This window comes from Ochotona curzoniae, unplaced genomic scaffold, assembly GCF_017591425.1.
Source record: "Ochotona curzoniae isolate NIBS_2020 unplaced genomic scaffold, NIBS_Ocur_1.0 scaffold_1852, whole genome shotgun sequence".
NCBI classification, from domain to species: domain Eukaryota; kingdom Metazoa; phylum Chordata; class Mammalia; order Lagomorpha; family Ochotonidae; genus Ochotona; species Ochotona curzoniae.
The window spans coordinates 31,493,225-31,549,815 of record NW_024467087.1 but is presented as its reverse complement, the minus strand read 5'-3'; the positions used below and the strand labels follow the sequence as shown (position 1 = coordinate 31,549,815).

At 41.7% G+C, this 56,591-nt stretch overlaps 1 protein-coding gene and 1 pseudogene across 1 annotated transcript; one reads left to right on the top strand and one right to left on the bottom strand.

Moving 5' to 3' along the window:
- Positions 1-18,603: 18,603 nt before the first annotated feature.
- LOC121169506 lies at positions 18,604-21,302 on the bottom strand (annotated as a pseudogene).
- Positions 21,303-28,520: 7,218 nt separating this feature from the next.
- LOC121169354 (NACHT, LRR and PYD domains-containing protein 12-like) lies at positions 28,521-55,757 on the top strand. The gene is made up of 12 exons (XM_040999933.1): positions 28,521-28,602; positions 30,212-30,256; positions 34,530-36,189; positions 37,174-37,263; positions 44,936-45,106; positions 45,220-45,390; positions 47,332-47,511; positions 48,159-48,329; positions 48,429-48,599; positions 49,233-49,403; positions 49,522-49,692; positions 54,485-55,757. The coding sequence occupies exons 1-12, from the start codon at positions 28,533-28,535 to the stop codon at positions 54,564-54,566; spliced, it is 3,153 nt and encodes a 1,050-aa protein (XP_040855867.1). The 5' UTR covers positions 28,521-28,532; the 3' UTR covers positions 54,567-55,757.
- Positions 55,758-56,591: the final 834 nt, after the last annotated feature.

The following is a 56,591-nucleotide window of genomic DNA, read 5'->3' as shown; positions in this document are numbered from 1 at the left end:
CACACCTTTAGACTGAGAAGGTTCGGCTGGCAATGCCTTAACTGGCCTGTAGAATATATGCTTTGATTCAAGGAGAGTCTTTCAAACAATGTGATATAGATGGCAACTCTATAGGAATGGCCTTACTCATAGAATGCAAAGAGGATCTGCTACTCCTCCAGCCAGATTGAAAATCCCAAAAAATGGAATCTGGGCTGATTTTCTCATTGATGTGCGGTAGTAGGAAAAAAACCACCTACTTCAATTCAGAATTGCAAAACTTAAGAACTAGAGATAGCAAGAAGCTTGAGATTCTCTTGCCGGGCCTGAATTTGTTGTATGTATTATTACTGCCACATCTCTAAAGAGAATGTGGAGAACTAAATGGCGTGAAAGTCAGCAGAAGGGAAAGAGAAAGCTCCGCAATAGAATCTGGCTAGATTTAGTTTTGCTTCCCCATTGGAGGAAGTTACCTGGGCTTTCAACTTACCTTTGCAGAACTGCTCCACTCTGGCACTGTGATGCTCTTGTATTATTTACAAAGGTAGCTTAGGCAAAGGCTTGGATCATAGCTAATCCTAATTTATACAAAATGCTTCTGGTCTTGCTAAACTGGAGGCCTGGAAGTTGCTGCTTTGAGATTATCTCCCAATCATCTCCTATCTCCCAATGTCTCCTTATCCTCTGTGATGGTAGTCAGGGGGGTTTTTCATGTCTCCTACCTCCTGGATTCTGATGAGTTACGAGGCCACCTGACATTTCCTTCAGAATGGAGCTGTAGACTATAAAGCAATCTAACAGTAGTGTAGAATGAGCTTCTTAGCAACTGAATACCCCACGATTGACTTGGCAGTCCTCTGGCCCCTTTTGTTTCAGTGGAATTCTGAATTGAAGTACATGGTTAATTTCTAAGTTCTCTTCTAACGCTAACAGTAGATTCCCATAAATGCAAATTTAGTAAAAGTGTAATGATAGGAGCCTGATCTACCTACCCCAAGAATATTGGAAACATCAGGACAGACTATCAGGAATCCTATGACAGGAAAACAGAGTTGGGTAACATTGTTACTTTAGGACCATCATCAGATTCATCATGTGACTATCTTCCCCACATACACCTTGTGTCACTTAGAGCTTCCCTGTCAATCCTCCAACTTACATTTATTCACTACCTTTATTTTTAAGTTTTATTTATGGATTTGAAAGGCAGCATTCAGGGAGGGAGGAGGGAGGAAGAGGGAATCAATCATCCATCTTCTGGTTCACTGCCCAGATGTCTGCAGCTGCTGGGGCTGGGGTGGTTGAAGCCATTGCTCTAGTTAGTCATGTCTAGGTTTCAAAGTTCAGGGCTGCTGTCTGACAGTATTCCATGTGTCCATGTAGGGAAATTGCCAAAGACATTCCATTTTCCAAGGGCAGGGCAGTGTAGGTGATCACTTGCTATAGAAACCGCAGGGCTCTTGGGCGTGACATTTCTTTCTTTTTTTTTTAAGATTTGTTTATTTTTATTGGAAAGGCGGATATACAGAGAGGAGGATATATAGAGAGGAAGATCTTCCCCAAGCGGGTTAACTCCCCAAGCAGTTGCAATGGCTGGAGCCGAGCCTATTCGAAACCAGGAGCCAGGAGCTCTTCCGGGTCTCCCACAGGGGTGCAGGGTCCTAAGGTTTTGGGCCGTCCTCGACTGCTTTCCCAGGCCACAAGCAGGGAGCTGGTGGGAAGTGGAGCTGCCGGGATTAGAACCAGTGTCCATATGGGATCCCAGCGTGTGCAAGGCAAGGACCTTAGCCACTACGCTATTGCGCTGGGCCCGTGACATTTCTTAATAATGGCCTTTTTTTGTCCAAACTCCCACAAAAGTCTTTACATTGCAGAGGGGCACTTGATATAGCCACTAGTCTTAATTAACAATTGATTATTTAATTATTTATTAAACATATTACTGGTCAGTCTCTTTCTGCCACATGTTGGAGTTCAGGGAAAAGACACAGAATCCCTGCCCTCATGAGACTCACAAGCTAGAGTGGAGACACCCCATTAGTCAGTGAATGCTTTCATAAACATGGGCGCCAGCATTGGTTGGCTGCTGTGTACGTGAGAGGCAGTGACTCATTTAACCCTTCCAGAAATACTATAAGGTAAATTACAAATAAATTATATAAAATAAAGACTTATTGGCTTTTCAGGCCATGAACAGTTAATGTTTATTTCAATGGCCAGAGCAAGCACCAGGGATTTTTTTTTTTTTTGCTGTTTTATTAAAATTTATCGATACATCATGTTTTTACATAGATAGGTATTTCAAAAAACATTGATGAGTGGAAATGGAATTAAAAGTGAAGTTGGGTTTAGTGCAAAAACTTTTTTGAATTCCATATGTTCATAAAGCAGTCTTCAGATGGAGTTCATGGAAAATATGTGATGAGAAAACTATGTGAAGAACTTCAAAAATTTTAACACCAAAAATAAACACCCTTTAAAAAAAATGGTTTGTTTGAAAGGCAGTTGCAGACAGAGGGAGAGACAAAGACTTCTTTCATCTGCTAGTTAATTTCCCAAATGGCAACTAGAAGACAGACACCTAAAACTCCATCCAGGTCTCCCATGTGAGCCCTCAGGCTATCTCCTGCTGACTCCCAGGTGCCTTATCCGCACTCATATGGGATGCTGGAGGTGGTGGTTTAAGCCACAGCATCAGCCCTTAAACTTCTCTTTTGGTTTTATTTTTTTAAGAGATTTATTTAGTTTTATTGGAAAGACGGATTTACAGAGACAAGGAGAGACAAAGATCTTTTGTAGGCTGGTTTTATTCCCCAAGTGGCTGCACCAGCTCGAGCTGAGACTAACTTAAGTCAGGAGCCAGGAGCTTCCTCTGGGTCTCCATGTGGGTCCAGGGTCCCAAGGCTTTTGGCCGTCCTATACCGCCTTCACAGGCCACAAGCAAGGAACTGAAAGAGAAGTGGAGCACCAGGTACACAAACCGGCAACCATATGGGATCCTGGCGGGTGCAAGGTGAGGCTTTAGCCATTGAGCCAATGTGCCAGGCCCTAAACTTATCTTTCGATTGCACCTTTCTTTAACTTTCTGAAGTATCCCCATGTTTTTGAGGTAGAGTATAACTTCATACATATTTGTGATATGTCTCATGTAGAGGAAGGAGGATCTAATGTTTATTTCATATCCATACCTTCTACTTAAGAGAGGCATTCAAAGTGCAGGTACGTATACAGTACACCAAGTGATAACATCTATTGAAAAGATGAGGAAAGATGTTTATACAAGTGAACATAAGTGGGGAGTGGAGTGGACCAGGAGAAAGGGAGTTGGGGACAAGTGGAGAGAGGACACCAGCATTTCCTCCTCTGGGGAATGTGAAACCACAGGAAGCACCCAGCGCACTGCCAGGGCTGAAGGGGAGTGGCTACACTGCGCCTTCCACTCCCTCTTCCCCAGCCTCAGCTATGAGAAAACAACCTGCGCAGGTGGAATCCCAGGAACCCCGGTTTGCGGTGTGGGACCTACAGCTCCGCGGTCCTAGGCTACCTGCTCCTTAGCAGAATCAGGTAAGATGCTTCTTATGGGGCTTTCTACTCCTCCTTTCTAGTTCTTCTTTTTCTTTATAAAAAGTTTATTTTCATTGGAAAGGTAGATCATATTTACAGAGAGGAAGGAGAGACAAAAAGATGTTCCATCCACTGGTTCACTCCCCAAATGGCCGCAATGGCCGGAGTTGAGCTGATCCGAAGCCAGGAAGCAGGAGCTTCTTTTGGTTCTCCCACACAGGTGCACGGTCCAAAGGCCTTGGTCCATCCTCCTCTGCTTAACCAGGCCATAAGCAGGGAGGTGGATGGCAAGTGGAGTTCAAGGTCCAGTGCTAAAGAAATGACCTAGCCCAGTGGCTCCCGGAATCTGGGTAAGCAGGAAGGATTTACAAGTTTTTTTTCAGACACCTCAAAATCGCCTCTAGTGCAGTCTTTGCATCTTTATTCTCCATACTAGCTCTCGCCCACCCCCGCTTTTGTCTCTTGTTCCCCAATGTTCCCTCTTTCCAGCCCGGTCCTTCCTCCGGGCCGCCTCCTCTGAGTCATTTCCCCTTCCCCGCCCCAAAATCTTGGCTCTTTCCGAGTATCTCTTCCTCGCCAGCAGGAAGTAAAGGAAAGGCAAACTGGCTTTGGGAACCCAGGTGAGCGCTTTGATCAGCGAGAATGAGAGAGACCTCGGCAGCCCTCTGGATTCTCAGGGAGGGACAAATGGGCGGCGTCTGTCGGCCGAGTGCCTGGCGTCTACACCGTCTGAAGGCCTTGGTGCCCGAACGTGGGAGCTGCCGCACCTCTCCCGGTGTCTCCTGGGATGTGAGGAGCGGAAAAAGCGGCCCAGTTAGGGGGTGCTGCTGCGGGCTTTCGCAGGGTGAGCCCTGCACTATGCTCTGGGACTTCGCTTGGGAAGCTAGGGGGCGGAGGAGCGTCGGCGTCAGAAGCCATCATTTCGGGGGCGGGGGGCGGGGAGAGCTGGGAGAAGGGTGGTGGAGCGACTTAAACTTGGGCACAAGGAATGCATACGCGTGCCAGCCGGTTGGTTCGTGTGCTTAGGGGCGATGCATGTAGGAAAGCGTACATACGTGAGGTGTGTGGGGATGCCAGCAGGTGATTTATTTAGGTAGTCCGGTGGGTATGTGCGCCAGCTTGAAAAAGCATAACAGCCGGGAGTGAAGTTGTGTGTGTATGTGCGAAAGTGGCCGTGAGGGCCTTTTTATACGTGTGCATGGTTTGCGTGCGTGCGTTTGCAGTCCGTACGTGGGGGTACGTGCGTGTGGGGTTTGCGTGCGTGGGGGCACGTGCGTGTGGGCGTGCATGTGGCTGGCGGAGGGAGGAACCGAAAGGCAGGCTAATTTACTTCAGGAGCGGACGGACTCCGCGGTAAGTTCGAGAAGTTCTCTGCGAACGGGGTTGAAGTTACGCTTCTTAACCAACCCCCACCCCCCCCCTTTTTTTTGAGAGGAGGGCATTCGTTTGAAAATGTGAAAAAGACTAAAGAGGGGAAAAAAGTGTATGGTTTGTCTGTAAGCGTGGAAGATTCTATGAAGGATCGCTCACCAATAATGCTGTAAAGGCGGGAGATGACCCGAGTAAATTACTTTGATATTTGCCACCTGTGGTTTTTGAGGCTGTGGAGACATGGAACAGGTGAGCAGGGTCAGATCAGTCCCATCGTTCTTTTGGGGCTTGGTATGGCTTCGAGATTAGGATGGCTGTTCCTGCGGTAGACGGGAAGCCCTCAGAGTGGGGGTATGAGGCCATCACTAGCCAGAGTGCCTTGGGGCTTTCAAGATCAAGCCGGTCTGAGGCGCTGGCACCAGAGGCTCCGTCGGGGCTGGTTCTTGCCCATTAGCTCGCCTCGGGGCTTGCTGCTGGAATCCTCGCAGAGCTCTGTTGCTGATGGGTTATTGCTTCTCCCGGAGGGTCTGGAGAGCCTGCGGGTAGGAATGTAAGGTTGTGACTTTGATGCCTGCAATTTTACCTCTCCTCCCAACCTTGACCATTAACTGTGTGACCTTATAAACGGTTTTCTTAATCTACCTGTGCCTCACCTCCCTCTTTTATAAAAGATAACTCCTTCACAGAGTACAAGTGTAAATGAGACTAATGAATTCCTAGTCTATGGGAACTCTTTAATCAATGACAACAGCTCTTTAATGAGATACTATTTAATTATCTAATTAATCTTTAATTCATATGAATACATTCAAATGTATACCAATACATGTTCTTATTAAATATAAACACAGGGAGAGGAGGCTGGCATACTGCAGGTATGCATGTGGATATGTTTTTATAACTATATACATTTGTATGGACTTAAAAATATTTCCTGGAAAAATTGTTTCTTTCTGGCACAACATTGTTAAATTTTTAAAATATTTTAACTGAGTAAAATTGTATCTTTGATGTTTCAATGTAAGTATGTTTGTTGAATGTCCAGAGTGACCTATCAATCTCTTCAAACATTTAATATTTCTTTGTGGCAAAATCCTTTCTTTTAGTTTTTTTTTTTAGACAGATGTAAGTATGGCATCCTCTATAATCATCCTACTGTGCAATAAAACACCAGGACTTCTTTCTCGCCAAACTGTAGCTAAATATCTGCTGATTGTTCAATAAAGATTCCCTTTCTTCTTTCCCCAGCCTCTGGCAATCACCACTCCACCCTTAGCATCCATGAGATGCACTTTTTAGATTCCATATATGAGTCAGATCATGTGGTACTTGTCTTGCTGTGCCTCGCTTATTTCACTTGTTAACATCACAACTTCAGGTCCATCTATATACTTGCAAATATCATTTAATCCTTTTTAATGGCCAAATATATTCCTTTTGTATTTGGATCATATATTCTTTATCCATTCATTGGTGAATAGACAACTTTGCTTGCCCAGATTTCTAGGCTAGTTTGAGTCATGTTGCAGTAAATGTGGAGGACAGCTGCCTCTTTACCCAACCGAGTTCATTTCTTGGAGTTATATATACCCAGTAGAGGAATTGTTGGATCCTGTTGGTGGCTCTGTTTTCAGTTTTGTTTTTTTTTTAAGAGACACCCATGCTGTTTGTTCACAGCAGCTGTACCAACAGTGTACAAAGATTCCCCTTTTGTTTTGTTTCATTGTCAGCATTTGTTACTTTTTGCCTTTAATTAATGGCTGATATAACAGGAGTGAAATAGTATCTAGTCTAAATTTATGTTTCTTAAATAGGTAGCAATATTGCAGGGAAATAAAGGTGAGAGGCCATTTAGGAGACAGAATTCAGAGCTGGGGAGTCGGAGTAAAAAGAGGGTGGCTTTTTTTTTTTTTTTTTTGCTGTTGTTTGTTCTCTTCTCTTCTCTTCTCTTCTCTTCTCTTCTCTTCTCTTCTCTTCTCTTCTCTTCTCTTCTCTTCTCTTCTCTTCTCTTCTCTTCTCTTCTCTTCTCTTCTCTTCTCTCTTTACTTTATTTCAACTTACCTGGAAAGTGCAGACAAGGTCTGAGCCAGTCACTTCCCCTAAGGGGATCTTTGGGGATTTTTAAAAATTGAAACCTAGATCTCACCATCATTGATAAGTATTCGTTACGAAAGGCTTCTGTCCTGTTTTATGTACTGTGTGTGTCCTAGTTCCAGACTCACTGGTGATGCAGGCAGCAGCTTAAACTGTTGTACGCAACCCTGGCCCTGTCTTCTACATTTTAAAATAAATTTTCTGTCAAAATACAGTATTCATACCAAGAAATGCACATAAGTATTCAGATAAATGAGTGACTGACCACACACGTAACCAGCATTCAAATTAAGAATGAATGTTATGGGGGCTGATGCTGTGGCACAGCCGGTACAACCACCATCTGCATTCTGTGACAGCATTCTGTATGCACACCCCAGTCACTCCACCACTGATCCAGCTCCCTGCTAATGTGCCTATAACTTTTTCAAGTAAATAAATATTTTTTAAACAATAAGCATTACTAGTATTCTAAGAATCCTTACTATTCCGCCTTTTCCATTTGTTTCTTTTCAACTTGGAAAAGATGAGTATATTGTCATACATGCAGTATGATTCAGTGAAGCAATGTATGTAACTGTATACCAAAATGATATCATATCCACACAATTTTATTTTATTTTATTTTTTTTTTAAAGATTTATTTTTATTATTTTTTCATTGGAAAGGCAGATATACAGAGAGGAGAGACAGAGAGGAAGGTCTTCCGTCTGATGATTCACTCCCCAAGTGAGCACAACGGGCCGATACTATGCCGATCCGAAGCCAGGAGCCTCTTCCGGGTCTCCCACGCGGGTGCAGGTTCCCAAAGCTTTGGGCTGTCCTCGACTGCTTTCCCAGGCCACAGGCAGGGAGCTGGAAGGGAAGCGGGGCTGCCGGGATTAGAACCGGCGCCCATATGGGATCCCGGGCGTGCAAGGCGAGGACCTTTAACCACTTGCGCCACCGCGCCAGGCCCATATCCACACAATTTTAATACCCCCTCTCTATATTAACTACCACAACTAAGAAAATCTGTGATATTTGTGTTTTGGGTAATGAATTATTTCTTCTGGCATGACTATTTCCAGTTGCATCCAGTTTGTTGCAACTGTCAAGATTTCATTCTTTTTAACCGTGAATAATAATTCATCTTGCATGCATACCCCATTTCCTTTATCCAGGCGTCAGCTGATGGTCATCTAAGTTGACTCTGTAATGCGATGTTATGAATTGAGCTGCTATAAACATGGGAATGCAGATAACTCTTTCATGTGTTGATTACATTTCTTTTTGCTTATATTTTCTGGAATTGGTTGCTTGGATTATATGGTTGGTCTGTTTTTAGCTTTCTGAGGAAACACTCCATGTTGTTTTTGATAATGGTTGTACACATTTTGTTCCCACCAGCAGTGTATTAGTGTGCCTTTTGCTATATATCCTTGTCAGCATTTTTTTAAAATTAGGAATAATAGCCATTCTGTAAGATGATACGCCATTGTGGTTTTTACTTGCATTTCTCTGATGGCTAGTGCTGCTGAACATTTTTAATTCAATGTGTCTGTTGACCGTTTGAGTTTCATCCTTTCCGAAATGATTGTTCATATCCCTTGCTCATTTCTAAACTGGATTTTTTAAATTTGCTGAACTCCCTATATATTCTGAATATTAATTATCAGATACGTAGTTTGAAAATATTTTCTTCCTTTCTGTTGTTTGTCATATTTTCTTCCTTTCTGTTGTTTGTCTTTTCAATTTGTTCGTTGTTGCCTTTGTTGTGTGGAATTTTTCTTTTATTGCCTGTGCTTCTGGAGTCTTAGCCAAGACGTCTTTGCTGAGGCCAATGTCTTGAAGGGTTTCCTCTGTTTTCCTTTAGTATTTTAATTATTTCAGCTCTTTAAGTTTAGATTCTTGATCCGTTTTGAGTTGAGTTTTTGTATAGAGTGTAAAACATGAATCTTATTTTAAATTTCCGCTTCTAGAAATCCAGTTTTCTCAACACCATTTGTTGAAGACACTGTCCTCTCTCCAGGGAATGATTTCAGCTCTTTCATCAAAGAGTCGGTTGCAGATGTGTATATTAATTTCTGCCTTGTGCCATTGATCTACATGTCTATTATTGTGTCAGTACCACATTGTTTTGAATATTTATGTTTGAAATCTGATACTGTGATGATTTCAGCATTATTTTTTATCATTTCAGCTTGGTTTGGCTATTTGGGATCTTTATAATTTTCATGTAAATTTGGAAAATTTTAAAGATCTGTTAACTATGTCTTTGCTATTCCAATTGGGATTGTACTGGATATGTAAATTGCTTGGGTAGAATAGACATTTTGATGATATTAATTTTTCTTTCTTTTCTTTTTCATGATACGGTTCCATAGGCACAGGGATTTCTCCTTCAACCTCCTTCTCTCCCCCCACCCACCACTGTTTTCGCCCATATTATTACAAGTATAGTTCTTCAGGAACAATTAATTATTAGTCTATCATTCTGCTATTTAGCTTCTAATCCTTGAATATGGTAGATTTTTCCATCTTGGTGTATTCTATTTCTTTCATTAATATTTTGTGGTTTTTTTATGATAGAAAGATTTCCTACCTTATATTAAGTTTATCCCAGGGTATTTAAATTTTTTTAGGTATTGTAAATGGGATAAACTTATGTTTTCTTTCTGTTAGTTTTCTTTCTGTTGGTGTATAAGAATGCTATTGACTTTTGTGTGTTTTTATATCCTGCAGCATTGCCAGATTCTCTTATGCATTCCAATAGTCTCCTAGTAGTCTTTATTCCCCTATGTAAAATAAAAGATCACGTCATCTGCAAACAGGATTAATTTGACATTTTCCATTTCAATTCATATTCTTTTTATTGTTTTTTCTTGCCTAATGGCTTGGACTGAAAGTTCCAAAACTATATTGCATAATACTGATAAGAGTGGGCACTCTTATCTAGTTCCAGATCTTAGTGGAAATGCTTTGAGCTTTTTTGCATTCAATAAGCTGCTGACAATGCATTTGTCATGCACTGCCTTGATTTTGTTGAGGTATAGTCTTCTATATGCAGTTTCTAGAAATCTCTTTGTAATGAAAAGATGTTGTTTTTTTTAATCAAATGCTTTCTCTGAACCTTTTGAGATAATCATATGGATTTTATCATTCATGTAATCTAGATGATGCATGATACTTATTGAGTTGTACATTTTGAATCATCCATCATGCTTTTAATAAATCTCGCTTGATCTGGGTAAGTTATCCTTTTAAATGTGTTGCTGGATTCAGTTTGCTACTATTTTCCTGCAGAATTTTGCATTTATGTTCATTCATCAGGGATACTTTTCTATAGTTCTCTTTTTGTTTGTTTCTCTGATTTTTAAAGATAGCAGCCTCAGAGTGGGTTTTGAAGGGAACTTTTTCTTTTCATTGTTTTCAATAGTTTATGATATATCAGTTTCAGTTCTTTCAAAGTTTGATACAATTCAACAGTGAAGACATTTGGTCTTGGGTTCTTTGTTGGGAGGGTATTACCAATTCAACCTCAGTTTTGGTTATTTATTTTGGTTATTGTTAAGGTGTTCTATATAGTCATACCTTAGTTTTGGTAATTATATGTGCCGAGAAAACTGCCCATCTCTTCTGTATTTTCAACTTGTTGACAACAATTTCTATGAATTTTTTTATATTTCTGTGGTATCAGTTATAACATCTCCTGCTTTGGATGTGTTTTTATTCATTTGGGTTTTCACCATTTGGGTTTTAGTTAGGCATGTCAGTACTTTATCAAATTTATTTTTTTAAAAAAGCTAAGTCTTCATTTTGCTGATCTTTTATACATTTTTATGATTTCTATTTTGTTTACTCTCATAATTCTTTCCTTCGAATTTTGGATTTGGTTTATGCTTGGTTTTCTTTGTTTTTGGGTTTTCTAGGTTAGACCACGTATGTTATAGCTGCCCAGATTTTTTTTTTCTTTTAAAGTAGCTATTACTATAAAATTTTCTCTTAACACTGCTTTTGCTGTGTTTCATAGGTTTTTATATGTTTGTTTCATTTTCTTTCATTTCAAGGCTTTTGTTTGTTGTTTTGAGACTGGTGAGTTTTACTAATGCAAAACCCATACCCAAACCCAAACCCCTTATGGTGTACGACAAATATTGACGCAGTGGAAAATGCACATGGCTCCTTCTCTGTATAGTGGTCACTGTCACCCCCATAGGCTACCCGTGAGTGGTCACAGCTCAGCATCTTTCCAATCACTGTGCATTCAGAAGCCTGTGGTTGAGTTTCCATGTGTTTGTAGAGTTTTTGTTGTTGTTGTTGTTAACTTCCAGCTTTTTCTATTGTTCTCAGAAAATATACAGATATAATTTCAATTTTTTGAATGTTTTGAGACTTTTTTTAAAGATTTACTGATTTTTTTAAGATTTATTATTATTATGTTTTTATTGGAAAGGCAGATATACAGAGAGGAGAGACAGAGAGGAAGCTCTTCCGTCCGATGATTTCACTCCCCAAGTGAGCACAACGGCCGATACTATGCTGGTCCGAAGCCAGGAGCCTCTTCCGGGTCTCCCACACGTGTGCAGGGTCCCAAAGCTTTGGGCCGTCCTCGACTGCTTTCCCAGGCCACAGGCAGGGAGCTGGAAGGGAAGCGGGGCTGCTGGGATAGAATCGGCGCCCATATGGGATCCCGGGGCTGCAAGGCGAGGACCTTAACCACTGCGCCACTGCGCCGGGCCCGAGACTTTGTTTTATGGGCTAGTATACAATCTATCTTAGAGAATGTTCCATACATTGATGAAAAGAATGTCTGTCTGTTGTGCATCTATGGGATAGGATGTTCTGTAGATACATATTAGGTCTATTTGGTGTGTTGTGTAATTTTCTCTATTGTTTCTTTGTTGATTTTTCAACTATTTGATGTATTCATTAATGAAAGCAATAAAAAATAAATAAATAAAATGAAATTTTAAAAAAAGAAAGTAAAGTGTTAAAGTTTCCCATTATCACGATATTGGACCTTATTCTGCGTGTAGTTTTTGATAGCTACTTGATACTTTATTTTAGAGTCAAAAATTTGTCAAATACCCCCTTTTGACAAACATTTAAATGAGAATCTGCTGTTTCAAAAGCAGTAGGTTAGATGTTAGATGGATTTTTTAAAAATGCTGAAGAATTGGGCCTGCCCTCAACCCCCAAACAGAATTCATACAAGCAACACAAATGCATACATATGAGTGATTTGGCATTGAAGACTTTTACAACATTTTTAAAAAAAAATTTATTTTATTTTTATTGGAAAAGCGGATATACAGAGAGGAGGAGAGACAGAGAGGAAGATCTTCCGTCCGATGATTCACTCCCCAAGTGAGCACAACGGCCGATACTACGCCGATCCGAAGCCAGGGGCCTCTTCCGGGTCTCCCACGCGGGTGCAGGGTCCCAAAGCCTTGGACCGTCCTGGACTGCTTTCCCAGGCCACAGGCAGGGAGCTGGAAGGGAAGCGGGGCTGCCAGGTTAGAACCGGCGCCCATATGGGATCCCGGGGCATGCAAGGCAAGGACCTTAACCACTGCACCATCGCCCGGGCCCTACAACATTTTAAAAATCACATTTCTTACAAAGATTTTTGTTATATAGTCTATCATTCAATTCTTTAAAGTCCTACAAAGTTCAGATCACTTAATTTCACAAAGAAATACACCTTTATTTCCCCTTCTAACTTCCCCACCTTCCCTCCCCCCCACTGTTTTCCTCTGTATTGTAATAATAGTGTAGTCCTTCGGGAACAGTCACAAGTTCAACATTCCACTATTAAAGTGTATCATGGCATTGCAGATACAGACAGCGGTAGAAAGTCCAGCATTGTGTGTCATTTCTTTGATGTGAGATTTTTTTTATCTGATTAGATTTGGCTACTTATTATCAGTCTATGTAGGCATTCTGTTCTTCGTGAGTCAATCTTGATTAAGGTATATGGGACCAGAAATTTCTGTGTGTCTTTTAGATTATGTCCATATACTTACTTATAATAATCTCTCTGATCAATATATTATTATTCAGTGTGGTCAACTCTAATATCTTCTCTCCATCTCTGATTTTGAGTCTTTGTTTTTTTCTACCTATGATTTTGTCAATTTTGTTTATCTTTTCAAAGGATGAGTCCTTTGCTTCAATGATTTTTTTGTACTTTTAAAATTCTCTATTTCATTTGTTTCTACTCTGCATTTTATTACTTCTGCCAATTTTGAATTTGTTTTTGTGTGCATTTTCCTACTTAATACATTTTTATTACATTTTTCAGAGTTTTTAAAAACATAGGCATCGACTTATGAACTCTCTTGCTACTATTTTTGTTATATCCTATAAGTTTTGGTATATTGCTTTCCATTTTCATTCACTTGAAGAAAATTAAAATTTTAAAATTTCATCCTTGATCCATTGGTGGTTCAGAATAATTTTTAAAATTCCTATGCATTTGTATAATTTCCAAAATTTTTCTTACAATGTTTTTTAGTTTCATTACATTATGGTAAGAAATGATAATTAATGTAATCTCTAATTTGATAAAATTTCTTTAATGATCTGGCATATCATGGATCCAGGTACGATTGAGAAGAATGTGTATTCCACAACTATGGGATGGAGTTTTTTATAGATATTAACTCCAATTGATGTACCATGAAATTTAACTCTTGTTTCTTTTTGATTATTTTCTGGATGATCTGTCTACTTCTGAAAGCAGTGTATTAAATCCCTTATCAATACTCAGTAGGAATATATCTCTTCTTTAAGATTCATTTATATTTTCCTTATGTATATTGGTGCTCCCACATTGAGTGCAAATATATTTATAATTGTTATCTCCTCTTGTTGGTTTGAACCCTCTATTTTTACATATCTTTCTGTTTTTATTTGTTGCTTTTGATTTAAAATCTGTTTAATCTGATAGAAGTATAGCTACTCCTGCATTCTTTTGGATTTCAATTTCATAGAATATTTTATTCAATTCTTTCACTTCCAGTAAATTCTCTAATTAAAAGATGTAGAGTGACCAGATTGATCAATAGAAAGACCTAATTATATGCTTTTTAAAAAAGATTTATTTATGTTTATTACAAAGTCAGATATACAGAGAGGAGAGGAGACAGAGAGGAAGATCTTCCATCCAATGATTCACTCCCCAAGCGATTGCAATGGCTGGTACTTCGCCGATCCGAAGCCAGGAGCCAAGAGCTTCTTCCGGGTCTCCCACACGGGTGCAGGGTCCCAAGGCTTTGGGCCGTCCTCGACTGCTTTCCCAGTCCACGAGCAGGGAGCTGGATGGGAAGTGGGGCTGCCAGGATTAGAACCGGCGCCCATATGGAATCCTGGCACGTTCAAGGCGAGGACTTTAGCTGCTAGGCCATGCTGCCGGGCCCTAAATATATGCTTCTTATAAATACTCAGTTCCTGTTAGAGAATTAATAAATTTAATTTAAAGGTAATTATTGAACAGTAAATATTTACTACTGCCATTTTAATATTTGTTTTTTCCAGTTTTGTTTTGATTGCTTTTCCTCTCTCTGTTTGAATCTTCCTTCATGGTTGGGTGATTTTTATCTGGTAGTGTGTTTTGATCCATTATTTACGAGTCTTTGGTAATTCTATTATAGATTTAAAATGTTTAAATAAAAATCTACTTTTCAAAAAGAAAATGGTGCTACTGTATGACCTATGAGTCATTGAAGAATTTAATCAGAAGAAAGTGTTTTTGAAGAGATGAAACTAACAAAAAAATTATCAAAATCCATGACATATAGTTTCTGCTGATCTTTGTTGGTGAGATAATGTCTCCTGTAGGCAGTAAATAGATGGGTTTTCTTTTTTAATCCAGTCTACTAACTATGATGTTTGATTAATAAGCTTAAGCCATTTACATTCCGGGTTAGTATGTATGGATGGTACTTTTGTCCTGTCATTTTAGCAATGGTTGTTCATTGATTTAGTCTTCTGTTATTTTACTGAGATGTTCTTCATATTTGCCTTTGGTTTTGGTGGGTGTTATTCCTCTTCTCTGTCAAGAGAACATTTTTTAAGATATATTTTTATTTTCAATTTTGAATTATGCGGTACAATTTCATATAGGCTGGGATTCCCCCCAAACTCCCACCCCCCGACAGATTTTTCCCATTTTACTACAATAGTGTACTCCTTCACCAGGAATCATAATTCTATCTTCTCTTATTTATGTTTACTCCGACATTGTTGGTACAGACAATGTCAGACAGTCCAGCATCCCATTGTCTGCACATTTCCAACAGTTTCATTGGAAGTCTATCTTTCCTCTGGAAGCAGGGATGCATGTTCCATTATGCCCCCACATCTGTATATGATAGACCCCAGTACTCCATCACTGTACATTTCCATAATTGAGAAGCCATGAAACAAGGTCAACAATTGGTATGAGTTAGAACAGCCACAACAGCAACCACAATAAATTACAGTACCATGAAAAATGCGCCACTGAGTAACTACCACATGAGTGACAAAAAGGAAACACAAAAGACTTGGGAAAAATGATGCCACAGTGTAATCCATGAGCCATTGAAGAATTCGACAAGAGAAAAGAAATTATTTGGAATAAGCAAAACTGAAATAAAAAAACATCAAAACACATGGAATACAGCCAAAAAATTAAAAAACCAAAAAACAGTATGGATCGGATTATCGAAGTAACACTTTCCTATAATCCTGTAATCCTATATTTGCAGCATCACAATCTACAATAGGAAAGACATGGAAACAATCCAGATATGTATCCAAAGAAGAGTGGTTAAAGAAACTGTGGTACATCTACTCCATAGAATATTATTCAGCTGTTAAGAAGAAAAAGAAATTATATTATTTACAACCAGGTGGTCCCAACTAGAGACCATTATGCTCAGTGAAATGAGTCAATCACAAAACAAATACCATATGTTCTCTCTTATATAAGGAAGTCAACATGGAAAGAGAACATTTTAAAGTGTTATTTGTAGGGCAGGTTTAGAAGAGGCAAATTCTTTTAACTTTACTGTGGAAGAATTTTATCTCATTTTCAAAAACAAAGGAAAGCTTTGCCGGGTACGTTATCCTGGGCTGACTTTTTTTTTTTTTTTTGCTTTTAGAATCTGGAGTATTTTGCTCCATTCTCTTCTGGCCTGTAGAGTTTCCTGTGAGAGGTCTCCTGTGAGTTTAATTGGCATTCCTTTATACATCAATTGATTTTTTTTCAAGTGCTCATTTAAGGATCTTTTCCTTATGTTCGATTGAAGAGAGCTTGATTATTGTGTGTCTTGGTGAAGATTACTTTTGATTAAGCCTGTTGGGAGTTCTGTGCCCCTCCTGTTTTCCAATTCCTTCTCTAGATTAGGGAAATTTTCCGTTATTATTGCATTGAATACACCTTTAATCCCCAGTTTCTCTTTCTGCACCTTCTGGGACTCCCATAACTCTCTCTTTTTTTTTTTTTTTTTAAATGTAAACGGCAGTATATAGAGCGTTTTTATTTTTTAAAAAGATTTATTTTATTTTTATTGGAAAAGCGGATGTACAGAGAGGAGAGACAGAGAGGAAGATCTTCCGTCCCATGATTCACTCCCCAAGTGAGCACAACGGTCGATGCTATGCCGATCCGAAGCCAGGAGCCTCTTCCGGGTCTCCCACACGGGTGCAGGGTCCCAAAGCTTTGGGCCGTCCTCGACAGGCCACAAGCAGGGAGCTGGATGGAAAGAGGGGCCGCCGGGATTAGAACCGGCGCCCATATGGGATCCTGGGCGTGCAAGGCAAGGACCTTAGCCACTAGGCCACCGCACCGGGCCCGACTCCCATACCTCTTATATTTGGCCTTGTAATAGCGTCTTTCAATTCATGAATACTTTTTTTTTTTTTTTTTTTTTTTAGCTCGGTCCAGCTCTGCTCCAGTTTTCTGTTTGTTTCCCCCTGGTGACAGGAAATAACTTCTAATTTTTGAGATTCTTTCTTCTGCTTCCCTCATTCTGTATTGGAGACTCCATTGTACTTTTAATTCGCTCCAGTGTATTCTTCATTTATCATACAACAGCTTTCATTTGATTCATTTCCTGTGTGACATACTCCTTGAGTTCCTTGAAAGCCTGCTTTACGTGCTTCTCGTTGTTGATAACAAGCTTTGTAGCAAGTGTTTTGAATTCTATATCTCCCGTTTTCTCGATTCAGTTAACTCTGAGGTTGGCAAAGGCTTTTTTCTTTCTTTTTTTTTTTTTCTTTTTTGCCATAATATTCATTGTGGCTGCTTCTTCTTTTGCTCTTGGTTAGCAGATTCTTTTCCTTCAGGCAGGTTTCTAAACTGTGTCACTCACAGGTCTACAGTTTGATTTTACTTATTGCAGTTGGTACACGGCTTCTTTGTTTGCAGCCTTTTGTGCCACTCCCTCCAGCGAGTTCCAGGTCTGGGTTCTTATGTTAGATTTCCTCCATGGTCTCCGTAGCCCCAGCTCCTGGCTCACCACTCTCCACCTCCTGTGATCCCATGCTGAGGCTGCCCCGTTGTCTGTACAACCTTTCTCCCCCTTCTGGTTGAAGCAGGTCCCAATATTAGGAAGACATCAGGAGTTCTATATAGCTAGGTTGCTGTTGGTGGTAATCTTGCCGGAACCTGTTGACTTTTAGGTCTGAGGGCCACACGGACCCATTTTTGATCCGTACAATTGCGTAGTATTATTTTCCTTGTTGCTTCTGGAGTTCCGGCTCCAGTGCAGTTCAGACCGCTACTTGCTGAATGCTGCTGGGGTATCGGTCACTGCAACACCACACCGTTGTGTCTGCTGCATTCCTGTGTGTGTAAGTCTCCAGGTACCCCTCTGCTATTCTTCTGTCCTCTCCTGTTTCCTGGAATTTGCCGTCTCTGCTTCACACTGGCTAACGTTTCTCCTGTCCGTTTAAATGTGTCCTTACCTTATTCCGCCATTTTGATTCTCTGTGTAGTTTCTTAAACCAGTGATTTTTTTTTCTACCTTGAAATATTTTCTTCTTCCTTGTTAACACCACTTTTTTTTTCAGGTTGAAGAGCTTCAATTAGTGTATTTTTAAAATCTTAACCTACTTATTTATGTGAAAGGCACAGAGACAGAGATAGCTAGATCACTAATGAGATGCATGACAAAGCTCTGGCTGTGCCGGACCAAAGCCGAGGGCCTAGAGCTCAGTCTCTGCTAGAGTATTTAACTATTCCCTTTGTTCTTTATGCAGCTTGTCAAGTGTCCTTCAAACAGCTCTTTTTAAAAGAATTTTTTTTTCTTGACAGCTGTTTTATTTACAATGCCAACTTTTAAAAGTTCACTCAAGTTAACTGACAATAAACTAGGCAGAAATGGCTTTAGAAGAGGGAAAACCCAAAATGTCACTTTCTATCAGGAACCCACAGTTAAGTTTTATTTAGAGCTAAGAAAACGGGAACTTTTGATCATACTAGATGAAACTCAAGGTTTGGAATCTGTACTCAAACTACACATGCAGTGGGGACAACATTTACTAGAACAAATGATTTGTCTACCGTTTGCCTAATATTAACAATTATAAACAGAGCAGTGCAACTAGTATTTGGAACAATCCTTATAGTGTTACAGTGTCAGGCACAACATTGCACTTCTCTCCACATGGCTGGTTCTCTTTGCGGACCTGGGCTGCTGCTGCTGCTTCAGTGACGTTGTTCTTTATATTGGAGGTCTTGCGGATCTCCTCAGGAGTCTTTCCCTTGATCATGTTGGCAACAGTCTTTTGCATAACATCAAAGAAACCTTTGATGTCTAAGTAGTTTGCAGCCAGAATAAGCTCAGAAAGTGTTCCTTGAACAATTCTTGGTCCCAAACAGGGATATCATCTGTTCGCTTATCTTTGTTCTCGTCATCTTGAGCAGCAGGAGGGGGTCATCCTTGTGGTGGGTGCACCACTGAATGCCCTTTTTTTTTTTAAAAAAAGATTTATTTTTTTATTATTTTTTCATTGGAAAGGCGGATATACAGAGAGGAGAGACAGAAAGGAAGATCTTCTGTCCCATGATTCACTCCCCAAGTGAGCGCAACGGTCGATACTATGCTGGTCCGAAGCCAGGAGTCTCCCACGCGGGTGCAGGGTCCCAAAGCCTTGGGCTGTCCTCAACTGCTTTTCCGGGCCACAGGCAGGGAGCTGGAAGGGAAGCGGGGCTGCCGGGATTAGAACCGGCGCCCATATGGGATCCCGGGGCGTGCAAGGTGAGGACCTTTAACCACTTGCGCCACCGCGCTGGGCCCTGAATGCCCTTTTTTAATATTGCTGCATTGACATTTGGTAGAGGAACTGGGTCATAATCTCCATCATCCATTCCCAAATCTTTCTAAATGATCTTGATAGTCACAGACTGCTTGGCAATTTCCACATCAACTTTAAAAATCTCTCCATCAGAACTCTGCAACTTAATTGAAGGTATGGTGTTCCGAGCTTGTGGACACGGTGGCCCGAGAGGCAGGCAGTACTGGCACACGGAGAGAAAGGCAGAGGACAAGACCACTCTTTTAATTTTTATTTTTAAAATTTATGGTATAATTTTGTGTAGTCTGGGATTCCCCTGCCCCCATTTTCCACCCTCTGATTGATTTTCCCATTATGTCACAACTCTTCATAAGGAGTTATAATTGCATCAGTCTGCTATTGAAGTGTGCCCTGACATTGCGAAACAGCTCTTTTGAATGCTCCATACAAGCATCTGAAATGTTTGATTCCTAGATGACTGGATTCTAGCAACTTCTTTTTTTTATCTTTTATTTATTAATATTAATATCATTTTACGATACAGTTCCATAGTCCCCTGGGATTTCCCTTACCTCCTCCCCAATCCCCCCCCCCCAGTGAGTTCCCCTATATCATTACTAAACTATATATCGTTGTGTGCGTGGACAATGGCAGAGTCCATCATCCTATCTAGCAACTTCTTTAATTCTTTTTTTTTAAGATTTATTTATTTTTATTGCAAAATTAGATATACAGAGAGGAGGAGAGACAGAGGAAGATCTTCTGTCTGATGATTCATTCCCTAAGTGACCGCAACAGCCGGTGCTGCACTGATCTGAAGCCAGGAGCCAAGAATCTCCTCTGGGTCTTCCACACGGGTGCAGGGCCCCAAGGCTTTGGGCTGTCCTCGACTGCCTTCCCAGGCCACAAGCAGAGAGCTGGATGGGAAGTGGAATTGCCTGGATTAGAACCTGTGCCTGTATGGGATCCCGGCGCTTTCAAGGCGAGGACTTTAGCTGCTAGGCCACCACGCCAAGCCCAACTTGTTTAATTCTTTAGGTGCAGTCATGGTTCCTTGCAAATTCTTGTTTGTCTACAACATCATCTGTGCTTTGGAAGATTATTTTTGTATTATTTGTATATTAACCTTTTTTGTGTCTGCTCTTAAGAGAATTCTAAGCAGGCTGCCAATTTTCTCTGAGGCTGCGGACACATCTGCTATTTGAGCACTAGATGGAGCCCTAAGGTGAAGTCTGTTACAAGTTGGCTGTTGGTATGTTACCATTGTTTCAGTCCTAGAGGACGTTGCGAGTTTTGGTTCAAATCCACAGTGTGTCAGTCAGAATGAACTGGGGAAGTGTTCCAAGATAGGGTAATCCATCTACATGCTTCTTGGGCCTGGGCAAGACCCATATGCTTAGTGTAGTGGCGACCAATGCCACAATGCTAAATGACGTCCAGCAACCAGTGAAGCATGGGGATAGGAACAAAGACCACAGTGCCATTGGATTTCTGCTACTGAGGTAGACTCAAAGCTGGACACCAGCACTATCACAGCACAGCTGATATTGCCTTCATATCCAGTTAACTGGAGCCCTATGACTTCATTTGGCTCCCCGGTAGATCCAGAGGCTCTGGCGTCTGCCTCCGGCCTGAGAATAGGGACAATTAAGTGCCCAGTGGGGCTGATATGTCATTTGGGGTAAAGTCTGCTTCCTGCAATGCAAGCACCCCATTATGGCACTTCATGTCCTAGCTGCTCCACCCACATCTGAGCCAGGTTCCTGCTGGGGGAGAAGCAGCCGAGGGTGACCAAGGACACATTCTGCGGTTAAGAAGCCTGGGAGCAGGAGCTCTCTCTGCAACTGTGTTTTCAAAGTTACTTTTAAAATCTTGTCTGAGAAAGACAAAGTTCCCCTTTCCTGGTTCACTTGCCAAATGCCCACAGTGACCCTGTGTCAGGCCAAGAGCCCAAGATAGGACCTGGGAACTCACGCCAGGCGTCTCACAGTGGTGGCGGCAAGGTAAGTACTTGTGCCCCTCATCGCTGCTTCTTAGGGTATACCTCAGCTCGAGGCTGGAGCTAGGTTACAAACCTGCACGTTCTGATAGGAGCTGTGGCTATCTTAACCGACATCTTCTCTACCAGGCAAACACCCATCCTAACACTGTCTTTTCTTGTTGTGGCCCTGTTGCTGCTTCAGTCCCAAGTGCTATAGTCCCTCTCCTCCCATGGAGAAGGCGAGAAATCTCTATACGGTGGACTCCTTGAAGATGGGGGAGGAGTGATGCAACAGTGCATTCCTTCCTACTGTCTTTAATGCAAATATTACTAGTAGTATATGAAAGCGGCACTGGAGTGTGTCACCTAGCTTCTGGAGCTCTTAAAGTAACTTGGTATGGGAATAACTGTTTAAAGTTAGTGTCTCTATGGGGAAGTGATTACTAAAGCATTTTACTAAGCTACCATCTTTCTCTACTTCTGAAGAAACAAAGAATGTTGAAATCAATAGTGTTTTTTTTTCCCCAATAATAAGCACTTTTAAGAACTTTTGGATGATCTCTTGGATTTAAAATTTTGGATTAAAATTATGGATTTATTTTTTTTTCTTCATAAAACAACGAATTGGTCCCAGGATAGTAGCCTAGTGGCTAAAGTCCTCACCTTGTGTATGCCGGGATCCCATATGTGTGCCGGGTTGTATCCTGGCTGCTCTACTTTCCTTCCAGCTCTCCACTTGTGGCCTGGGAAGGCAGTAGAAGAGCCAAAGTCTTGGGACCCTGCACCCACATGGGAGACCCAGAAGAAGCTCCTGCTTCCTGGCTTTGGGTCAGCTCAGCTCCGGCTATTGCACCTGCTTGGAGAGTAAACAAGTGGATGGAAGATCTTTTTCTCTGTCTCTCCTTCTCTTTTTAAATCTGACTTTTCAATTTAAAAAAATCATTCTTTAAAAGAAATAGCTAGGGCCCAGCGCGGTGGCGCAGTGGCTAAGGTCCTTGCCTTGCACGCCCGGGATCCCATATGGGCGCCGGTTCTAATCCTGGCAGCCCCGCTTCCCTTCCAGCTCCCTGCCTGTGGCCTGGGAAAGCAGTCGAGGACGGCCCAAAGCTTTGGGACCCTGCACCCGTGTGGAAGACCCGGAAGAGGCTCCTGGCTTCGGACCGGCATAGCATCGGCTGTTGTGCTCACTTGGGGAGTGAATCATGGGACGGAAGATCTTCCTCTCTGTCTCTCCTCTCTGTATATCCGCCTTTCCAATAAAAAAATAATAAAAATAAATCTTTAAAAAAAAGAGAGAAATAGCTAATCTTTTAATTCCATTTTCCACAAACTTTTTGAGGTACCTTTGTATATTTCTAGAGAAGTTAGAGAGAAAATCATGCCCTGGAAGAACATATCAAACTGTTGACTTATTTTTAGTTTTTTCTTGGCACACCTGGTTGTATTATTAGCCACAACATAGTTACCTGTAGTATAAAGGAGGGATGGGGAACATGTGGCTTGAGAGCCCTATAAGGCCCATGAAATCATGTGGTCTGTCCTTGCCAAGGGAATTGTAGGTGGGACTTGAAATTCAGTCTGTCTGATGATGTTTAAGTTGACAATTTTGTATATAGCCCATGAGTGATATAAATATGCAAATTGTTAATGGCAGAATAAAGGTTCCCCATCACTGTTGAGGTCAAACACTTGGATTAAATGAGACTTTATTTTGCATTTGAATTTCAAAATTTTTTTAAATGCTGTGGACACTGAAACACAAGACAGTGTTCTGTGGCATTTAGACTGGACAGAGAGTGAAGCCCTAAAGTGATAATGAGTTGGAAAAATGGATAAAGTAAAGCATGGGGCATCTGTTGCTTAATTTTTTCAGTTTATTGCATATTGTCCTTTTATATGGATTTAAAAATCAGATTATAATTATGTAGAATCTTACTGTCATTTTTGTTGGGATTATGTTAAATTTACATAGATGGGGAAGCATCTGTTAATGAATCCTGATTTATATGAATAGTGTGTGGCTTTCCATTGGACCAACTTTCTTTCTTTCTTTCTTTTTTTTTAAGGTTGTTTATTTGAGAGTTATAGATGGGAGGAGGAAGTATGAGGGGGAGGGGAAAGAAGGAAGGAAAGAGAGAAAGAATATGAATTAATGAGATTGTTTTCAATCTACCTGTTTACTCATCTGATGGCCACAATTGGCCAGGACTGGGCCAGTCTGACCAGGAGTTTCCTTCTGGTCTCCCATATGATGTCAGAAGCCAAACACTTGAACCGTCTTTTGCCGCTTTCCTAAACCATTAACAGAGAGCTGGACCAGAAGTGGAGCATCCAGGATGCAGACCAGTGCCTATATAGGATCCCAACATTTCAGGCAGTGACTTTACCCAGCATACCATGATGCCAGCCCCCTACATTGAATTTCTAAGTTCTTTTTATATTTTTAATGAATATCTTGAACATACCTTGCTTGTTTTGTTTCTAGATTTTTAAAAATTTATTTTTATTAACAGATTTTTTTTCTTCATTTGTGATTGTTACAAGTACGTAAGACTTGATTTTTGCATGTAATCCATTTAATTTTACTAAACTCTTTTCATTCTAACCATTTGTACTAACTTTTATTTTCAGCATAGTAAAACAGATTATTCATGAATATTGGTAGTTTTTATCTCTGTCTTCAACTTATATGGCACACTATTTTTTTTTTTTGTCCTAATGCATCTGCTAGGACTTCCCCTGTTCTTTTCTTTAAGGAGGATGTTTCTAAAATTTCCTCATTAAGTATCATGCTTATTTCTATCAGTTACTCTTTGTTAAGTTAAATACTTTCAACTCCTACCTTTTTAAAAAAGCTTTTAAAGCAAAAGAATAGTTGGGAAATTTTACAAATTACTTTTCTATCTCTATTACGGACATACAATTTTTCCCCGTACATTGTTAATGAATTGAATTGCATTGGCAACTTTTGTTAAAATAAGCAAGCAAACAAACAAAACAACAACAGCAAAAAAAAATTATTATTGGGGCCAACACAGTGGCTTCTTAACCATCTGCTGTGCTGGCATCCCATATGCGCGTTAGTTTGTGTCCAAGTTGTTCCACTTCCAATCCAGCTCCCTGCTAATGGCCTGGGATAGCAGTGGAGGATGGTCCAAATCCTCAGATTCCAATACCCATGTAGGACAGCTGGAAGAAGCTCCTGCCTGTTAGTGTTAGACTGGCGTATCTCTGGCCATTGCAGCTCTTTGAGAGCGGACTATGAGGTGGAAGATCTTTCTTTCTTTCTAATGCTAATTTTCAGATATTTTTAGAAACTATTATCAAACCTGCATAATACTAGCATGCACTGTAACATCTCCCCATACCCATAAATCATCATCAGTAATCATCAATATTTTTTTGAAGTTATCTCCCTTCCCTGTTTGTGAGATAGCATTTTTAATTTACATTACAGTACAGGGCTTAATTGCCACATAAAATGTTCAACAAGCAAAAGGTGAAAAAACATAAGCAAGGGCTATAAACATAATCCAGTGGGAAGATGACCATTTCACCCATATACAGTAAATTTTAGAGTAATTACAAATCATTAATACTACAGTAATGCAGCATTTTTAACCAATGGTTTCTGTTGGAATATTTTAAGATAATCCTACAGTTTCACTCCAATATATTTTGGTATGCATAACAAAAGAATTAAAAAGCAAAAAGAAAATCCTCTGATATAATGTAGTCCCATTATCTTATCCTGCTGATGTGCAGTGAATAGTCAGTTTTGTTATTATCTGTACAATGCTTTTACTATTGCTATTTGTTAGAATCAGGATTCAGTTAAGCTCTACTTAGTAAGTTATTAAATTTCCTCTGAATTTTTAAAAAGCTAGAACCAAACAGTACTTTTTTTCTTCTATTTTTATGCAAATATTTTGTTTAAAGAGACTTGTTTGTCCTGAGTACTAGTCTGGATTTGGCTGATTGCCAAATCATATTCTGGATTTGGTTGATTGCTTCCTGAGGGTTTTTTTGTTGCTGTTGCAGTTAAAATTTAACTTTATTTACTTTTCTTTTCAATAGGGTCCTAAGAGCTCTTCTCTTCTCTCTTCTCTCTCTCTTCCCCTCCCCTCCCCTCCCCTCCGCTCCCCTCCCCTCCCCTCCCCTCTCCTCTCCTTTCCTTTCCATCTATCTAGTGAAAGTTCCATAGGCTCTGGGATTGCCCCCTCCAAATTTCCTCTCCCCACTGATTTCCCCAATATTATTACAAAATGTAGTTCTTCAAGAACAGTCATAAATCCATCATTCTGCTATTTAAGTGTATCCTGATATTGTAGATATGGGCTGTTGCAGAAGTTCCAGCATCCTATTGTCAAGATATATTTAACATTGGAGTCTACCTTTGATATGAAAGTAGAGATGCATACTACATTGCATCTTCACATCTTGATATGATCATCTCTATTACACAGTTCCTCTAGATGAGTATATGTGCAGGCATGTTTACCATATATCTATTGGTCTTATATTTTGCATTAAGGTTGCCTTATATCAAAGTGAACATATGACAGTGGTTCTTTTGGGATTGGCCTATCTCACTGAGCATAATGATCTCTAGGTCAGAGTGTAGGCTAGTACAACCACTATGAAAGTCAGTATGGAGAATGCTAAGAGAACTTAAGTCTTGTTTTACCTGCTTCTGTATTGCCTTTGGTTCCTGTAGACTGAAACTCTGATTTGGGACTTTCACTATTATTTGTGGTAATATTTCATGGTAGATATCATGTACTTCCTTTTATATAATTACTGATTATCTCACTTTTAGTAATACTAAAAGTGGATTGAGATGATGATAGTCTAACTCCTGCCTCGTCATGATCTCTCACATCCTTTACAGTTGATTTGATAACTTATCTGAGTCAGTTATTTTATTAGAAGTTTCTAAGAAATGATGTTCTCTTTCAACATTTATTAGCCAGAATTCTTCTTTAAGAAAAACTGTCCAGTATCTACTAGGGCTATTTGGTAAGTCTACAATAGAGCTCCTGTAGATAGTGCAAATCTTTTCAATTGTTAATTTTCCAAGAAGAGGTTAGTACCTTATTCCATTGACATTGAAAGATATTTAGAAGTGAAACCTTCGTTGCATTCCTGAGATTAATCTACCAAAATATCAGGTATATTTGTTAATCTGAAGATTTTGAGTGTCTATTATTCTATGTAGCATTTCTGTGTCTCTGTGAGCTTTCGTATCATTTATTTTTTAAAAGATTTTTAAAATTATTTTTTATTGGAAAATGAGATATACAGAGAGGAGGAGAGACAGAGAAGAAGATCCTCTGTCCACTGATTCACTCCCCAAGTGGCTGTGATGGCCAGAGCTGCGCTGATCCGAAGCCAGGAGCCAGGAGCCTACTCCGGGTCTGCAGGTTCCCAAACACTTGAGTCATTTCCCACCACTTTCCAATACTTATTAACAGGGAACTAAATAAGAAGCAGAACATCTGGGACTGGAATCGGCCACCATATGTTTTGAAGCCATACAGGCAACAGTTGACTTTGCTGTGCCACAATGCCAGCACTAACTATTCTTTCTGTTTCTATGAATTTGACTATTTGAAAATGAATTGTATAACTAGACTTATGCAACATTTGCTGTTTTAGATTATCCCACTTAGCATAATGTCTTATGACCTTCCATTTTAGAGCTGAATAATATGCTATTGTATGTGTATATCACATTTTGTTTATCTACTCACCTGCTGGTTAACATTTGGGTTGTGTAGCAAGAAAAGTTAGACTTTATGGAGTATCACTATAATGTATGGGGTCAAGATAGCCTTGGAAGGAAATCTGGCCTAATATTCCCTCAGGCATTTTGACACCAATAAAACAGAATTCCAAGTGTACTATAGTGGCTGAGTCCAGCTTCTTGTCTCTGATGCAAGATGGAATTCAGGATGAAATTTAAGTAAAGGTCAACAGAAAAGATTTATTTGCATGCTGTTAAAGTATACACTAAAGAAGGAATGTGGGCTTGAGTCCATTCCTTTATGTGATCTAGATGTATTGGGGTGGTGTCTGGGCCAAGGTTTAATGGAATATTCATAAAGGGTGGAGTTTGAGCAAAGCTGTGTAACACTCATTTTGTTTCCCTTTTTTGGAAATCTTGGAAGTATCAGGTCATCAGGTACCTGGTGGAAATTCTGAGTGTCAGCCATGGTAATTTTATTATAATGAGGGCTGCAGCCGGGAGCCATATGGGTTATTTTTTGGTTGGCACCAGTTCTAAGCAGTGGTTTCATGGCTGCTGCAGTTTCCCCATGCATGAAAGAGGTAATGGGTTCAGGGAGTACAAGTAAGGCTGTAGCATAGGTGGAGCTGCAGGGTGGGGTTGGTGACATTGGTTCCTTCTCGCCACCTAGTTCCCTGCCTGCATCAGAAGGGAAAAGACTCTTACTCAGGGTCCAGAGGTGAATAGAACGGAAGCCTCTCAGCTCTCTAGACTGTATTACTGCAGTATTCCAATCTGCAGTCTTAAAATTCTCCCTTTACCAGTAGCATCAAAAATATGGTGTAGAAAGACCTAGTCAATGTTACTGATCTTGACCCCATACATTACAGTGATACTCCATAAAGTCTAAATTTTGCTTGGTACACAATTCAGAGTTGAATTTTAGATCTCCAACATTTGTGCCTTTCTTCATAGATAATTCTGTCTTCTTTTAGCTTTCATTCTCTTCAAGTTGAAAACTGTTTTGTCTTGATGGGATCTCTCCATTTCTACCCTAGACGTTTCTGATTATTAGAAAGTGTCACTTCTTCGTCTCCATAATGCCCTGAGGGAGGAGGCTTTCTTTTTTTTTTAAGACTCTTTTTTATTTGAAAGGTAGAGTTACAGAGAGAGAGGGGAGATGAAGAGATCTTCCATCTGCTGCTTCACTTCTCAAATGGCTGCAACAGTGGGAGCTGAGCCAGTCCAAAGCCAGTGGGTCTCCCATGTGGACATTGAATTCTAAGGATTCAGGCCATCCTCTACTGCTTTGTCCCAGGCCATAAGCAGGGATCTGTATGAGAAGTGAAGCAGCCAGGACATAAACTGGCACCCATGTGGGATGCTGATTTTGCAGGCAGAGGCTTAGCCTGATATGCCATGGTACTGACCCAGGGAGACTTTCTTAAATTATTGTTATTACTATTATTTTACTGTCTTCTGTGAATTTCTAGTAGAACTTAACTCACTTTCTCTTTTGGATTGCAGTTCTCTTGATTTGTCAAGATGAATAGTCACAAGAAAAGGAAAGACATGGAACCAGCTTGTACCTGGAGTTTACTGTCTGAAAAGAAAGGTATGTAAATAAAGTTAAGAGAAGGTGTGCTAGTCTGCTTTTTGTTACTTTAACTAAAATACCTGAGAGAGGTTTTGTGAGAAGTAAAAAGCACTTTAGCTTATAGTTAGGAGCTACAGGATCAGGCATCCTTGGACTTTGGCATCTGGTGAAGATTGGGTATATTGCATGCCAAGGTGGGACCATGTGGCAGGCCAGGAAGGAGAGAAGAATCTCACATGAGAATCTGCTTCTAAGTATATGCCCCCAGTGACCCAAACTTGCCACTAGCCCTGCTTCCCAAATGCTGTCATTAGACTCATTCTCTGCTACCAAGCCATCAACCATTTTTTTTTTAAGATTATCTGTTTTTATTGCAAAGTTAGATATACAGAGGGGAAGAGAGGCAGAGAGGAAGATCCTCCATCTGATGATTCACTCCCCAAGTGACTGCAATGGCTGCAGCTGAGCTGATGTGAAGTCAGGAGTTAGGAACTTCTTCTGAGTCTCCCATGTGGGTGCAGGGTCCCAAGGCTTTGGGCCATCCTCCACTGCTTTCACAGGTCACAAGCAGGATGGGAAGCAGGGCTGCCGGGATTAGAATTGGCACCCATGAGGGATACTGGTGTCGGAGTCCAGCTCCAGCCGAGTTTGGAACTCAAGAAGGGTGCGTGGATGAGGTGTAAAGAGGAAAGAAATGGACCACTATGATTTCATGATCATAATGGACAATGCAATAAAGATATCTACTTTATTTATACAGAAACCTTCACTAAGGTTGGCACAGATTTCATACCTAATCAAGCAGGCATTCGTAAGGATAGTTCTACCAGTTGTTTCACCTTGAGGCAGAATATCAATCTTCTAACCCTGAGGTCAGGAAGTTATATTAATCAGTAACACATTCCTACTGCAGTCCTCATTCTACAACTTAGTCTTGATTCAGTCAAGGGAGGAAATGCATCACAGAAGGAAGTATCTAAAGATCAAAGAAAGAGGGAAAGAATAGATTCCCACTTATGGTCAATGGGGGAGGAGAACCCTAAGCATAAGTTCCAGCTATATCCTTGATTAACCTAGGATCAGTGGGGGATTTAACACCCTTAATTAGCATATGGTCAATGGGGGCAGCCTAGACAGCAATAATAAAAGGTCATTTGGCTAAAATGGTATCAGCAACATCAACTTCCAAGCTCACATTGGTAGTAAACATTAACTCGACAGAGGCAGATAATACCTAAATAAATTATGGAATTCTCAGTGGGATTGTCCAGTGTCCATGCAAAGGGAGGTGGAGCTGCATTCAGGTGGTTGTACAGACATCCGCCGGGCCCTGCCCTACAGCGGGAAATTCCTTGCAGCCCTGCCTGCAATGAAACAATACTCTACACATCTTCCTGTCTTCCACACCAATCACATGTACCCCAGCACTGGTGCGTTCAAGACTAGGACTTTAGCTGCTAGGCACTGCGCTGGGCCCAATCATCAACCATTTAAGAGAGCAAACTTTAAGCATATGCATGAGCTTGCAGGAGACAAATTCTGCTCAGTCTGTAAATTTCTGTTTATTTCATGTTTGGAGATGAATGTATTTGTGGGTCTCCTAATGCCAGCTGTTTCTCTCCCACAGCTACTTCAGACTCTCTGACTTTATCTTCCTGGAAGCAATTTGCAGGTAGATGTCTTTTTATTTTATTCTTTTTTTCTGTTTTGGGCATAATGTCCCCTGTGATGTCAACTGTTCAATCCACTCCTATCCCATTTCCTCCTTCCTCCTTATTATTCAAGATAGTGATCATTGTTGGTTTGAGTGATCTGTTTAAAATTCAAAATGTCCTAATAAATAGAGTTGTGTGTGAATAGGTATTCAGATATTCAGAGGATCCCTGATGGTGTTGGTCAGGAACCTAATGTAGTTTTCATGGCAAGAAAGCATCAGTCCTTTTCTGGAATTATCTACGTAGGGACTGACAAACTATGTTTAATTGGCCAAATCCAGCCAGCTGCCTTTTTTTTTTTTTAAGATTTATTTACTTTTATTCGAAAGACAGATACATGGGGAGGAAGAGAGGCAGAGAGAGGAAGATCTTCTGTCTGATGGTTCACTCCCCAGGTGGGTGCAAAGGCTGAAGCTGAGCCAATCTGAAGTCAGGAGTCAGGAGTTTCTTCCAGGTCTACCACGCAGGTTCAGGGTCCCAAGGCTTTGAGCCATTCTTGACTGCATTCCCAGGCCACAGGCAGGGAGCTGGATGGGAAGCGGGGCTGCTGGGATTAGAACTGGCACCTATATGGGATTCCGGCACATTCTAGGTGAAAACTTTAACTGCTAAGCTATCCTGCTGGGCCCCTGCCCTGTTATCTTTTTAAAAAGTTTTATTTACTTATTTGAAAGGGTTGCAGGGAAAGAAGAGACAGAATAAAACAGATCTTACATGTGCAGGTTCACTCTTCAAAAAACTGGAGCAGCTGTGGCTGGGGCAGGCTGAAGCCAGGAGCCAGGAACTTCCTCCAGGTTTCCCAAATGGATGACAAGGGTACAAGCACTTGGGCCATCTTCTGTTACCTTGCCAGATCCAGTTGGAGCAGCCAGGACTAGAACTGGCACTCATGCAGGATACACAGGTAGCAGCTCAAGCCGTTTTGCTACAACAGCTTGCCAGCCCAAGTTGCCTGTTTTAATAAATAAAATGTCACTGCACCACAGTGATTCGTGTATGTATTTCCAAAGGCTGTTTTCATGCTAATGACAGATCCAAAATCCTAAACTATTGAATTTATGAAACTTTATAGAAAATGTTTACAAATCTTATCTGAATCCATATTCCCCAAACTCAGGGCTATAAACAGAACACTGTTTTCCAGAAGTTAGTAGCTTTACTGTTAGAAAATTATTTTGTAGGACCATTGCCCAGGCCTAATTCCTCTTCCTGCAATGCTGCCATCCCATATGGATGCCATATGTCCTGGCTGCTCCACTTCCAACCCAGCTCCCTGCTACTGGCCTGGAAAAGCAGCAGAGGATGGCTCAAGTCCTTGCACCCCAACACACTGTGGGAAACCCTGAAGAAACTCCTTCCTTCAGATCTGCTCAACTCCAGTCCTTGTGGTCATTTGGGGAGTAAACCCATGGATAGAAGATGTCTCCATCTGTCTCTCCTTTTCTATAATCCTGCCTTTTAAATGATAATGAATAAATCTTTAAAAATGATTTTATGGTCATTTAAAGCAAAATGCTGGATTAAACAAGGTTGAATTGTTGCTTTTTATTTTACTGTAGAGGATTGAAGAACTCTTTTCACTTACTAATGTAAGAGCCTTTCATATGTCACTGTGCAGTGAGAACCTCTGGGCATAGAGAGTATATCCCCCTCAACTTGTCTAACCAAAGAACACTTTTGTACACAGCTCTCTTTTTCCATGATCTGCATCGTTGATTTTGGAAATGCTGCATTAGGCATTCACTTCACAGAATTTTTTTAAAGAGGTTTATCCATTTTTGTTGGAAAATCAGAGTTAAAAGCATAGACAGAGATCTTGCATCTACTGGTTCACTCTCCAGATGGACACAGTGGCTTGAGCTGAGCTGATTTGAAGCCAGAAGCTTCTTCTGGGTCTGCCATGTAGGTACAAGGGTCCAAGACCTTGGGTCATTTGCTGCTGCTTTTTCCCAGGCCACAAGCAGGGAACTGGCTAGTAAGTGGAGTAGCTGGGTCACAAACTGGCACCCAAATGGGATGCCAGCACTGCAAGCAGAGGCTTAGCGTGCTAAACCACCATGTCGGCACCAGCACTTCACAGAAGTTTGAGATTGATGACTGATTCCTTAGATTTTTTTCTAAGTGGAAAAAGTAACAGACTACCTAGTTCTTATGCATAGACCTCAAGCAACTGGAATCTAAATTAAGGCACTGCCAGTTACTAGCACTGGGCAGGTTCTCTAATGCCATAGGCAAGATTGTCTGTGTAATTTGCAGGGTGTGCTGCAAAATGAAAATTCAAGATCGCTTCTTCAAATATGAAGAATTTCAAGTCAGCAGCAGCAGCAGAGCACTAAATCATCAAGCCTGGGTCCTTCTGAGCATGGGGACCTAAGTGGCTGCACAAACTGCACTCGTAGGGTGGCTGTGGTTATCAGTTTCAGTTTTCCCACCATTAATTATTGATAATACCTGCTTTATACAGTTATGGTGAGAATTATATCAGAAGCATGAAAAAAGAGCCTAGAACAGTGTCTTGGAATAAGTGACTTATTTTTAATAAGTGACTTGTTTTTAATCCAGAACCGTATCAAATTGTGTTCAATAAATACATATTGAGTGTCCACTATGTGTGGGCTGCTATGCTAGGTACTCCAGGTACTATGGTGAATGAGACAGGTCCCTGTTTCATGTTGATTTTGTTTCAGTGGGAAAGACAAAGAATGTAAAAGTTAACAGGTAAGGTAGATTTAAATTCTGCTAAGTTCTGTAAAGGGGGAAAGGAATTTCTGGGAAAGGGGTGAGTAGGGAATATCTGCTTTCAATCGGGTGGTCAGGTAAATGCTTTTTTAGGAAGTACTGCTTGAGTTGAGATCAGAAGGTGAGAAAGAACTCTCCATAAGAAGAAATGGAAGGAGACTGGTGCCAGTAGAAAGACTAACTAGAGCAGAGGCCTTGAAATAGGAGAGGACATGGTATTTTTGAGAAACTAAATCAGCGAGGCTTTATGGAGAGAGTAAGAGTGATACAGAATGAGGTGGGGGCAAGGATATACATAGCACCTGCATCAGGGAATGCCTGGGAAGATGAGGTAACAATTTTGGATTTTTTAAAATATTCATTTGGGTCCCGGGACAATAGCTTGATGGCCAAATCGTCCCCTCACAAGTGCCAGGATCTCCATGTCCCAGTTCATGTCCTGGCTGCCCTGCTTCCCATCCAGCTCTCTGCCTGTGGCCTGGGAAAGCAATGGAAGACAGCCCAAAGCATTGGGAGCCAGCACCCATGTGGGAGACTCAGAAGAAGCTCCTGGCTTCGGACTGGCTCAACTCCTGCCTTGGTAGGCACTTGGGGAGTGAACCAGCAGATGAAAGATCTTTCTGTCTCCTTCTCTCTGTAAAATCTGACCTGTTTTTCCAGTAAAAATAAATAAATCAATCTATTTTATTTATAAATCATTCAATAGATATATTTGAAAAGTAGAGTAAGAGAGAGACAGAGATCTTCTGCAGAGGCCAAAGCTGGGCCAGTCCAATGTCAGGAGGCAGGAAGTTCTTCCACATCTCCCACATGAGTGCTCGGGCAACCTTCTGCTGTTCTTCCCAGGCACATTAGCAGGGAGCTGGATTGGAAATGAAGCAACCAGGACTCAAAAACAGTGCCCATTTGCTATGCCAGTGCTTCAGGTATCAACTTTCCATGCTATGCTACACCACTAGTCCCACAATTTTGGATTATATAAAGAGTGATGAAAAACTGCTTAAACATCTTGAAGTGCTAGTGGCTTGATCTAGTTGGTGTGTATAGAAGATGATTGGCTACAGTGTAGAGAGGAGCCAGCTGACAGGCAAGAATAGACAAGTAGGAGGTTACTTGAGCAGTATAGGAAAGAGTTGATAATGTCTTGGGATTTGGGTAGCATTTACGTACATAATGATAAATAAATGGATTTGAGACTTATTTTGAGGGCATAAGTGATATAACTTGTTAATTAGTATATAGAAAGTTTAAAAAAGAAAGAACAATTTCTGACATTTTTCTGAGCAACTGGATGATACTGCTACTTGATTTGAGATGTCTGGGAGAGGTTCTTTGGGAAGGAGACGTGTTGAAGTTAAAGTGTAGATCCATAAAACCTGGGAGCTTTTGAGGCCTCCAGGCACAGCTGGTGGTAATAGTGGCATTACTTAGAGCTGTTTGTATGATTGTTTAGGATTTGCTAATTACTCTGTCTTGGTGTTGCTTCATCAGATTACCAGGAAGCATTTCAAAAACATCTAAAACAAAAATACCTAAAGTTAGGAGCTGATAAATGTTATAGCCATGGCAAGCACATCCGGCGACGCCTGCTGCTTGTACAAGAACATGGCATATCAGAAGAGACACCCTGTGGAATTCCTCAGCAAGATCATTTCATTGAGTTGGAACATGTATTTGATGCTAATGAAGAGAGCTCCCGCTCACCCCAAACCGTAGTGCTTCAGGGATGTGCCGGGATTGGGAAAACAGCCACAGTATTCAAGTTCTTGTTTGACTGGGCAGCAGGAATGATCATCTCAGACAGGTTTGACTATCTGATCTATGTCAACTGCAGAGAAATAAGCCACACTGCTAACCTTAGTGCTGCTGACCTGATTATCAACACTTTTCAAGAAATCAAAGGTCCGATACTGGACATTATTCTCCTGTATCCAGAAAAGCTTTTATTCATCCTTGATGGGTTTCCTGAGCTGCAGGGCCCTGTGAGTGACCAAGAAGAAGATCTCAGTGCTAATCCCCGCAAGGTGATGCCAGTAGAGAGCCTCTTGCACAGTTTTGTAAGAAAGAAACTTTTCCCGGAATCATCCCTTCTGATAACTGCCCGGCCAACAGCCATGAAGAAGCTCCACTCGCTGTTAAAACACCACATCCAAGCTGAAATCCTGTGGTTTACAGATGCAGACAAGAGAGCCTATTTTTTGAGTCACTTTTCAGGTGCTAATGCAGCCATGAATGTCTTTTATACTCTGCAAGAAAACGAAGGCCTTGACGTTGTATCTTCCATTCCCATCGTCTCTTGGATGATCTGCAGTGTCCTGCAGTCAGAGAGAGATGGGGACAGGACTCCTTTGGAGTCACTTCAGACCATGACGGACATGTATCTCTTCTACTTTTCCGAGTGCCTCAAAACCCTCACAGGGATCTCAGTGTGGAAGGGCCAAAGTTGCCTTTGGGGTCTGTGCTCTTTGGCTGCTGAGGGATTACTGAAGCATCAGGTTCTGTTTGCAGTAAGTGACCTCCGAAGACATGGGATAGGAGCGTATGATACCAACTGCACATTTCTCAGACACTTTTTGAAAAAGGCTGAAGGTGGAGTCAATGTATATACTTTCATTCACTTCAGTTTCCAAGAGTTCTTTACTGCTGTATTTTATGCCGTGAAGAATGAGAGCAACTGGACATTTTTTGATCAAGTAGGGAAAACATGGCAAGAAATATTCCAGCAATATGGTAAAGGTTTTTCATCTTTAGTAATACAGTTCTTATTTGGCCTTCTGCATAAAGGAAAAGGAAAGACTGTGGAAACTATTTTTGGGAGAAAGGTCTCACCAGGACTTCGAGAGGAGTTACTTAAATGGACAGAGAGAGAAATACAAGACAAATCCTCTTGGTTACAGATTGAGCCAGTGGATTTGTTTCACTGTTTATATGAAATTCAGGAAGAAGAATACACAAAGAAGATACTTGATGATATACACTCAGTCATACTGCTTCAGCCTACCTACACAAAAATGGACATTCTGGTTATGGCGTTTTGTGTACAAAGCAGTCACAGTCATCTGTCAGTGTCTCTCAAGTGTCAGCACCTACTTGGATTTCAGGAGGAAGACCAAGGCTCACCATTGACACCAGCAGCCTTAACACTTAATCGGTGAGCATATGCATGTCTTTCCTCTGCCTTTGTGATGGGCTTACTTGCTTATTTGATACATTCTGGCACATTACCATTTGTCACATTGTCTGTAAAGTTATCATGTTAGCTGCCCATGTTTTATGTCAGGACACTAAGGATTTGTTGATTTTCTGCCATGTACTGGTTGAACCTTGAGGACAGGGCAACATTTTTTTTTTTTTTTGAGCATTTACCATGTACAAGGCATTGTACTAGCTACCATAGCAGTGTGTTTATGGAGTAGTGCATTCATTGTCACTCTGGATGTGCTTTAAAGTTCAAAGTGTTAAGAGCCTGAAAGGTCATCAGAGTAATCATTGGAGACTCTGTAATTTTATGCAGATGATCATTCTGGCAAAGGTTGTAAGCCTCTTATTGGATAGGCTGTCGTGCTCCTCTAAATAGGCTTCATCAGTAAGACCTCTTAGAATCCCAGATTACTGAAGGACAGCAATACTTGTGTGTATCTAGTTCTATAGCCGTATGTGGACTCTGCATACTATATGATGCAGTTGTGTTGACTTGTTGACTGGAACAATAACAAAAGGCTAATGCTTAGGTTATCAAAAAATACAGTAAATCTCTTCTTGATATTTAGGTTAAGATGGACAGTATCCCTTACGTGTAGGGCAAGCCGAGTGGTAGGAGACATTGAGAAGAAGAAAGAGGGTAGAAAGTTCTGACTGAGGATGTTTATTCAAGTCTCATCTCTCAGAGTTGTTTCCTCAGTGAGCAATAGTATGGAAGTGGAAGTGACCTGGTGATCACCTCCATTCTCTGCCTGTCTAAACATCTTTGTGCAAGTTCCTCAACTTTTTGCACCTTAATTTCCTTATCTTCAAAACCAGATAGTACTTTTTTTTAGAAGGGGCTAACTAGGGGTAGCATGTTAACAAAAACGAAAATCAACCTTTTACTTAAAATTCTCCTTCAATTTGTTTTGGTTTTTCTCGTTTCTTCTAGGTCCTTTCACCTGCACAATGCACCAATGTCTCGGCTTCACTTTCTCTGCCAAGCGCTGCAGAATCCATACTGCAAAATCAAAGACCTGAAGTGAGTTGAACTTTGGCTTTATTTAAACTTGGGCATTTTCAGGTAAAGAATGAGTTGCTGAAAATAGCACTCTTAACTGACCAAATCTGACAGTAAGGTGTATCCGGTGCCTACCCTAGTGGAGCAGGAAGAAACTAGGCTATAACAGAGGGGAGGTGGGAGCCAGACAAAATCTCTGTCCACTCTTCCCACTTTCTCCCCTTTCTAGGAACTGCTTTGCCTATAGCATGTGGCAGGTTGCAACACCTGAGACCTGTTTGGTGTCGTTTGGTGTCCTACCTTAACCCACACTCCATCCTTTTCCTCTCAGACTCCCACTCTCCTCCCTCTGACTTTCTGTTGAGCCCTTCCTTGTTTTGTGATGATCCCTGGACTCCATCACTCTCACCCCAAGTAGTTATTTCCTCAAGTGCCCCAAGGGGTCCTAGGCCCTTTCTCTGCAATCCTCTCTCACTTGGATGCACTTTGCCACTATCAGGAACATCTTTGCCAAAGATCAGGGTCTTCTCTCTTTTCCCATCCCAGAGGAAGAGGTATCCTTTCAAAAGCCACTGAAACCAGTAAATTCGCTTCCTTTTTTGGTATTTTTTATGAACATTTGTTTTTACAACACAGAATTTATAAGGAAATAGAAACCGGAGTACCCCAGACCCTACCTCTCCTCCCCCTGTCTCCCATCCCTTGACCCTGAGACCCCTTCATAGGTGATACTTTGTTAGATATTTTTCCATAGATTTTCTCCAATGCTTATTCAAAGCATAGAGCTAGAATAACACAAACATAAACCTGTGGTAATACATGTAACATACAGGTACACACAGAACTTCTTGGGGGCTATATAGCAAAACACATGACTGCATCAAATGACATTTTTCCCTTCACTGAACCATGCAGTTGACTAGGGTTCCAATGCAGTGTGCAGGATCTGCCTCATTCTTTCCCATAGTTCACATATTTTTAGACGTTCTTCAATCTCCTCCCTCCTTGTGACTAAGGGTCTCTCCTATACAAGAGAATCATCTTTCTAGAAGGCATTCCACTTCCTGTCTTCACTTCACAGCACAGGGGCCTAGAAGAGCCTGCCCTCAACTGGTCCTGTTTTCTTGCTTCCCACTTCTTGGCTCTTGCAGCATGGTTCCTGCCCTTGACAGACACCAGAACCAATGGATGCTTTTTAAGCTCTTACCTCACAGAGCCCTCCTATGTGACATCATTCTTTCTGTTTTTATCCTTCCCCTGTTCTGATTGCTCCTAGGTGCCACCAAGGTTCCTACCTGATGGATGATTTTGTTCTCTGGGTACATGTGTGAAACTCTGGAGGCATTTTTCTGGTTACCAAAACCTGGGGGTGGATGCTATTGACATCCAGCAGGTAGAGGCTCGGAACTCTGCCAAACTTTCCACATTGCACTAGACAATTACCTGCAACAAAGAAGCATGTAACTTCTAAAAACCCTGTCCTAGAGAAATATGAATGAGACCATAAAACATTTGTGGCAATCACAGGCTAGGGAGCTGGCCTCCACCTCTGATGGTGATGGTTTACACATTCCCCAAATGAAGACAACTCAAAGTCATTTTGGGTTGCTGCAGATACCCCAGGGACACAGCAGCTTCTCCATCTCTAGACTCAAGTCCCTTGGTGACATCTGGTACTCTTCCGGTGTGTCTCAGTCTGGTCAGGTGAAACATCATTCTTCCAACCTGAGGGCTGAAACACAAGTTCAGTGCCCCACCCAACCCCGGTTCCAGAATTTCATTTCTCACTGGGATGTGCTACTGTTGTTTCACATTTCTGAACTAGGTGAGAGCTGTGCAGCCAAGTTCCTGCCCTGCAGCTCTACACATTGGTCATGGTAGTGCTTTGGGGCAGAGAATCCCTCAAGATGGTACCAAACATTGATCAGTGGCATGGATGCACAACTCCCCCAGGCCCACTCAGCTGTTGACACACTTCCTTGGCAGTGGCATGGCTCTGTACTCCCATCTGACTGTCTCAGTTTCTGCCCTCTAGAAGCTGGGGAGGATCCTGCTCTTCTGGGGCTGCACAGTCAAAGCAGCTCTCACCTGCAGCTGGTGCTGCATCCTCTCTATGTATACCTGATGGAGTCCCTCGGAAGTGTCAGATCTACACTATGTTAATTTGAGCCAAGTACAAACCCGTGGGTAACTCCAGGCTGCTTTTGCTTCTTGTAATATAATTCCCTCAGAACAGAAGCTTCATTACTGGGTAGTCTTGGCATATAGGGATCCCCACACCTTGCTACATACACCCTATTGCACTTCCCCAGCCAGCCCCAACATTTTTCTTTTTTGGGAACTGCTGTCGTGATACAAGTTTTGATTTGTAAAGAGTCTGATTATCCAGAACATGAACATGCTCAAGTTAGTGTGAAGAAAAGTATGTAAAATGGATTTTCAGGTGGCACAGTTGTAGGAAGTGAAAAGTTGTTGGTTCCCCATCACTGTCTCCATCTCTTGATTCGTAAGATCAGCTATTTGTCTGTGCTTCCCTGTACACCTGACTACTCCAAAGGATCATGGATCCTATAAAAGCCACCTATCTCTGCATAGCCTCCCCACCCACACCCCCCTCCGCCATTCTGCGGCCTCACACCCAGAACCCGGCTTCAGTTATCGACTTGACATCCATGGTTATGACCCTGCCCCCAGCTTCAAGTGACCCATGGCTTCATTGCCTAAAAACATCCTGACTGTAAAAAGGACCTCTCTGTTCAGATTTCTCTTTCTGAAAATCCTTTTAGTCAGAGGTCCACTCCTGTCCTAATCATCTGAGGCTTAGACCAACTGGACTGGGAAAACAGGTAGAATATGATATACGTGATAGAGCAGGGCCACTAGACACTAAAATATGGACACACACACACACACACACACACACACGATCTGCAACCGGTCTGGGATGTTGAATGCTAGCACTGTAACACAAAAAGGGGCCATCAACATATGGCTCTTCCCCCATCTCTTATACCCCTCCTCCCACCTCCCTCCCAATCTTTCCTCTCCTAACTCCCTCACACTGTTCCTTAGCCCCTCCCCTCTCTCCCAGATCCCTCTGAAAAATCAATTTCGTGTTGGGACATGCTGCTTGTTCTATTTCACATTTCTGAATTCAAGGGTGTTGGAGCCAGATTCCTCTCCCTCCCACTGTGGAAACAAATTACCCTCTGTGAAAAATTGCTGGCTTTTATCCCTATGGCATTTCCAGTCCTCTGGCCTGCGAAATGCTTGAGATCTCCTCTACTAATGGGCTTCGCGTTTCTCTTGTCTCTCTGGGAATCTGGAGCCTCTGCATCCTGAGCCTCCACATCAGGTCACAGGCTCCTGTCAGAGGCTGGCCAGTGAGGAGGTGTCTGAGGTGGAGCTGGTGCTGGGAGCATGGTTGTGGCTAGGAGTGGTGTGGGTAGGCCTGGGCAGGGGGATGTGTGTGAATCAGTGAACAAGGCAGTGAGCTGGACAAGAGGGAATGCCTGTGAGGCAATTCACCCTGAATTTGGCATCACACAGAAGTAAAACATGGCTGGCTCTGCTGACCTGAGAACTCCCTCCCTTTGCCTGCCTGCCAGGACCCTTATTTTTATGCTCCACAGCTGTGAGAAGCTACAGGCGGCCTCCACTTAGCTCCTGTGTAGCCCACATGGAGACAACCTCTGCTGCAAATCTCCTCTCCTTTCATCTGCTCCTAATAGTGCCAGCTGCAGCTGCCACCTTTTCCTGCCCACCTGCTCTTTCTGGCACAGCCTGTCCCTCTATAGCCCACTCAAAGCAGGTGTTCAGCTCTTGGAGAGAAGTGGGTGGAAGGGAGGAGGACTCAGGGAAAGGAGGTGGGGCTCCTGCTGATGATCGATTAAGGAACTCTTGATGAAGGACCGGGCTCCGGGTAAATGTGGGGCTCTTAGTGGGGGGCAGGGGTATTGGGAGGTGGGTGGTGGCTTTAGTGCCTACAAGAGCTTCCACCTCATCATGCTCCATTCTTGTTGCAACTCTGCCAGTTTGGTGTCAGCTGGCCTCAGTCGGGGTGCTGTTTCTGCACTCCATCTTACGCTGTGCCGCAAGTTACTTCATGTCTGAGGCCAAAACTTATGTAGTCGACCTAATGCAGTTTGGCGAAGTCATGCAGCTACCACACCTGCACCCCTATAACTGCCTCTGCCTGTGGCAGAACTCCAGGGTCCAGTTTGCCCCAAGTGTGGGCTTCCTTGGTTTCCTTTGGTATCTGACTGCTCTTTAAGATAACCCTGAGCTTGTTTCCCACCTCTTACCAGGAGAGGAACATATTATGGCAGTAGAATGAGGAACCTTTCTCATGCGTGGCTATCTTCTGATTGATAAAGTCTGTCAACTTTCTGTGCCTGATCCCATCACAGGAGTCTTCCAGTTTCAAGGCCATGGTGACATGATTTTAATGACTCTGCCAGCTGTGTGGAGGGGGATTGACCGGTTGTGTCTGGGCTCCAGAAAACACTGCATCCCTTCGGTCTCATCCCATCTTGTCATTTTCTGTCTACACGCCCTGTCTCCTAGCCCTGTTCCCCCTATTTCTTCAATTTCTTCTTCCCCACTGCACCCTGCACTATGGTGATCCCCTGATTAACTTATCCCATTCTAGATACTTGCTCCATGCATCACCTCCCTGGGAGGAACCCAAGGAGGTGCAGGCTGATAACATTGTCTACCAGGCCCAGAGAGTGAAATCTTTATTCTAGCCCTCAAGGGTGGACAAAGGAACCTAGGAGCCAACACTCTCACTTCTTTTATTCCGGGATTGTGCCAGCCCCCAGGGATCCATTGAATTCCATTTTCCACAACTTTGGGAAAGCCCTTGTATATATACTTAAATATTTGTGTATATTTTTGTAATCTTGCAGAATGAGGTGGAAGAAGATATGTACTATACTCTTAACATTAGCTATCTCTGTGAAATTGGATTAAGTGATAAATTAGGAAAAAGTTTTTAACTGTTAAAAATATACCTTTTTCTGATTTCATGTTACAAGGATATATATATATATCATATATATTCATATTATATACACACACATAAACCAATGTATTAAGTGATTGAGTAGTAGGAATATAGTACTTGTTTTAAAATGTTTATTATTGGGACCAGCTTTTTGAGTTAAGCTACTGCTACCTGTCACGCTGACATTCCATATATGCCCTGGCTTAAGTCCCAGTTGCTCCACTTCCAATGCAGTTCGTTGTTAATGCAACTGGGAAAGTAGCAGAAGATGGTCCAGTTCCTTGTATTCCTGTAGCCATGGCAGAGACCAGGATGAAGCTTCTGGAGAGTTTCTCTTTCTCTGTAGCTCTGCCTTTCAAAGAAATAGAAGTCTTTCTGTAAAGTTTATTATTTGGCATCAGAGGTAGCTGGTAAAGCTGCCACTGCCACCTCTGACATCGGTATCCCATATGGGCACTGGTACATGTCCCAGATGTTCCACTTCAGATATAGCTCCCTGCTAATGGCCTGGGAAAAGCACCAGAGGATGGCCCAAGTGCCTGGGCCCCTATACCCACATGGGAGACATGGAAGCAGCTCCTGGCTCATGACTTTAGCCAGGTCCAACCCTGACTATTTTGACTGGGAAGTGGATGAAAGATACCTCTCTCTCTCTCTCTCTCTCTCTCTCTGAAACTTTGGCTTTCAAATCTTTTTTTAGAAGTTCATTATTTATATTTTCCTTCATTGTAAAAAGTGTTTATAATAAGTATATGCTATGTTTTTCAAAATCAGCAAAAATATTTTTTCTAAATAAAAACATCTGTATAGTTATTTGAAAATCAGAGAGAAAGAGAGAGAGAGAAATATCTTCTATCTGCTGGTTCACTCCTAGAATGTTTGCAATGGCTGGAGTTGAGTGGGTCCAAAACCACTTTTTCTAGATCTTCCATGTAGATGCAGGTGCCCAACTACTTGTGCCATCCTCTGCTGCTTTTCCAGGTGCATAAGCAAGGAGTGGGATGGAAAATGGAGCAGCCAGGACTTAAACTATGCTCATTTGGGATGCTGATATGGCAGACAGTGGATTTATCCATTATGCCATAGTGCCAGCCCCAAAAATGCTTTCTTCTCTATTATTGTTATTAAATTCCCCTTAATGTCTGATCATTGTGAACAATTCTGAAGTATTTGAAAATATGTATCTTCCTGTTACCCTATCTTTCCTCCAATTTGGGAGATAATAACTATTAATAGTTTTTATATACTCTTGCAATATTTAAAAAGAACATAGCAAATAATTTTTCATTTTTCAAAGTGTTTTCTCTCTGCCTGTTCCATTCACATAAGCTGCCCTTCATCCCTTCACACACTCTCCAGTCCCATTCTCATCCCTCCTATTCAGTTGTTTCCTTTGTCAAGACCATGCTCACATGTTTTTTCCTATGCTAAATCTGTGTGTGTTTTAAATTACATACTGTTATATAATATATGACACGACTATGGCATTTTATATATTTATTTATTTTGGCTTTCTCCACTATACTTAAGCCAGCCTGAGTTACTCAACCTTTCTTTGTCCCTAGAATGCCTTGCTTATGTCTTTGCAATACTTTTCACATTGACTTATAGCTCATGATTTTCTAATCTTTGTTCCTATTAATGTAGTATCTCTTCAAGGCGTGGTCTGTTTCTTAATTTTCTTCATGTTTTCAGCATCTAACACAGTGGTAAGTTCTTAATAAATTCATTGCTGAGTGGAGATAATTTATATCAGAAAGGTACAAGCCAATTCCTTTAAAGAGAACCCTATTTTCTCTTTTTAGATTTACTTGTTTTATTTATTTGTTTGTTTACATGAAGGGAACACATTTCACTTACATCACAATACAAGATTTTTTTCAAAAGATTTATTTTCTTTTCTTGGAAAGGCAGATATGCAGAGAGAAGGAAAGAGAGAGAAAGATCTTGCATCTACTGGTTCACTCCCCAACTGCAATCTAAGGCAATCAACTAAAGCAATCTGAAGCCAGGAGCCAGGAGCTTCTTCCAGGTCTCCCACATGGGTGCAGGGTCCCAAGGCTTTGGGCTGTCCTTGACTGTTTTCCCAGGCCACAAGCAGGGAACTGTACGGGCAGTAGAGCATCCAGGACACAAACCGGTGCCCATATGGGACCCCAGCATGTGCAAGGCAATGAATTTAGTCACTAGACTACTGCCCCAGGCCCATCATAATACAAACTTCCCCTCCTTTCCTCTCCTGTCTGCGTTCTCCACTCACCATCCTCTTTCCTTACCTTTTCTACTTTTTACAATAGAATGTTGTTTGGTTTTTAAAAATGTGTTTGAAAAAGTAGCAGAGAGAAAGAGACATGCACACAGGCGGAGATAGATCCTCGATCCACTGGTTCACTCCTTAACTGTCTGTAGCAGCTGGGACAGGCTTAGGCTAAAGCCAGGAGCCCCCGAACAACATCCTGATCGTCCTCATGTGTGTCAAGAACCTAAGCCCTTTGGCTGTCCTCCACTGCCTTGCCAGGCACGTTGGCAGGGAGCTGGATTGGAAGCACAGAGGACTCAAGCCAACATTCTGATACCAGATGCTAGTGTCACAAGTGGCTGCTTGATTACCTCCCTGGGTCACAGTGCCCACCCTCCCTGCTGGAATCCCTCTTCTCTTTCTGAAATTTTTTTTTCTCCACACAGACTGATTTTCTGTCACCTCACAACGTCTTGCGGTAGAGACTTCTCCTCGGTATTTGAAACCAATCAGTATCTGACAGATCTGGAATTTGTCAAAAATACCGTGGAAGATTCAGGGATGGAGCTTCTGTGTGAAGGATTAAAACAGCCGAACTGTAAATTACAGAAATTGAGGTAACTGATTGAAGGATATTTCATTGGTGGTGTTGGCATTCATAACTTCTTCTATTGGTTTCTATTGAGAGAGCGTACATAAGGTAATGAAGACATTTTTCTGTACTCTAAAGGTTGTACCGGTGCCTCATCTCTCCTGCTGCCTGTGGGGCTCTGGCAGCTGTCCTTAGCACTAGTCAGTGGCTCATGGAGCTGGAGTTTAATGAAACAAAACTGGAAGCTTCAGCTTTGAAACTGCTCTGTGAAGGCTTAAAAGATCCAAATTGCAAATTACAGAAGCTCAAGTAAGTTGTAAATGCTAGTTTTTGTTCTGCAAGAATATTTTCAAAACACACAACTCAAGATGGATGTTATGTGATCAAAACACAATTCAAGGAGTTATGGAGAGGAATAAGAATAGTGGCAGTCTTACAAATTGTTCCCATATGATAAGCTTAGGAGGAAAATTCTCATCTTAAGTGGCAGCGTTACCAGTAACACTAATGCACATTTATTTTCCAGTTACTTTATGCTAACCATTGTGTTAAATGTTTTGTATACTTGATTTCATGTAACCTGCACAACTGTTCTGAGAGGTTCAGCTTATGATATCCACATTTAGCACAGGAAGAAATGGGAACCCAATATTATTAGGCTAAACAATGTGGCAAAAACAAAATGCAAAACCTAGGTGTGTCTGAAAGTCCACCTGACTTTAGTGAAACATGTATTATCTTGGATGTATTAGTCAAGGTTATCCACTAGTGGAGAAGCAGACACACAGCTAGTGGAGTGTGCATTTAGATACATATGTGTGTATTTGTATATGAATGTATACATGTGTTATACAAGGAAAGGAAGCAAGAGGGATTTCTTTTAATGAATTGGCTCCTGGGATAATTGAGGCTGGAAAGTCCAAAACCTACAGAATGGCAGGCTGAACGCCTAAGGAAGAAATGATCTTGTAGTTCAAGTGCAAAGGTTGTCTGCTAACTGAATTCCCTCTGCTTGTGTAGAATTCAGTTGTTTTTATTAAGGCTTTGGACTGGCATAATCAGGTGTACTCTACAATAAATTTTTATCTACTTCAGTCAGTGTCTACCGTCAGTCTCATTTAAAAATTACCTTCAAATAAACAGAGTGTTTCATCAAACATCCAAGTACTATGTCCTACTGAAGTTGACAAACTAACCATCATAGCACATACATAGTATTTTAACAGATTTATTTATTTGAAAGATTTACAGAGAAGTGGGGAAAGATGGGGTGGGGCAAATCTTCCACCCGCTAGTTCACTCTCCTGATGGTTGCAGTTTCCAGGACTGGGCTAAGTGGAAGTCAGGAGCTGCTTCCAGGTCTTGCATGTAGGTAGCAGGGGCCTGAGCATTTGGGCCATCCTCTTCCAGTTTTCCCAAGCCATTTTCAGGAGTCTGGATTGTAATTGGGGCAGCCAGGCATAAATTAGCACCCATATAGCATGCCAGCATTGCAGGCAGTACCTTACCCACTGTGCAATGGTGCTAGCCCCGCAGGATTGTTTTTTTAAGACAAAAGTTCTTTAGCTTTAAAACTTTCCGAAATCTACTTTGAAAACTCCATTTAAATTGCTGCTATTTAAAATGTCTAAATTGGGGAGCTATAAATATATCTCCTTTTGAATTCTCTTTGTCACCAAGTTTATAAGTCAAAGGGAAAAAATGGTGATTGAAACATTGCCAGATGTATCCAGAAATTCTTGAAAGCAATGGAAGAAAAAGTTGGTGGGAAATGGCTTGAGGAGTTGTAGACTGAAATGGAGAAACAACAGTTGAGAAGACAGGGAGATCAGCAAATGCTACTCTTCATGCCCCAATCGGAATGTTTATGATGATCATGATGACGAACTGGGTCTCTCTAAGGACAAATGAGTGCATTTTAGGATATTTCAATGAAAGAAAGACCTTTTGACTGCAAAATATATTGAGGATGGTTGTAGAATTTCTCCCCTGGGGTTTGCTAATTTCACACGGAAATTTAAAACGAGACTAGGTCATGGTAATAATTCTGCCCAACCCTCTTCTTTTCTCAGGCAGTCAACTTCTGACTGTGGAAAGCATTCCTATGAAAGTATTGTGTGAATCTTTGTCATGGGGAGGTAGAGGACTGTGATATGCTGAAAATTGGGTGTCTTGTGTCTTGCCCCCTTTTTTCTCTGCCCATGTGACATTATGGATAGGAATTGAATCTCTGTACATGTTTCTTTCCAGGTTGTGTGGTAGCCTTCTTCCAGAAAGCTCAGAGGCTGTGTGCAAGTGTCTAGCCTCTGTTCTTATTTGCAACTCATACCTCACTGAGCTGGACCTGAGTGAAAATCCCTTAGGGGACATAGGGGTGAAGTATCTTTGCATGGGTCTCAGACATTCCAACTGTAAAGTGGAGAAACTTGAGTAAGTTTCTTAGCACTGTCTAGCATTGTGTTAGCATGTTGAACTTATAGAGTACTTGCTTGGTGCTTGGTGCTTGGTGCTTGGTGCTTGGTGCTTGGAAAAGTTAACTGACATTATTTGCTTCTTACAGTAGTCCTAGAAGGTCGTTTTTCTCATCTCCATTGTATAGCTGAAGAAACTGAGGATCAAGCAAAAAGTAATTTGTCCAAAACCACACCGCTAATAGGTAGTAGTCAGGATGTGACACCGAATTCTGTCTCCAAACCTCATGTTCTTTCCAGTGTACCGTAGCTGTATGTGCTTGCAGGAATTACATTAGCTAGATACTAACTATGTGAAGTATGCCTGTGTGTACCCAGAACTAGGCTAGATGTGGGCAATGACAAGACTGCCCTTAAGGAGACAGACATATGTACCAAATACTGTGGAATCATTTTTGAAAACCCAGGTGAGTCCAGGGAAGTGGAGGAGGTTATTGTGGGCTGGAATCCTCAAGAGCAGGGTGTGTGGAGGAAACAGGTGGGAGCTGGGATTTGAAGCCTAGTTGGAATATTCCTAAGTGTGAAGACTTGGCCGAACATGTCCAGGAAGCCTAAATGATGATGGCAGGGGCTAATTATTATTATTTTTTCTTTTTCTCTGGGTAGTTTGAGCACATGTTGCCTCACAGATGCTAGCTGTGTGGAGCTCTCTTCTTACTTGCAAGTGAATCAGACTCTAAAAGAGCTCTTTGTGTTTGCCAATGTCTTGGGGGACACAGGAGTGCGACGTCTCTGCGAAGGTCTGAAGCATACGAGGGGTATGATTAGGAACCTTGTGTAAGTGCTTGTCCTTCTCAGAGTCCTTGGCATTTGAGGGTCACCAGCACTCCTTGATGCCCTCGGTAACAAGCCTCCTTGGTCTTCCTATCCCTCCAGGCTTTCAGAGTGTTCCCTCTCGGCAGCTTGCTGTGAGCCTCTTGCCCAAGTCCTGAGCTCCAGCCGGAGTCTCACAAGACTGCTATTAATTAATAACAAAATTGAAGACTTGGGAATGAAATTGCTGTGTGAAGGATTAAAACAGCCCGGCTGTCAGTTAAAGGATCTGGCGTGAGTATTCTAGACTGTAGCCACAGGCAGTATCCTGGTGTTTCAGCAGTTCCTCAAATGATTTTTGGTTTTTTTGGACCTGATAAATCATTCTTGCCCCCAATCTCTATTTGACCATGGCCTGACAGGTTTTTAAGATTTTGTTTATTTGTTTGAAAGACAGAGTTAAAGTGAGAGATTGAAAGGTGACAGAGATGGAGATGGGAGATGAGAAATGGGGAGGGGAGGGTAGAAAGAGAGTTCTTTCATACTCTGGGTCAGTCTCCAGGTGGCTGCAATGGGCAGAGCTGGGCCAGACCAAGGGCAGGATCCTGGAACTCCCTGTGGGTCTCCAATGTGGGGTACAGAGATCCAATGCGGGGGTACTTGGGACATTTGCTGCTGCTTTTCCAGGTGCCTTATGGGGAAGCTGGATTGGAAGTGGAGTAGCTGAGACTTGAACCGGCTCCCATAAGGGATGCTGGTGTTGCAAGTGATGGCTTCACCTGATATACCACAACACTCCATCTCCTCTCCACCCTCTTTTAATATGACACTGCTTTTCTGGTGTTTTTCTAATGAACAAACACAGTCCCTAAAGTGACCTGGGGTAGACAAAATGAGGCCAACTTTCTCTACCATATTTTCTGGCAGATTGTGGACCTGTCATCTGACGGGGGCATGTTGTCAGGATCTGTGCAATGCACTCTACACCAATGAACACCTCAGAGACCTTGATCTTAGTGACAATGCCCTAGGGGATGAGGGCATGCAGGTGCTCTGCCAAGGGTTGAAGCATCCCTATTGCAGGCTCCAGACCTTGTGGTAAGTGCACGGAAGTTCTTCGCACTGGGCTATTGTCCCAGGCTGCATATGAAAGTGAAGGTCCTTGGTGAACCTTGGATAAAACTAACTTGTTTCTTAAATCTTCTGTCCCTTATAGGTTAGCAGAATGTCATCTCACCGATGCATGCTGTGGCATGCTTGCTTATGTCCTCAGCAGAAATGAGAATCTAACATTGCTGGACTTAAGTGGAAATAATTTCAAAGATTTGGGAGTGCAAATGCTATGTGATGCACTAATTCATCCAACGTGTAAACTTCAGACGTTCTAGTAAGTCACAGTGGTGGGGGAAGTGGGAATGAGTGGGTCTGGAAAGGCATGCTGGGTTTGGTCACAGGCTATTGCAGAGAATAGAGAAGAAAAACTGAGGGCAGGCCAAGCCTATGCAAAATAATTAAGTAAGTGAAACTATCAATAGGTCTAGCCTTCTCAGACAAAAGGGCTTGGAGAGGCAGAGAGCAGGCAGTTCTATATATCCTGCTAGAGGCAGTAGCCTAGTATAGGGAAAAGCAAAATGTCTGTCCGGCTCAAGTACTAGACCTAACGTCTGTTGGCTATGTGACCATTGATGCTTCATTTCTCAGTATCCTTGCCTATAAAATAGAGAAAATGCTAGTACCTGACTACCTGGGATAATCAGGGGTATTGAATTGAAACAGTAATTTGGAATGTCCCTAGTGGAGCCCTTGACACTTAAGAGGCACTCCATGACTGTTAATGCCCCTTCCATTTCAACTTGTAAAGCTTACTAAAGGACTTCTTGTATACCTTTTAAATCTCTTCAAGATAGAAGAGGTAAAGCTGTAATCGTAGTTGCTACAAGAAGTACGATAGTATAAGAAGGTGGACTTCTTGACCTTTCTGGTCAGTCTCTGCCAGCTCAGCAGGTTGGCATGACACGCAAGGTGATTCTTAATTGGGATAAAACTGTGCTCTGCTGGCAAGCATCCAGTAGCCAAGTAGCTATTCATTTGTGGCGTTCGGAACTGGAAAGCAAAGGGCAAGTGCAAAAATTCTACATCCCAAGGCCAATTTAATGGCTAGAAATGTAAAAATGAAACTAGCCAGAAGGCTTTGTTTATTTGAGAGGGAGAGAGAGTGAGTGCACACATGTTCATGTTCATGCTGCCATCTGCCAGTTCACTCCCCGAATGATGAAGTTAGGGGACAAAAACCCATTGCAGCTCCCCCACATGGGGAGTGGGCAAGAACCCACTTGCTTGAGCCATCCCTGTTGTCTCCCTGTGTTTGTATTAGCAGGGAGCTTGAATTAGGAACTGGAGCCAGATATTGAATCTGTACACTTCAGTGTGTGGTTCAGACATCTAAACTACTAGGCTAAACGTTCATCCAGAGGCCTGGATCTGACTAAGTCAGAAGCTGGTTCTTGACTAGCAGGGTCAAAATGTGTTTTTTTCAAAGGCTCATAAATGCAGTGATTAGGACCTAAGGAAGGGAGTTATTCACATATTCACATGTTAAGCATCAGGAGTTAGAGACCTTTCTGTTGTCTTCCACTGCAAGATGTGTGTGAGACCTTTATTGTCAACACCTTGGAGTAAGCATGAATCAGTGTTAATGTCTCTTTAAACAGAGACCAAGTTAACATGATAGTTCTTCATGGTGGATGCTGCAGTAAAGGTCCTAAAAAACAGCAAGGCACAATTATTTTTGTTGGTGATGGTATGTCATTATTTTCTTTTCAATGGTTTCACCATTTCCTATTTGTCTTTATCTTTTTTAAAACCAATATGCTTCCGTTGTGTTTTCAGGATAGCTTTTAAAGTCTTCGAACCTGTTAGTCAAGAGGATCATAGCAGTGTACAATGATGGCTCTGAATACAAAATAAAGGCTACACAGACATACCTGTACACAGAGTAGCCACAATATATTGACCCTAAATAAACTTTGAATGTTCAAATGCATAGATGACAAAACTGAAATCAGTAGAAATGTACAAATACCCAAATAAGATTAGCGGAAGATACAGATCATTTTGTGTGGTGAGTTGTCAATCCAGCAAAGCCTGTTAGAAGTGGGAGTTGAGGGTGCAGAGTACAGTAGGTGGCTCATCTGTGACAATTGGAAAACCTAAAGGAAGATTAATTTCTTTTTTAAAAAATTATTTTAAAGGTTGGATTTGAGGGAGAGACAGATCTTCCATCCACTGCTTCACTCCCCAAACAGCCTCAAGAACCACAAATGGGCTAGGCTAAACCCAGGAGCCTGGTGTTCCATCTGGGTCTGCTGCATAGATGGCAGGGGCCTAAGCATCTGGGCCCCCTTCTCTTGCTTTCCTAGGCCATTGGTAGGGAGCTATATTGGAAGCCAGGACACCATCATTTGGTTAATTTGGTTAATTCCTAAGAACTCACTGTATTTTCACTTGTAAATGTCTTGTGGCATTACTTTATATATAGTCAGTGTCTATAGGAGATAAATTCATAATTTGTATCATTCAGAGACAAGTCAAGGAGATCATTGATGATATGTTCAGTAAAAACGTGGATATTCAGGTCAGTGAAAACAGGAGATTTTCACCTTAGAGTGACAGTCATCTACCTTGACTCCATAAGCACTTGCTGAGTACGTCTTTTGTGCCAGAGAGATGTTCCAGATACTGAGAACACAATAATGAGTAAGATATGAGACTCGTGAACTATGCTCCTAGGGACCAGTGGACCTTGTGGTAGAGACAGATACATAAGCTAGTTATTGTAGTGGGATAACTGAGGTATTATGGGTGCCATACAGGATCCAGCTAAGCAAGCTCAAGAGGGAGTTAGGAAGATCTTCTTGGAGAAAGAGTCACCTAAATTCAGTATTAGGACTACAACAGGGGAAATGGGAATGAGGATGGAGAAGAATAAGTCCAGGCTTAGGAGAAACAAGAGCAAACACACCCAGATAACGAGCCAGGGTTATGGCATAGCATGTAAAGCTGATACTTGTGACAGTGGCATCTTATATGGCAACCACTTTGTGTCCCAACTGTTCTAGTTCCTGCTAATGACCTAGGGACAGGGATGAAGCTCCTGATTTTGTCATAGTCTGGCCCCCGGTCATTGGAGCCATCTGGGGAATCAACCAGCACATGGAAGATCTGTCTCTCCCCCTCTCTCCTTCTCTCTCTGCCTCCCTCCTTCCTCTCTCCTCTTCTCTGTCTCCCCTCTTCCCCCCTTTCTCTCTCACTTCCTCTCCCTCCCTCTTTCAGATAAACAAATATGTATTTAAAACCAACTGATATCAAGACAAATAACAGCAGGGTTTATGGTACACTGGGGGGGGGATCTTCAGGAAGTCATTATTGCTGGCACATAAAATGTGAAGTCAAGGATGCCAAAAAATGTGACGGAAGGGATTGGACTCTGTAGACGGTGTGGAATAAATTGGTAGAATTCTGAGTTAAGATTTATTCATCTCTTCCTTTCTCTCACATGCTTTAAGTAGTATGATCTGAGGCTTCTCCTCCCCTACCTTTGTTTTCAAAGCTTGGAGGACAATCATCTAGTGCTGATGCTATTTTTCACTGCTTCATGATGTTGATCTTGAGAAATAATCATGCACAGTCCAGCAGAAGCCTGGCAACTGGACAGTGATGCCCTGGCTACTCTGAGGGCTCCCTTCCAGCCCTGCTGTGACATTATACTGGGCTCCAGGATTGTAGATACTTTCACCCACACTGAAAACTGCAGTCTTTATCCTGCCAAATACCATATGTATCAGCATGGCTGGGCCTAGAGGAGTGTGTGTGTGTGTGTGTGTGTGTGTGTGTGAGAGAGAGAGAGAGAGAGAGAGAGAAGTGTCTAGACAACCTCTAGGAAGATTTTCTAGTATGCAGGTGATTGGATTCTAGGACTATGCTTTGGGGAATTATCAACCATAGGTGGTAGTTGAAACCACAGTGGTAGAGAAGGTCATTTAAAAAGAGCATTTTTTTTTAAATAGTCTGATAAATTTCCCTGAGAAATAAGTTCTCAATACCAGTGTTTGGGTGGTTGATATGGGAGGGAAAACTTGTGGAAAGAACAAGAAGACAAGTTTCAAGTAAGAAAGATTTGACAGCAACACCATAGGATGAGTACTGGAAACTATTCAATAAATTTAGCAATTTGAAGACTCTGGCAACCTGCCCAAGTGCTGTTTTATTGGTATGTTGGGGCCTTAAACCATACTACAGTGACTTGAAGAGGCAGAAGGTAGAGCAGTGAAGAAAGAGAACCATGGTGCATTTTTCAAAAGTTTTTGGAAAGGAGAAGGGATGTGGGGACATAATTGGAGGGAGTTGTATGACTGGTCGAAGTAAGGAGTTTTCCTTTGCTTTTTATGCCATGTTTTGATTTAGACATATTTCCAGCTGATAGAGAGGAGGTCAAAGGGAGGGATTGCAATGGAAGGATTGTAACCTCACGAGCAGAGAATGAATAGACTGAAGAAGCAGGATCTTGAACAAAGCAAAGAGGAACAGGAGTAAGAGTCCAAGAAGAAGCTAAGCGGGTTTTTTTTTGTTTTTGACTTTTTTTTTGTCTTTTTAAAAAATATTTATTTTTATTGCAAAAAATATATACACACAGGAGGAGAGACATAGAGAAATATCTTCCGTTTGATGATTCAATACCCAAGTGATCGCAATGGCTGGTGCTGCCCTGATCCAAAACCAGGAGCCCAGATCCTCCTCCAGGTCTCCCACATGGGTGCAGGGTCCCAAGGCCTTGGGCCATCCTTGACTGCCTTCCCAGGCCATAAGCAGGGAGCTGGATGGGAAGCGGGGCTGCTGGGATTAGAACCAGTGCCCATATGGGATCCTGGCGCATTCAAGGTGAGGACTTTAGCCACTAGGCCATGGCGCTGGGCCCTGTTTTTTGTCTTTTAAGATTCAAAGAGAGGAGCTGAGGCTGGAAGAGAGGAGACATATGACTGAATGAATGTGAAGTAATTCAGTAGTATCATGGAGCAAGTGTGAATGGGAACCTGAACCTGCAGAGTAATCACGTTTCTGCAGGCATCTGTTGGCTTGACCTAATGCAACATTCTTCCCCCACCCCCCCCTTTTTTTTTCAGCATTGACACGGATCATTTATGTGAAGATACAGTTAGAAAGATGGAAGCTTTAAAAATCAGCAAGCCTGGAATTAACTGGTAGTTGCCAAGGAGAACCCACGAATTGGCCGCACAGAGAGCTCCTCCAACTCATACCATCTTTGAATAGTTGTTGCATTAGTGTTTTTCCTAACGTTTTAGCCATTGCTGAGGATGCTAGTTTAAAACAAGCAGCCATGGTTGCTGTTACTTACACAAAAACCATCCTCTAACTAGGGTGTGGGAGGTGAATACACCTTAATCCCAATATCTTCAGCAATAGTACTTTGCATTCATATGTTGTATTGCAAATGGTTACTGTGTTTTCCCAATCACTTGCAAAGGTGGGAAGATGAGGCTCAGATCTCACAGCTGCTAGGAGAACAGTTGGAGCTAGAGTCCAGCCAGGTCTCCCAGCATCATGACCCTGCAGGGAAACAATAAGAGAAAAGCACACAACTGAATTCACTTAAAGAACCAAGATACTTGAAATGATTCAAGGACAGAGAGACTGTAAACACATGTTAGATCTTAGGGTGCTGATTTTAAGTAAACTTATTTTGTGAAAGAGGATTCGTAAGGATAGGTTTCTGAGAAGAGGAGAGAGTGATGCGTTGCTTGAAGAATGAATGGGGTTGAGACAGGTGACAATATATTGGCTGGTGGCTTCAGGAGTGCATAACTGTTAGTGCCATGGTCCCCCAAAGAGACTGGGAAAAAACAAATGTTTGTATTAGCATTTTTTGAGCTGCCAAAGTATTCATAACCCTAGGCTCCTGGGCCGCTCTCCGGGGTCCGGTCTCAGTTCCTTTAATACTTTCCACGTGTCTCTGTATTTGTTCCTGGGCTCCTAGAAAGGACTTATTTCTCATCCCTGACAGCACTTTACCTAGCTTCACTCAGACTCAGCAAGCTAAGCTCTGCCTAGTGTCCACAAAACACTAGATGTGACAAGTACAGAAATAGAGTGTTAGACGAAGAAGAGAGCACAGCTGAGGCTGGTAGAATGGGAGCAAACATGGTATAAGAGAAAAGCAAAGCAATGTGACTTCACTGAAGTGTAAAGCTAGTTCTAGAAACCAATTAAACAGTGTGTAGGCCTGCACAAGTAATTTGCATTCCCGAGACCTCCGTTTTCTCATCCATAAAATGGGGATAAATTGACCTTAACTTTGGAAGGCCATTTCCTAGTGTGAAACACGTGCACCATCTGCACAGGCCCCAGTGAATTGTTGGTGTTAGTATGACTGCATGCCTGTAGAGTGTGTTAACTGTGCATTTGAACTGAATGTGTGTACTAGAGACAATGGATCTAGCAGAGGAAAAGAGACACACAGTGAAAAGTAGGGCCAGGTGAGACATTTTCAAAGACTCCATTTGCTCTATGCTTTCACCCACAATTGGATGACATTCCCTGCTTCCATGGGAGATGGTAAGTTTTAGTCAGGAGATCAGTTCTGTCCTAAGAAGAATAGTCAGGAGAGCAGTTGGTTTTCTGAAGTTCTTTTTTGCCCCTTTAATTATTTAACACATATTTATTATGTGCCTGATTTTATGCTAAGTGTTGTCACCACAGAGCTGACTATGCCTTTTCCTGTTCACTTCTACCATTCTCTCTGATTGCCTTAGGCCTTGTCTGGTGAACATCTGGTAAAGCTCAGTGACACGAATCATTTGAAAGTTACATGAACTTTTGTAAGAATTTCAAAACTACTTGTATGTATATATACAGTCTGTATAGAAAAGGGTCTTTATGCGTGGATGTATGCATCCTGCAAAGTCTAAGGAAGGATGCACACAAAAAAGTGCCGATGTGGATGACCCCTGGAGGAGGGACTTGGCAAACAGGGTGGTGGGAAGAAGAGGAAAGGAACTTGTTCTTTATAGCTTTCTGTTCTACTTGATGTTTTTATCATATGCATGTATTGCTTTTATAGTTAATAAATTTGTTAAAAATAAAAGTAAACTGAAGACTTTTTTCTTTTAGAATGCAATGATTTAAATCAAAATTAAGGGCATATATTTAAAGGCATATACACATACACAAAATTTGGAAAAGAATTAAAGTCTTAATGGTATCAAAGTTAAA

Bases quoted from the DNA above. Each gene is read 5' to 3' on its own strand.
- LOC121169354 (XM_040999933.1), top strand. From the start codon at position 28,533: ATGAATAGTCACAAGAAAAGGAAAGACATGGAACCAGCTTGTACCTGG. The intron at 28,603-30,211 runs GTATGTAAATAA...TCTCTCCCACAG, and splicing joins TTTACTGTCTGAAAAGAAAG to CTACTTCAGACTCTCTGACT. The intron at 49,404-49,521 runs GTAAGTGCACGG...TGTCCCTTATAG, and splicing joins TGCAGGCTCCAGACCTTGTG to GTTAGCAGAATGTCATCTCA.